Source organism: Arvicanthis niloticus, chromosome 16, assembly GCF_011762505.2.
Source record: "Arvicanthis niloticus isolate mArvNil1 chromosome 16, mArvNil1.pat.X, whole genome shotgun sequence".
Lineage (NCBI taxonomy): Eukaryota > Metazoa > Chordata > Mammalia > Rodentia > Muridae > Arvicanthis > Arvicanthis niloticus.
Genome location: NC_047673.1, coordinates 70,798,076 through 70,863,273, shown reverse-complemented (window position 1 = coordinate 70,863,273; position 65,198 = coordinate 70,798,076). Strand labels below are relative to the sequence as shown.

Sequence of the window (65,198 nt, the reverse complement as noted above, 5' to 3'; positions counted from 1 at the left end):
CTTCAAAGCTGCTGACTCTAGTTGGTCCAGCCTCTCAGACTGTTCCAATCAGGACTTGGTTTAAGCCCTGCACTTTTATAGTACACAGAGACTGGACAACAAAGGTTACAGCTAGCTTTCTTAAGATTGGCCAATATTCCATTTTTTCTTTGGGCCTCCAAAAGAAAATGACACCCCCAGACAGTAGGAAGCAATTTTAAGAAAATGATAACCCATTCCTGTTGGGCCTTGGACAAGGTAACTCCATTTAACCTGTTAATTTCAGTCACGTAGGACAGGTAGAGGGCGTGATTAACAAGTCTCTACCTCCAGAGATTTAAATATTAATGAATTATCAAAAGGCCAGGGGCGTAGCTAATTAAGTTATTCCCTCCCCTTTCTCCCTTCCCTATAAGACTGGTCTCCCCTGGCTTTTGGCGGGGGAAGCGCATATCAGTTGCACCCACTCACCATGCCATGAACAATAAAAGCTTTGGAAAACCGGACTCCACGTGTCCATGGTCTCTCCGCCTGATTCCCAGCTTTTGGAACCCTGGAACCTTGCCGATGCAGCCGCCGGCCCGCCCACCGACAGCTGCGTGAATGTGGGATCCTCCGCTGGCGGTGCGGGAAGCTCTGGTGCCGGACCACCCTGAGACTCTATCGCCAGACTCCCTCCCTTCCCCCCGCCCGCGAGATTTCTGCCCCACAGAGTGGGTGGCTTTTTCGTTCAGTGGGTGATGTGTGTTTGTTGACATTTCTGAGAAGTTGGTTGCAAGTTGCTAATGGTCTTGGTCAGGGAGGAAACAAAGTAAGAGAGGTTACATTTGGGGATTCTCTCTTTCACTTCTTTCTTCTTTCTCTCTCATCTAATGTTAAGGGGAAAGTGGGAGGAAGGGATGAAAGAACAAAGGATGGGGATACAGGGATGAGAAGGAAAAGAGTAGAGTATTGAATCTACTTTTACACTAAAAAGCATCAACAAGCCAAATATTTTACATTTGGTATGGACTTTGTATATTGACACAGATTCAAGTTTATAATGTGTTACAACATACATACATGTTTCAACTCTTATTTAAGGTATTGTACTTGTTGCAACTCATTCAAACATGCAGTGTACAGTTCTAGTCCTTTTGAAAGCTGCTATTACAAACTGTTTAGGATAAATAAGAAATGCAAATTAGTAGTCAATCAATCAAACATATTGCTCGCTAGACACTAGTTTAGTTCATTACAAAATAAGCTCCATTTAGCTTCTTCCATGGATGTTTTTAAAAGTTAAGCAAACAGTAGATAGCTAGAAAGAAGCACAGATATACTATAGATAGATTGTTCTTCCAAAACCTCAGAGATCTGCAAAATATGCCCTTATAGATGTTTTATTAATAAAAGGCAATTCGTGACATGTCTGCTCCTGGCAACAACTCGATTCTACTTGAAAGAGGATGGTGAGCATCAGAGCATCTCCATATGGAGTCTGCTTCAAACACGTGAGGCTAGCCACCAGGCAAAGCCCTGCCTTTACTGTAGACAGACAGCTGCCTATGCTGTGGATAAAGGGGAAGCAGGGCAGCGGACTGCCAAGCTTTGCCAAGACAAGATGAGCAGTCCTTCCTAACTCCTAGTCCACAAAAAGTCAGCCAGATATTCTGGTCCAGAGGCTAAAGATGGATGCTCTGTTGATGCAGAGAAAATTTGGGTGACTTTCTAGGCAACCTGCACCTCTGTTGTTTCTGTAGTTTTGAAAGCTGCTTGCTCTGAACTTCCTGCACACTCAGGTAATGTTTAATCCTTTTCAAATCTGTGGTGGGGTTGAGGACTAGATAGTTATACTCTCACATTTAAGCTTACATTATTTGAGATCTGAGAACAACCGAAGGTCTAAGAAGATATTCTTAGGTTTTTATATGTATGCAAGTTTTGACAGAAAATGATTTATGCACAAACTAACTCCCAAAGATAAGATAGATACTGGAGTACTTTTCACAAGGCTGCCAAATACAAAAGGACTAGACATTGTGAATGTAATTTTTACTTGGTAAGTTTTCATAATTGTTATTATTGTTATAGTTTATTGATACAGGAGAAGGAACCTATTATTGGACTAAAGGGAAAAATGTTGTGGGATGGTTTTGTACAATTCATATACTGTTTTTTATTCCCAGACATCTGGTTGTGGTCTGGATGATGGGATGATGGCATGGTCCAGCATCTCTGGTCACTATGTTATATAAAATTTATTTTCATCACCTCTGGTTGATAATTACATGAGCTGATCAGCCAATTAGCTGAACAGAAAAAAATAGGATGGGTCTTCTGATTCCAGTTAGGGAGGTCACAAAGAGATGAGGAGATGAGAACAGAGAAGGACCATGAGGAGAAGATGTGGAGAAACCATGTGTAAAGAACAGGAAGATTCACCATGAGATTGCCATGATGGAGCAGCTATGGGGATACACATGGGCAGACCAAACCAGGACAGGACCAGATGGTAAGCAAGGGGACATTTTTATGGACAGTAGCAGCCTAGTTGTTTTAGAATAGCTCAGAACCTGCCCAGGTTAGGCTTGCAGCTTGTTAATAAAAATACCAAGTCTTTGTATGTTTATTTGAGATATAGAATGGGCTAGAGGAGGTGTAGAAATGTCCTGCAGCTATTTGAGAGCCAAAGTGTTTGTGTGTATGTGTGTGTGCATGCGTACACACATACATTCATATGTAAGGAAAATCCTCCAAGAATTACATTTATATACATTTATTCCTGTTTTGTTTTTAAATTAAGTTTCCATTTTTATTCCTGTATGTATATGGGTGTTTTGCCTGCCTGTATGTCTGTGCACCACATGCATGCCCGGTACCCACAGAGGCCAGACAGGGCATTAGATCTGTGACTCTTGGAACTGGAGTCACAGATGACTGAATCACCATATGGATGTTGGGAATTTGAACCCATAGGAGAGCAGGCAGTCTTCTTAAGTACAGAATCATCTCTCCAGCTGTGGTATTTTACTTTTTAAAAGCTATTGCGCATAGAGTATGAGTCCTTTCTCAAGTCTGTTATTGGCACACAGGAAAGCGACTGGCTTTATCTGTTGCTTTTTCATCCTGTGTTTCTCTGAAAGTGTTTATCAAGTTAAGAGTGTTTTACTTTATTTTTTATTGTATAAAAGTTTTGCCTGCATGTATGTTTGTGTCCCACATGTGTGCTGGTTACCCTCAGAGGCCAGAAGAGGGTATCAGATCCCCAGGAACTAGAGTCACAGATGGTTGGGGTCTGCCATGTGGTGCTGAGGGAACCAGGTCCTCCTGGAAGATCAGCCAAGGCCTCCCTCAGGGTCTTTTAAGAATAAGATCATGTATTCTAGAAATAGGGTTAGTTTGGTTTTCTTTCAAATTTGTATCTCCTTTTAGAAATAAACTCTTGAGTGCTCACACATCAGCCACTGTAGATAGTTTTGTGCCCGCCACACCCTGTGTGAGCCTGTTCCCATGTATCCACACCAGGCCATCTCTCAGATCACTGCCTGTAGAACTGGGTCTTCAGTGCAGCCACAACAGAAGTTTCTGTGGGTACTGACTGAAGCCTTGTCACTTGCTGTCTGTGGGCCTGTGTGAGGTCCTCTGACAGCCACAAGGGGACAGCAAACACTCACCCTTCTGAATTCAGCAGTCTTATTTGGAGACACCAGGACCCCTTTCCTTCCCAGGCCTCGTCTTCTTTAGCCTTCAGATATTACTACAGGGAGAGACTGAGTCTCTGAGCCCCAGAACCTCAGAGCAGTAATGGCTGCTACCCAGGGCAGGAAAGTAGCCTTGGACTTTCCAGCTGATAGCTCCTTGAGGTCAGAAACTATTCTTACAATAGTCTGTCCTTGAACAAGTCCCTGGTGAGAAGGTCTCCAGATACCATCATTACTAAAGGACATCTGAGGCCCTGACAACACCCAAGAGAACCCTGATGAGAAGGTCCACAGAGACCATCATTACCCAGGGACACCTGAGGGCCTTGAACAGTAGAGGGGTGCAAGAGGGCCCTTATTCTGAGCCCATGTCAGGGAGGAGTGTAGCTGACACACACTCGTCTCCACAGCCAGCCTGATTTCCCTTATAAAATGGGAACCCCCCAGAATGCAGTACCAGGAAGGTACTGAGGCTCTGTTGCTATCTTGTAGTAGTCAGCTCTGAGAGTGAATCCAGGTGGGTTCCAGAGCCCCAGTGCAGCCCCACTTGGGGATTTCCAGCAGGGAGTATGGGGACCAGACAGGCACCTGCCATTGCTAACTGTAGCAGGTTCCCAGCCACTGTACACATATCTCTACATATGTTGTTCTGGGTTTTCATATCATGTTACCTGGAACTCTGGCTGCATCTGAGTGGAGGCTTGAGGTCACCAGAGTAAACAGAGATATAGAGTATAAATAAAGTTCCCACTGGGCCCAGCTGTAAGACCCCATATCTATGCCCTCCTAGAGATTCTCGCAGGCTCCTCAAGTGTCTGTTTTTTCTAAGGTGGGAGGGGCAGCACCATGGGGCTCCTGGAAGGATGTGAAGACAGAGTGGAGGTGGAGAGTGGGGGGCACAGGTTAGGGGTTGGAGGGCTCTCAGTCCTGAAACTGCCAACTGCAGAAGGTCAGGCAGCCCCTTGTGTTGTCCCTAGTTGGAGTGAGGCAGCCATATTTCGCTGACAGCATCCTCAGTGTTGCCCTTTGGGAATGCATAAGGCATAGGATTATGACAGGGAAGTCTTCTGGGTTACAGAAAGAGACTCTGGTGAGGTGGAACAGAGCCAAGCAAGGGGGGAATCATTCCTTCCACCTCAGCTGAGCACCATGGGACCAAACAGTTTGCAGACCACTCTGGGCTCATTTGGAGACATGGCTGGGCCTTTCTCACAGACAGTTGCCAGCCACGCAACCTCTGCTCCCAGTGCCCTGTGTGCCGTGAGTGGCTCAAGAGGTGCCTAGTGTAGCATGGCCTTGACTGCTGGTGGCACCTAACTGTCCCTCTGCCCTAGGCAGCAGGGCCAAGCTCAGAGGGCCCAGCAGGACTCTCCAAGACCTGCTTGGGATGGGGAGCACATGGCAACACACGTAGAATGGAAGGCCCATGTGGGTATTGAAGAAACACATGGCATTTGAACCACACACTCTCAGAAATAAATCCATTCATTATTAAAGCCAAGTAGCTTAACACAGCTATACAGTGGTGTGAAGCATATGGGGGTGGTAAGAGGTGACTTGGTGGGGTTTAAGTCTGGGTCCCCCAGTGTGGTCAGGGAACAAACTTATTCCTCACAAAGGGGTCATCTTCCATAAGTGTGACACAGGAGAAACCAGGGCTGCTCCTAAAGCCATGGTTGGTATCTAGTGTCATTACTGCAGTTCAGCCAGGGACACAAACTTGCGGATGTCCTGGGCTAGAAGCTTAGGCTCTTCAAAGGCAGCAAAGTGACCCCCACGTTCCATGTAGGAATAGGAGATGAGTTTGGGGTACTTGACCTTCACCCACTTTTCTGGGGCATGTAGTATCTCAGAAGGGAAGGCTGAATAGCCGGTGGGCACAAAGACCTTCATCCTGTGGAGAAGAGAGCTGAGGTGAGGGGTTGTGTTTCCTGTTTCCAGAGCAGACTCTCAAGGCCTGAGGAGGACTCAGCTGGGTCAGATGAAGCCATGATGTCAAGTGCTATCACTACTCTCCTGTTACAGTCTCTCCTGTTCATTCATTAGGGACCTACTCTGCAGGGAGCATCACCCAGGCAGGCCATGAGAAACCTCTAATGCCTCCCTTGCTGGGCTATCGCTTTGCTCTCAACTGAAGGTCTCTATATAGGTCTGTGAATCCCAACGTGCCTGACAGTAGGCCAGGACCTGAAGCAGTGGATACTCAGGTTGTCTGGAATCTTTCTCACCTTGCCATCAAGCCTTCTCTGAGTTAAAGGACAGATGGTAACTATCCTCCAGCCCCAGGGGTCCCCTCCCTGCTCAGCCAGGATTACCTCTCATGTCTATGAACCATGATTCCCTGGCCGAAGTTTTCCTTGTAAAAGCGTTGGGAGGAGACAATGGTTCCTGTCGTCCAGTAGATCATGATGTTAGTCAGCAGATCTTCCAGGGAGAACTTCCTGGGAAAGCACACGGGAAATCCAGGCTCAGTGAAAGCTCTGGCTGTCAAGAACAAAGGGCTGCCCACTTCAGGGTCAGCACATCAGAAGATGCCTAGCTCTCACCTGCTGGGAGCCCAGGGAAGGACTGAAGACTGATACCTGCCACTCAAGGGTGTGGCCTTCCACAGAGAACAGCTCCAGCACTTCCAGGTAGCTGTCCTTGCTGTAGAAGAGCCATTGTGCTGGGCTTTAGCCTGCCCACTGCACATGTTCTCATCCCTTCTGTGCCATTCGCTGAAATCAGTGTTTCAGGCCTATGGTCTTCTGAGTCGTAACTGTGACAAGTTATAGCCCCAAATATCCTCCTAACCCTGGTGGCCCATTCAGTCCCAGTACTGACTCCTCCAAAGGTCTCATCATTGCGTATGTTCTGATGGGCCATGAGTCGACCACAGCCCAACCTTTTCCCACCCTTTTTGAGAACATCTTAGTCCAGAAGACACAATGCCCACTGTGTTTGTGGCTAGAATTTCAAGGATTTTCTGCCCGTCAGGAATTGTGATCTGCCAGTGAATTACCCCGTCTGCCTCCTTGGCCATGTTAGCCCCTCTTCCCTGGGATGGCTGCACTCTCTGGTCTAATGTTACCCCTTTTCTGCCAGCTGCCCTCCCCACCCCACCTCTACTGCTATCCCTTCTCAGTCCTGCACCCTGAAACTGCTCATATTGCTTGCATCTGTAGGACTGAGGATCTTATTGGGCTCTGTCCTCTTTGTCTGTCCCTCTGTCCTTTTCTGTCCCTTCCCTGCAGACAACAAGACTTCCCAGCATTCTTAGATGCTGCTATTCACAATTTCTGTGGTATGTACCACGGATCAACCTGACCACAAGGAACTAACTCTTCCATACGCTATCTTCCCCAAGCTCTACCTGTGTGGATCCAGGCTCTGAATGCACCACTGACTCGGATGCCTTGCAGTCTCTGCCTCTCGGTGTGACAGTGCTCAAAAGGAGCTTGGCACCAGACTAAGCTCCTGTGATACAACACTGTGTCAGTGGGCAAAGCATTTCACCCTCACGCTCATGCCCCCTCAGAGCTCTGTCCCTTCCCATTGCTCGCCATAAAACTCACAGGCTGTATAGGTCCCAAGTGACAGGGCTCAGCTTTTCTGCTGTAAGGGTATCTGCTGCTGTGGGGACTTCCTGACACATGTGTTGTTTCTCATCAGCAAGTAGGGGACTGACCAAGTCACTGTCCCTTCTTGTGTCTACCTCCCCATTCCCTACAAGGCTATAGAGTAAGAGATGCACAAGCCAAGCACTGAAGAAGCTTGCTGGCTTCCCCCATCGGGTGCCTGGAGACAGGGATAGAATGTCAGGCGAGAGAGGCAGAGCCTGGGGATCAAGTCTGACAGAAAGGTGGTGGAGCCTCACCTCTCCAGGCCTCCATCCTCTAGTTCACGGTGTTCTGACTTGGTCCAGGTGGAGAACTTTTCTAAGATGTAGGCAGCCAGGCCCACGGGAGAGTCATTCAGAGCACAGCCTGGATGGGTAGGAACAAGGGAGAGATTCAAGCCTGGCCCCAGAAAGTATGTGACTCCAAGAGAGAGGTGTGTTGGGGGCCGACTTTTAGCAGAAAGCGGCTATCAGCTTTGCAGCCATCTTGAGCCATATACCCTGACGTGAGATTTGGATTACAATAGCCTACAACAGCTGAGAACACTCCGATAATCTTGGTTTAGATACCTTGAGATTAAAGGTGTGTGAGATTAAAGTGTGTGAGATTAAAGGTGTGTAATTTAAGAGTATAACTTAGAAGTATAGAGATCAGAGTTAGAGACAAGACCTAAGGGCATGATTAAAGGTGTGACCAAAAGGCGTGGCTTAGAAGTGAGACATATAAAAGGCAGAGGCAGACGGAGAGAATCAGACTGAGATCAGATTAATCAGACACATCAGACATTAGGTAGAGTCTGCCCTCACCCTCGCTCTTGCTGAACCCTGACCCTCGGAACGGAGCGACAGCTTGGGCCGGGATACAGTGGCCGCCCAAATGTGGGTTGGCCCGGGCCTCAACATTTTGCCTGGGCCACGACATATTTTGGCCGCCCCAATGTGGAGCTAGTGTGGACCCCAACAGAAGTGTGTGGGTGCCACAGAGGGGCAACAGGTACAGCTGTGTACCCTACATCTGGAGCCCTGGCCTGAGTATCGTCATCCAGCAAGTGGAGATCAAGATTCCCTATGATCTCATAGGATTCAGACCATATGGGCTCTATCTTGGTGTAAAATCGATAGTTAACTACAAATAAATATTAATAGACCCATGAGTTAAAATACAATTGCAGTCATTGGAAGAGCAGGGGCCAGGGGTAGTCACTGGATGCTTAGCATCAGTGAGGCTCCAGCTACCATGACCAGCATTAAAAATCATGGCTGGGATAACAGCACAGAAACCTCACAGGAGTCATGTGGAGCTAAAGGAGCAGGAACACAGAGTCCATGCTGTGTGGCTTCAGTCCTCGAAGGATGAGTACAGGCAACATGGCCCTAGGACCCCTAGTTAGGGGAGCAAGGGGGACTGACTATACAGCTCCTGAAAGAGGTCATCAACTGTGTCTGGGCACATGGGGACCTGTGTTTACAACATGTGTAAGGGACAATGCTGGCAAGCTCTTCTGGGGAGTGCAGCCGGAAGGCAGGAGAGCTGGAGACTGACCTCTGTGTTGTAGTTTGTATTTTTTACACTTCCAGTCATAGCACGGATATCTGCCTTGTAACTGGAAGGAAAGCCTGACTTTATAAAGTGCTATTATGATCAGTAGCTGTCCTTGCTGTGGGCCTAGAGCTACCATGGGAACTGTGGGAGACGCCACAGTGGGCAAAATGACTCCCAGGTGTCCTCTGAGTGGACCCAGGGGACAACCAGAGGACATCAGACAGTCCTTGGATCTTCTAGGGCAGGAATTGTCAAACTGTGGGTCGTGACCCCGTTAGGGTTAAGTGACCCTTTCACAGGGGTCACATATCAGATGTCCTGCACATCAGATATTTACATGACAATTCATAGCAGTAGCAAAATTGTAGTTATGAACTAACAAGAGAAATAATGTTATGGTCGGGAATCACAACATGAGGAACTGTTTCAAAGGATCTTAGTATTAGGAAGGTTGGGAACCACTGATCTAAGAGTGGTCCCAGCGGCTTCATTACAGCTCTGTGAACAATAGAAAACCAGGAAAGGACAAATGATTCTGGCCTATCAAGAAAGAACACATTTCTTTTTCAGTAGTTTTTTTTTTTTTTTTTCCTTCTCTACTGGGAGTGAGACTTAACGAGGTTTAAAGTAAGTGCTCTCCCATTGAGGTGCCTCCCCAACACATTTCTCTATTTCTGAAACAGGGTCTCAGCCTAAGGCACACAGGCAGGCCTTGATGTTCTGGATCCTCCAGAGCAGCTGGGTTACAGACCTTCCTGAGGCACTAGGCCTCTGTGTGTCACCAGGCCTGGTTACTCTGGGGGTTGAGTCTCATCTTCAATAGAGAACAAATTTGTATTCCCAAAACCTTTGAACAAACTATTGTTTGTTTTATCATCTATAATTTTCTTTATAAACGAAAATTTTTAGTTTCTTTTCTTTTTCTTCCCATGTCTCCCCACCCTCTGCCAACTCAAGAGTCTTGCTATGTAGACCAAGATATCTTGGGACTCACTGTGTAGACTAGGCTAGCCTAAAACTTGTGGGGTTCCCCAGCCTCTGTCTCTCATACATGGGATTGTAGCTGTGGTGAAGGACAGATCACTTGTCACTCAGTGTGATGTCCTGGGTTCAGTTCTCAGTACAGAAAACAAAGATTTCTGCTTCCTGGTCAGGGGTTTCTTGCTGTAAGCTGTGTTCTCAGGGGCAGTGAGATTCCCTCGGGGCCCGCTGCCCTGGTGTGCTTACCTACAGTGTCTGGCTTGGTGGCCTGGATGTGCATGTAGCCACTCTCCCTCATGATGCTGTAGAAAACCTTCTCCTTATAGGGGTACAAGAGCTCAATATCCTTCTCAGTGTAGCCAAGAAATCGCCCAAAACGTTGGCCCAGGAGAGGGGTCAGGGAGTAAAGACTTCTTGAAATGAGGGCCATGTTCAAGTGCAGGCCTTTCACGTGGCTGTGGGCAGAGGAATGGGCACAGGTCAGCTTGGCTGCTATGAAGCACAGGAGTAAGAGGAGATGAAAGAGGAAGGGAGAGGCCACAGACCTGAAGAATACAAGCCAGCCTCCTTCAGCCCCTGTCTCTCTGGAGCATCCACCGAGTTGGAGGTAAGTGGTTGGGGAAGAGTAAAGTGTTCTAGAGTGTTCTTGTCTTCAGGATGTTCTAGACCTTGTCCCACATAGACTACTATAGACACCTTCCTGTGCTTCAGACAGCTGCCACAGCTATCCCAAGGGTCAACATGCCTTCTCTCACCCAATGAGGGAAGATCTGTTTTCTCTGTCCCAGGACCACAAGAATATGGGATGGGGGACCTGTCTAAGGGAGCCCCAAGTCTCAGACACTGCTGAAGAGGGCCTAGGGTGAACAGTCCTGTGTCCTGTGTGGATTCCACCCACCCACAGAACCTGGCGAGGCTGCGCAGTGCCTGTCTGACTACCCCGACTCACTTGGGAACCATCTGGGCCATGTTGGTGCAGATGAGGGACCCCCAGTCCCCGCCTTGAATGTAGAATCTCTGGAAGCCCAGCCGTGACATCAGCTTGTAGAAGATCCTCGCAGTGGCCACTGAATTTAACCCTGAGTGTGAAGGGGACAGACAGGCTGTTCTGTACGGTTTGGAGAATGGCCTATGGTTGCTGTAGTTTGGGTTTTGAATGAGTTTCTTGAGTACAGCAGCAGCAGATAAAGTAGCGAAACCTCATCAAATCATATGTTTAGAACAGGTTGTAGAGGGGAGTGGATGCACCTCCCTGAGAAAGCAAGCAAGAAAGGGACCCTGCAAACATCCAGCAGAAGTCAACGGGGGAAGTCGAGGCAGTCGGCTAGAATTCCCAATGGAGAATTTTCTCCCCGTGGATGAGCCCCCACTGTGGGCATCTTTACGTCATGGGACAAACAATAGCAGCATCTGTTGGAAATAAGTTTGTCTGCCCAGCTGTCCTTGGGATGCAATGTTTTAATGTTCTGTGCTGCTCGCTGTTCTCCCACTCCGCAGTGCAGAGTCAGGGCCAGCCTGACCCAGGACTGTGTCCTGAAGAACACTTGGGGATAAGTGTGCTTGAGTCTCAAATAGGGGCTGCAGCGAGGGGTCAGCATCCTTGCTTCCAGAGCCCGCTTCACTGCGCTCCAACGGCATGTGACAACTTACCAATGCAATGAACACTGGTGCAACTGACAACTTACCAGTGCAATGAACACTGGTGCAACTGACAACTTACCAGTGCAATGAACACTGGTGCTAAGGAGCCTGGGAAATTCCCCAGACCTTTCTTTCCCCAGGCTAAGAAGAAAGTACCTCACAGGAGATCTGACAAAAGGAACAAAAAGAAAGACCAATGTGCCTGGCCATGTGTTCCTTAGGGCATTGCTGCCACCAATGGGTCTGTGAGTCACACAGCATAGGGCGCAGGGTGTTGCTGCCCCTAGCAGGCACTGTGATGACATAGCACAGTCTGGATGTGTTCCCCTTTCAGAACCCTGTACCTTTCTTGCTGGATGCCTCTGAGAAACCATAGCCAGGAATCGAGGGACAGATGACTTCAAACACATGCTCGTCACTCAGGCCATGGGTCTTGGGGTCGGTCAGCAATGGGATGATCTTGTAGAACTCATAGAACGAGCCGGGCCAGCCATGCACCATCAGCAAGGGCTTTGGGGTGCGGCCTGAGGGCAGCTGGGGAGGCTTCACGTGGAGGAAGTGGATGTCCAGCCCTGGGGGCAGAAACAGTCAGAATGAGGGACAGAGCATCCATGCTGAGGGAAGGAGGTCCTGCTGGAATAAATGCCAGTTCACTGAGAACACATCAGGGTGGGAGAGGCTCAGGCATCCAGCAAGAGTGGGCTGCATGTGACGCAGTGCTGACGTACAGTTCTGTGGTGAGCGATCATCCGTGTGCTCAGCTACATACGGAAGAGCTCATGGACTACAACTAAATGTCCCTGTCACGGCTGTGGTATAGCTCAGTCTTACAGACAGGTCTATGCACTGTACCTTCATTACATGGGGCTATTCTTGTAGAAAATGAAGTAATTTATGTATTCTTCAACTATTTCCTATATATATATGTGTGCATTCTATATAGTATATACAATACATATGTGTGTGTGTGTGTGTGTGTGTGTGTGTGTGTGTGTGTGTATCTTGATAGCATCTCGCTTCCCAGGACGCTCCTGTCTTGTTCTTATGCTCCATTTTTTTTCCCCATTACATCCAGGTACTGTTGTCTGAATGTGCATGGCAGTGGCAAACCTAGAATCAGCTTCTACCAAAAAGAAAAAATATTCCTCCCCCCATCCCCTTAGTAGCCACAAGTAGCCTGCAGCTTCTCACTGAGGGGAAGGCCATGCTGGAATTATTGGCTGGCTGGACCTTGTGCATGAATGCAACAGCCACATGTGGCTTATATTCTGATGAACCTGTCTGAAGGGAAAAGTTTAGAAGTTAAAAATGCATTAAATATCCACTTATTTAGTGATTCAGTAGATTGACAAATTACTTGCCTACTAGACCTGAGGTTCCATAGTCAGTGCTCAGATACACACACACACACACACACACACACACACACACACACACACAGAGCCCACTTAGTCTCCTTCTTGATGTTTCTCTCTTTCAGACACCTCACTTAGGTGGAACCATGAGCCTGCACTGTGTGAATGACACCTGCTACCCAGAACAATACAAAATCCTTAAGGTTTGTGCATGGTGTCACACTGAAGAATTTCTTTTTTTCTTTTTTGACACCTATCAGGTCCCAGGCTGACCCTCAGTTTTGATTCTCCTGCCTCTGCCTTCCAAGGGCTAGGATAACAGACCATCACACCGGCTTCACTGTCTCCTTCTTCAAAACTGTATGACCTTGATATACATGTCCAGTGCTGTGTGATTCAGGGTTCCAGGCTTTAATCTAACCTTGCTTTTCAGGATCCTACCAGGACCCTGCCTGACCTGTGTTCTTAGGTTTCTTTTAGTATAGTCCACATTTCCAAGAATCACTCCCAGAATATAACTCCCTTTTAACAAGGCTATGCTTGTTCCATTTTGGAACCTTTATTTTCCCACTTAATATCTCCCAGGTCCTCCTCTGTTGCTACCTTCAAGTTCATTTAAGTGGTTATTTTTTTAAAATGAAGTTATTTTAAAGTCAAAATTTATTCCCACATCATCTGATTTTAAAATTACAAACACGCATCCACACTTGCATGATCACAGGATCTCCCTGGAAGCTCACATAAGGACAGCAGATTTGTGTGTACGAGGGAGACACACTGACAGGACTGCCATTGTAATACTTAGAATATAGAAATTTAAGGTTACTGCTATTATTGTTAATTCTTATTAAGTTAGATACAGAGCCTCCCCAACAGTACTCATCTTAATTCCATGGAACATCAGACTTATTGCCACTGAGCCGCTGAACTGCTCACTTAGAGATCAGCAAGACATGATTACACCACATGTATTTCACCACAATAAAAGTAAGAGGATTAAAATATTAAAAGCATTGTCTGGTTTTTATTAAACATACTCTGCTGAGTCTGTGGGTTGTTCAAAATTTGGTTTCTACTAAGGAAAGTATTAATTCAGACAAAATGATCCTGGGGTCGTCCTTCATGGAATTAAAGAGTTAACTTCCTGTCTTCATGGCTAGTCTGAGTGACAGCAGGTGGGAAGACTGGGCTATGAAATCGAGGGCCATGGGTGGACAGGACAGTTTATCATAGGATTGACCACTGAGCACCCCATAGAACTGGCTAGCCTGAAACTGTATCAGGGCCTGAGCTGAGGCAGGCCATGTCCAGACCCCAGGCTTCCTGGATAGACACTGCTCAAGGATGTCTATACATTGCGGATTGGAGTTGGCAGGTCTCTGGTCACCCAACCACTGCTCTGTCCCTTTTGTCTAGTGCTATAGACTAACAGTTGTTGACTCAGTGTTATCTGCACATCTGGCAAGATGGTGAACACAGTAGGTCTCAGTGACCTACCACTTGATCTTGGGGTGCTACCGCACAGTTGACTTACACAGGAAGGCTGCTCCTGAGACTCACACCCATGCCTGTTCTCCCATCCTGGCTGCTGTTCTGGAACCTCACCTTCAATCTTGGTCTTGAAGTGAGGGTACTGGTTGAGGATGTCCACCTGCTTCCTCCAGTCAAACTCGTTCCTCCAGTAGGACACCACTTTCTTCAGGTAGTTGGAGTTGAAGCCATAGTGGAAGCGGCTGCCCTCCAAAGGTGGGGATGCCCGGAACCTATCCAGCCTCTGGTGTAAGTCCTGCAGTGAAGAAGCCAGGGTGGGGGCAGAGACAGGAGAGCACTTGTGTGCACAACTCAGAGTGAACACTGGAGCCATCGATGGTCACCATGGAGAAGCCACACAGGGCACCCGTGTGTGTCACTGGATCCGTCTGGGGCTAATGGGATCCCCCTTTCATCTATCTCTGTTGTGGTGGAAGGGGTTGGGGGCAATCGGGGAGAGAATGTAAGGATTTGCACATGCCACAATGATGCATTCTCCCTCTTAGCTGGATCCCAGTCATCTTCTCATTTCTTGGATGTGTGAACAACACTCATTTAATTCACCAAACCACCTATAGTCGTGGAAATGGCAAACTTTTTAAATAGCAAGATTGGATGGAAGAAGGAAGGGTTTCACTTTCTCCCTGAAACAAAGAAGCTGCCATAAACGACCCTTGCAGGAGCAGAGAGGCCATGGACACAGGTGACCCCTGCAGGAGCAGAGAGGTAGAGGACACAGGTGACCCCTGCAGGAGCAGAGAGGCCATGGACACAGGTGACCCCTGCAGGAGCAGAGAGGCCATGGACACAGGTGACCCCTACAGGAACAGTGATTATTGTAATTCTTCTGTTGATTTTTTTCCCCACCCTTTTACAGACACATAAGCTATTCACAGGCAGCTAGTGAGCAGGTGGCAGGCCACAGTTGCCCTTGAGCCATGGTGTGCCCATTCTTGCAGTACAGGATTGTATGATCCTAAGAAAGATGAAATGGGCTGCCCAGAAAACAGTCTCCAAGAGCACTGGATGCAGATAAAAGCTTAGTATTCCAGCCAAGGGACGTGCCTGCTGCCTCAAAGAGTGGCTCAGTGTCATTATTCACCGAGATTTTCATGGCCCTTTGGCTCCCCCAAACAGGTTTGTAAACCTTAGGCTCCATCCAGGACTGATCCTCAGAGCTCATGAACCTCAGCTGCTAGCCCTTGGCTTCAGTCCAGACTGTGGAGAGCTTTGGGGCTGCTTGGCAGGAATCTCACATTGGCCAAAGACAAGGAAACATTGGGCCATGACAAGGAAGTAAGTTCAGGCAGGAATCTAAGTTTAGGCTTAAACAGAGAAGTAATTTCAGTCATGAATCTAGTCTTAGGCTAGAACAAAGAAGTAGTGTCAGGAGCCATAATGGGACAAGCTAATAATGAGCAGATGATCATCCTGAAATGCTTGCCTCGGATTATTAATATAATCTGCCACGAGTGTGCCCCATTAGCAAGGCTGTGGTGGACATGATTTTAGGAAAGATTCCTGCTATTAATATGCTTTTCCCATTATTATTATTATTATTAGACATTTGCAACTATCACTAAGCAATAGCACACCCCTTTGTAGCAGATCTCTGCAGATCCACGAAGATGCACTGTCTTGTAGTGATACTATATAGGCAAATAGATATCTTCTTAAGTCTTAATGATGATCCTATAAGAATTCCTAAATTTATATCAGTGATTACTAAGCTTTTTTATATTGGGACTGCTATTAAGTCCCTCAGGCATAAGAAACTGCAAAGAGAATTCTGCCAGTCTCCCAGTGTTTTCAGTTAATTGCCCCTAGACCTTCTCCTGCTTAGAGCACATTCCAGGAGGTCATAAAATAATCAACCAAGGAAATTCACGATTTATTACAGGTACCAGGATAGAAGAGAAAATATTGCCTGGGTTTATCTATACAAAACTTCACTAATTTCTTAAGTTATAGTTTCAAACTTTCTGCAAACCTGTGGAGCTAGACAAGTGATGAATGTCCAGTTAGATAATTACTCCTAATGGGTATTCATGTAAACATTCTGTGTTGTAAACTTCTATTTCAATTTATGATTTGAATTTTGGTGTGAACTTTGTAACATGTGATCATGTACTCTGAATGGTGTATAAATACTGAAGATAAAGACAAAGAAGTTAGTTAGAATAATTAGAATAGCGAGTTAGTTAGTTAGAGTGAGTGAGTGTGTAAGTGAGTCAATTAGTTAGTTAGGAGCCCTTTGTCTTTTCCTTTTCTTTCCTCTTGCCTAGAATTTTTCTCCCTTAGAATTTTACTTTGTTAGAATCTCTTCTTCCCCACTCAGGACCTTTCCACGTTTCCCCTCAGATAGCTTTGTATAGGATACTTTTTACACTTAATAAACTCTATAGCAACTTTTCTAAGTGTCTTTTCTTCCTGTGACCCAGCCGCAAGTTAGAGCCCAGCAGTTCCTGCTGAGATAGAACAAAGGCCACTTTGCCTAATCCTCTGCTGTTAGGCTGCAAGTGTTAATCACCCTAGCCTGCAGTCTCTTACCCTCAGAAGAAGTTTTTAGGATAGTAGAAGACTATTTACTTAACTCCTTGCTGGTCTTAAGGCTGGAATGCAAGTGCCAGTTTCTGGCCACAGGATCACTGACTGCAGGTCAGCTACAGTAGCATAGGGGCTGCCTATGAGAAGAACCAGATGGATGGAGGAGGAGAAGAAAGAAGAAGCAGCTGAATCTTTCTCTCCCCCTCACCCCCAAGCTGGGGGTTGGCTCCCAGCAAAGTAGGCTTCAGGCAAGAATATGACTGTGGGCTCAGACAGGGAAGTAGGCTCAGATTTTTTGTCATCTCGATGAACCCTTAGAAACAGCAAGAGTGATCATGGGGGTGATCCTGGGACTAGGTATATTACTTTGTTTGATCCTTGACTGTTTGTATCTATTGTATTGTTGGTTCCTCAACCTAGAACTGACCTAAATACTTACATGTAATTAAAGGGGTTTAAAAGAAAAGTGGGAATAAAAAAACCTGTGTCAGCCTTCAGCCTCAGAACTGGCTGGGGTCATGCTATAATGTTGTCTAATTGTCTTTTTTTCTTTTTAATCCTCACTCCTGCGCTGGAGAACCTGTTGACTGACTAAGCTAGTTTGGTCACCAGACCCCTCTCAATCCTTCAACTTCTGTGATCTTTTGTTAGTGGCCAGTGACATTAATCTCCACTGATCTCTGTATCTCTTGATATCACTGGTCACTGTATCTCTTGATGCATTCATTACCTTATCGTATAGGGACACTACATTCTGAGTTGTGTGAGGGAAGGGACTCTGTGATCTCCCAGTACCCTGCAGAGCACCTGGACACAGTAGCTGCCCAAGGACCACAGGGTGGAGGAAAGGATGGGACATGTAAGTCTGATCCCTTGTGACCCCGACTGACTGACTGGCTCCATGAGGAGACTTTCTTCTCCCTTCCCCTACCCACCAGCCCCTCCTTTCTGACCTGGCTCTGTGTGGAAAGGCCAGGGCCCTGAGATTGTTATCCTCAGCCTGAGTTCTCCAGCACCTGGAACTCCTGCTGTACTATTCTTAGCCTCAGGGCCGACCTTTGAGAGATGGCACAACAGGTGACAATGGGCAGGATTGGTATAGGGACATGGTGGGCCCAGGTTGGTGGGCACACTGCAGGGGCTTTCCCAAGGATGACCCCATGATCTACACACTACTGCATGTCCTCAGCTCCTCTCCCCTGTGTAGCCATGACTTCCACATCAGCCCAGGGACATCTGCTCACTCTGTCCCTTAAACTGCACCAGCCTCAAGTGGGCAGACTAGGAGGTGGGGGAATGATGGGAGCTTTCTTCAGTCTATGGTGCACACATGGTTCTACAAGCAGCTCTTCTGGGCCTCGTGTGGGGGAGGAGAAGTAGCTAGAGAAATGGACTTAGTAAGGAGGACATTTGTTTTGGGAACAAAATGCACATGCCCTCAGGGAGAAGAGTGGCCAGGGAAAACCTCAGGATGGTCCATTTCCAGAGCCTCTGCCTCAAACATGTCCCAACTCTGGTCCCAGGGAAGCATAGCAGGACAGACGCTTTGGTTTCTGCCCTGTCTGGGAAAGGGTGTCTCACCTTGATCTCCTCATCTGATGTTTCTACCTTGAAGGGCCGGATGCTCTCATCTTCTTTGGCTGATGGCTTTGAACCTGTCCCCCACCACCCATCTTCAAGTGGTAATGTTTCTTCTTTGTCCCGGGAGACAAACCAGTAGATGACAAAGCCCAGCACTGAAGCCAGGACAAGTTCCAGCCACATGACTCCTGGAAGATGAGAGGACACATCAGCAAGAGGGACAGCATGGCCTGGTGCCTGGCTCTCCAGAAATGCCAGTCATCAAAAAGGCTTTTCCCCAGCTCATTCACAAATGTGAGGGTTAATCTCAGCTGTCAACCTGATGGGATTTAGAGCCCCTTAGGAGACAAGCCTGCAAGTATGACTGTGAAGGTGCTTCCTGAGGAGCTGACCTGAGGTGGGAAGACCCACCATGAATTTGGTTGGTGCCTTTCCATGTGGTAGAGCCCCAGGCTGAATAAGAAGAGAGAGACCTGAGCTCCAGCATTCATCTCTCTCTCTGACTGGATACAGTGTGACTAGTCACCTCCAGGTCCTCAGAAGCCAGACCTGCTCTGCCATGATTGACTCCCTCCTCAAGTACAGACCAAAACAATTCTCTAACCGTTAAGTATGTTCTTACAAGTATTTGTCACACCAACCAGTAAATAACTAATGTATGATGGACTCCTGGACTTATTCGTGTTTGCTTTGTGTGAAAAGTAAATGTGGGTGGCCAGAATTAAAATGGCGTTTCTTTTGTCAGACCCATAAGAAGCGCTTGTGAGCAATGGATTGTTCTTCATAACTGACAGCCACTGGGGAAAAGCCTCTGCCATGCTCTAAGTTTGCACAGTGGCTGCCGCAGCCCCACACAGAAGCACTTCTGCAAGGACAACCATTTGGCCAATGTCTCCTGCCTCATTCTGAATCCACTTTCCTCATTAATCACAGTGGTCAAAGTTACTGTTTCAAAGTAACCGATACACTGCATCTTTGTTTTAGAGTTATCTATTGTTAGTATTATTAATATTCTGGTCACTGGGAGGTAATCCATGGTCTCAAATATTATAGGAAAGGTCTATATCATAGCCAAGTTACACAGCCAATCCCAGACTCCTTATGTTTTCTTTAAACAACTCCCTTTCTTTCAATATTTTTTAATGTGGGCGTGATCTAATGATGTGTGTATTCTCTTGCATTTTTGGTTGTGAGCCTAATCTTTAGTGGCTGAGCCATCTCTCCAGCCCCATCAGTGTTTTCTGTTTGCCTTGCTCTGTTGTTCCTAAATTAATAGCAATACTCGGAGAAACACTGGCTCTGGTTTTGTTTGAATGATGTTTGAGGTGAAGGTTGGCAATGGAATCCAAGGCTGGCTGTGAACCCCAGCCATCCTCCTGCCTCAGGCTTCCTTGTACCCAGGAATATAGGTATGGCTCATCATGTCTGGCTGTACTGGCTGGTTTTGTGTGTCCACTTGACACAAGCTGGAGTTATCACAGAGGAAGGAGCCTCCCTTGAAGAAATGCCTCCATGAGATCCAGCTGTAAGGCATTTTCTCAATTAGTGATCAAGGGTGGGAGGGCCCATTGTGGGTGTTGTAATTCCTAGGCTCATAGTCCTGGGTTCTATAAGAAAGCAAGCTGAGCAAGCCAGGGGAAGCAAGTCAGTAAGTAATATCCCTCCATGGCTTCTGCATCAGCTCCTGCTTCCTGATCTGCTTGAGTTCCAGTCCTGACTTCCTTTGGTGATAAACAGCAATGTGGAAATGACAGATGAATAAATACTTTTCTTCCTAATTTGTTTCTTGATCATATTTGTGCAGGAATAAAAACAATGACTAAGATACTGGCCAATAATAATTTTCTTATTTAGCCCAACAATGCAAAAAAAAATATCTGCATAATGTTAGAGAGAAACTCCATCATAACTCTACTAGGTAGTGAGAATTGCCTACCCCCCCACCCCCCGGGAACTGTAGATGGTGACTTCAACAGTGCTGGGTTGGGGTATGGAGGCTACATTTGAAGGCTTGGGGCTTCTGAGGGACCTTCTTCTCCTGAGGCTATTCAGGAGTACCTCTCTATCCCCCGATGTGTGAAAAGAGGGGGTACATTCTATCTGTGGTCCTAGAAGGAGGGTTCTTCATGGGATAGAGGGAAAGAGAGGTCAGAGGTTCTGGGACCCTGAGTCCAGTTGAGACTGGGACAATATTCAGGAGCTCACCCTCAGCTATGCCTGTCATCTCTGGGTATTTTAAATAGTTTTATTGAAAGAGGATACATACACCCTGCCATGTACCCATTTGAAGTGTACAGTCGATTGTTTGGAGTGTGCGCATGGACACAGGCCACGCTTGCATAGCTGATGTTAGGATACTATCATCCCGACAAAGAGAAACCTTACACCCTGAACATGTTGCTCCTCTAGTCCCCAACCTATCCTGGGCCCTCTGTAACCACGTCTCCAGTTTCTATGGACATGCACTATTATGTTTCAGAAAATCCAAGCTGCACTTTAATACTTAGTCTAGTATCTTTAGCTAGTCTGATTCTTTTGTCTTTTCTTTCACAAGGAATAAAGAAAACCCAGGTCTCTGCAAACCAATACCAAAGAGATCGCAGCCCAGCATTGTGGCCAGGCTCCTCGGCTTCCATCTCCCTAGGACAGTCCCCAGCTTGGCAGGAACATGAACCTATTCTTGGAGCAAGGAAAGAGGAAGTTTTACTAGGGTCACAGAGCAGGGAGTGGAATCCCAAGGCAGAAAAAAGCCGGTTAGAAAAACACCTGTGTGCACTTCTCCTGCTAATATCAGATGGTCAGGGTTTATATGATTCCTGTGGAAAGCTGCTCATTTAAGCTAAGAACTGACCCACTACATGTCATTTTCCGAGATACCATGCCACACAGAAAGCCAGCTGTGGGGCTCCTAAAGAGACATGGCTGGTGGGGTGGGGGTGGGTACCTGCACCCTGATGTGTAAGGAATCTCAAGTGAAAACTGCTTCTGTCTGGCAGGGACCCTACTGATCTCTCCTGACCTACCAGTAGTCCCAGAGCCACCTCTGTGTCTTCATTCATACCCATCCATCACCAGGAACTGGTGCCACACACATATAACCTCCTCCATGGCCATCCCCTCTGTGAACAGAGACCTTACTGCCACAGATCTCGAGAGAGGCAACCTAGGCACGACCAGTCAAAGTCACTGGGACATTGAGATCCCAGTTCAGACCTCCATGAAAGCCAGGCCCTGTGAATATGGTCTTCAACTTCCTTCCCATCTCCCACTTTGGGCTGTAAAGGTCTGTGTGGCTCAGAGTCTCTGTGAGAATGTTTCCGAAGAGTTTGGGTGCCAGAGAGAAAGCTTTGCCATCCTAGAAACAGGATACTGGTGTGTGTATATTTGTGTGTGCATGTGTGTATGTATGTGTATATGCATGCGTCTGTCTGTCTGTCTGTGTATGAATACTGTACATTCCATCATTCTGTTCCTAGGCCCCCAGACCAAGGCTTTTGTCTCTCAACCTTAGGCACCCTAAGCCCTTGTCTTCAGGTCCCTCCCTGATCAGTCAGGTAGTAAGACCAGCTTGAGATGATGAGTCCTTCTGAAGGCAGATAGGGACATTGGTTTTTTTTTTCTTCTTCATTTCTAGAGACTCCCTGTCCCTATTATAAAGTCCTTGTCTTTGAGAAGATGGAATCCTGTCACCTGTTGTCCCAGGATCACTGAGAGAAGACCAATTCTGTATGATATCATCAGGAGAGCTAAAAGTAGAGTCAAGTAAGAAAGTTGGCTAAACTGCCCAGGGACAATCAGCCCCCTACCTGATTGTAGCAGGGAGGCCCAAGTGCCCGTTGTTTTCTCTGGGAACAGAAGTGCCTGCTGTTCCTTTTCTGGGCAGAATTATCCCAGCATGCTCTGCTCTTCACCAGGGCTAAGTGTAGGCTCCGTGATTCCTCCCTGGTCACAGCATGCTGGTGAGGGTGGCTGAGTGTGAGTCCCTACCAGCCCTGACTTTTTATAATTTCATAGCCCCAATGACTCAGCTGATCGGGTGTGTGCACAGGGCAGTTATCACTCTGGACTTCAGACAGCAAACTGAACCACAGTCACAGTGACAGTGACCCAGCAGCTCAGTGCTGGAGCTCCATGAAAAAAAAAAAAAAAAAAAAACCAGAATCCAGGCAAAAGGGCATTAGGATGACTCATGTCAGTCTTGCCCCAGTGTCCACCCCTTACGAGGTTTTGTTTACCCATGGTTGACTGTGGCATGAAAGTGTAAACAGACGTTTTAGAAGTAATTCTTAGTTTAAAACTGTGTGTTGGCTTGGCAAGAAGGCTCAGCGAGTAAAGGCATTTGCTGCTAGACCTGATGGGCTAGGTTTGATCTTGGGGATCCACATGGTGGATGGAAAGAACTGACTCTGGAAAGTTGTTGTTTTATCTCTTCATATTCTCTCCCTCCCCAAAAGACTCCAAGCAAACAACAAAACCCCAAAGCTACAATCATAAATGTTGACATCTCCCACTGCCCTACTCTATCCAGTCCAGGTTGTAAATTATTCTTTTGTTCAACGTATCCATGATGTATACACTATGTATCCATTAGTTACACAGGGGCATCCAGGTGATCACAATAGTGAGCTTGAATTCAAGTAATCCTATGTCATTTAGTAATGGCGAATATGTTGTGTCTTGGAAAGTATTGTTCTCCAGAAAGCTCAAGAACACAGTGGGAACACTAAGCAGCAGAGCTGAAGAGTAACTTAAAGGCTGTGTTTCTTACAATGATCCAGGTCAGAAGAATCTAAGTATTATCCACTATGTAAAATATTGTAGAACTTTGCTCAAGTCTAAGTCACTGGGCTTCAGACTACAAAGCAGGACTGGCTGCAATGTCTCAGTTCACTCCGCTGACCACCACTCATTCCTTAAATAGCAGGTAAGAAAGGTGCACAGAAATGTTATTTCTGATTAGCCTTGAGTAGCTGCTGGCATTGTCCTGATTGGGTTTGCTGCATTTTCCAGTACAGGACAGGCAAATCCACTATTCATCGACCTTTACAAACCAACCAACCCCAACACTTCCTTAAGGTAAGAGTCAGGAAAGGAAAATTCCTAGGTCCATGCTTGTGAGGATTATAATTGATGGCGAAAGAATATATCTCTGTTGCTATGCATGCTGCATGTCCCCTCTCTAGCTTGCTCCCTTAGTATGTGTTTACAGCCTGAAACTTTCATACGAGCCCTGGGACCTCAGAACACTGACAGGCACAAGCCCAGGTACTGTGGCCACAAGGAGTCTCCAAGACTGAGTCTTTCTCCCTCCTCCTGGAAGGCTAATAAGCAATACCTTTTCTTGGGATGTGAGTGGGTAGTGCTGCCTGGCATCTGACCAATCAGAGCTGGTGCCCACTGTCTCTGGGTATATCTTTGTACACACACCCCTCCCCCTAGACTGAGCATTGAGATGCCCACAGTCCAGAGCAGGACAGACTTGTGTCCGGCTTCATTCAGAGTCTACAGAAAAGGGGGTTCTTGCACCTTTTCTTATTCCACCGACATAGCTGTAAGTTCTACAGTGTTTCTTCCAAAGCATAACTATCAGGAAACTGGAGACCACTGAAGGTGTGTGCACGGTCTAGTACAGTAGGAAAGCTGATGCAGGTCACCTCAGTGAAGCTCTCAGGGAAATGCCATCTTGAGTTCAGGTGGCCATGACAAGTTCACCTGGACTCTGACTTTTTCATTGACGTTTTAGGAAAGGTCAGCCTCAGTGGCCCAGTTCCTGGAAGAACTGGTTCAAAGGGAAGACCCAACCATGAGTCCCCTGGAGGATGTGACATGCCAGTGCCATTAACAGCAGGTAGCATGCAGTGTCTGTGAGCTGGGTAGCGTGTTAGCACACTTGACGAGGCAGTGCAGATGCTGCGTGGCTGTCCTCCAGTGCATGTGTGCCATGGTGCCACAATTAGAAGCTCTAATGCATTTGGCTTTAGGGAGAGGAGACTCTTGGGGGCACAGTAGGGGGCTCTAGTATGCTTTCTTCCTTTGGTTCCAATTGCAATTCTATCACAGCAGCTGTGGAACTCTGGATAAGTTATGAAACCGCTTGAGCCTTTGTCATCTAGAGTGTGGGGATCACCAACGTATCAGGCTGCTGATGAAGAATGAGTGGCCCTGAGCAGGTGCGCCACTAATGTGGGTGTCTTGTCCTTTCCCCTGTCACTGTACGGGACTCTCATATCCAAGCCCTCTGCAGCAGCATATGTGCACAGAACCAGTCTGGAGGTGAGAGTGTGGAGACACCTATGTCCTGGGATGCCCACTGCCCATGTGCCCTCACTAAAGCTGTGATACAGAAGGATTAAGGCCAGCTCATACAGGCCTGTGACCCTCCATGTTCTGTAAACCATGTCCTAGGGGTGCATTCTGTACTATTAGCTCAGAGAAGTCTTGTTCACATTGTCAGGGGTCCCACTGCTGTCTGCTGCGGCTCTACCTTATAGCAAACAGCTGCAAGGAAGCCTTCTGTGTGGTCTATTTCTAACCCCTTCAAAACACCAAAGTTTAGGGGATATCAGGAAAGACTCTGGAAACAAAAAAGCAAGTCCCAAGTTCCTTTTCATAGTGCTAGCACCTGAAACTGGAGGTTAATTTATCTTGTACCAAAGGTTTTATTCTCCCAGTGATCTTTTTATCTGTTTTGTAACCAAATTTCCCAATGAGAAAAACACTGTGCCTGGAAGATTGGAGTTGGAGAAGAAGCCATTCCAATGGAGGGCAGGGCTGTGGGTGTGGCTCCTAGTGCATGTGAGGAGATGCATTTGATGCCCAGTGCTACAAAAGCAAAGGGAAAACATATTTTTCACCTTAGAGTTATTGTATTCTTCCCAGGAAAATGATTGGCTGCTTAATAAAGAAGATGCATTTTAAAAAACTAAAAGGGAAACAAACACCCAGCTACATATGTTTCAACATTGTAACCGCAGCTGGGTGGGTGACTCAGAAGAGCCTCAGCTAGTCTTCAGTGATGGAGATTCCATTCCCAGCCCTCGCATCTACCCACAGCTTCCCTCTCTGGGGACCCAACATCTGTGCAGGAATTTTACACATGAGGTACCTGCAGGTAAAAGACCCAGGTGTACAAAATTTAAAGAAACAAAACCAACACAAAGTCAATTCATAGTCACTGGAGGACATTGGTCATTTACTGGGAATCTGATGAGCAGTCAAGTGTCACAAGAAGAATCACAGTCACACGTGGCTTAATGTCAGCTGCTGCTATGGATCCCGCCTTGGTGGCAGAGTGTTGTCAAGCATCTTTGCTGCCTTCTACCATCAACTCAAATGTAAAATGTAACTTTCCATTTTTAAGCCATGAAAAGCTTTATCCATGAATCTATTTCAATGTGTCAGGTATCAGTTGCCTTCATAGCACCAGAGACTCACAGGACATGCTCAGGCAGGTGTGACATGTGTGACTGAGACTCTGCTGTGTGATTTCCTTTTGTTTGTGAAGTCCATGAGACAAAGATCAATCCAGAATCCTCAGGGTACCAATCTGACAGTGTCCCAGTGAAAATGTAAAGGCATGAAGACAAAGTTGACAAGGAGGGCTTAGGGTGAGAGTAGGGGGTAGGGAAGAGGCCATTGGAGAACTAGTGCCAAAGAGGAGGCATCATTTACATGCCTGTCACCCCCCTGCTGCCTCTGTAGGTGACAGAGACATGTGTCTATTCTAGACTTCCTGTGAGTCTGATCCTTTGTGCCTGCTACCAACTCCCAGTCACAGATAGATGTCTCCCAATCCCCAGCCCATGTGGCACTGAACTGTGACCCTGTCCCCCTAAGCTTTCTCATATTCTCGGGTTTCCATTCAAGTGCCATTACCTACTAGCCAATGTCAGGTTTCCAATAGAGATTCCCTGGTAACCATTCCTTAGTCCACTGACATATCTGCAAGTTCCACAGCTTTTCTTCCAAAGCACAACTATCAAGTCTATCTCTGCCATCACACCCAGCCCAGACACCTGCAGGCTTTCCTCATGACTGCTGCAAGGGCCCTGACTGACCTCTCCCTAACCCAGTCTCTGCTTATCATGAGTCTCTTATGAATATTTGACTCTCTCACCAACACACACAGAGACAGAGACAGAGAGAGAGAGAGAGAGAGAGAGAGAGAGAGAGAGAGGAAGAGAGAGAGAGAGAGAGAGAGAGAGAGAGAGAGAGAGAGAGAGATCCTCAAGGAACTTGCCATGGCTCAGAACAAAGCAAAACTAGTTAATGGGACCTCCAAGGTGGTCTGATGACCCATCTTCCTCTGTATGAACTTGAGCCACAAACCCTAACCATCTTTCTTTAGTTCTTGTGCCCAGCAACCTCTCCTGTCCCAGAGCTCTGAGGGTTCATTCCCACCCCCTTCATTTCTGTTTGTGCTTAGCTGTTACACCAGGCCTGTGCCCCCTCACTATAAGCAAACATCCTCGGTTCCCTTCTCTATTCCCAGACCCTGGAAATTCCTGAATGGTTATTCAATACTGACTGAGTGAGATGAAAAGTTCTCAGGATCATAATGTAGACATTAGAAGTTTTGATTGACAAAGATTTTAAATTCTCCTTAAGTAACAGCACACAACTTATTTCTCAGTCTAGTCTGTGGGACTAAAGGACTGAGGATTATTGTAAGTGTGGAGCAAGACTAGAGAGAAGTATGGGGTCAGAGGGCAATCAGTGCAAGCCTCAAGGTCTGGGCAGCCAACTGCCCTTGGAGAGAACCCTGTTCTCTTGCCCTGGGAATGCTCAGTTAGGCCTGTCCCCTGAGATTGCCCTCTAGTACCAGCTAATAGTGACTCAGCAGATGTAGTCTCTGTAAGGGGAATTGCAGGCCTGCAACTCAGGGGTGTTTCAGAACAAAGGCCAACCAAGTGCAGAGAGCCCTGCTGGGGTTGGCAGCTGGCCCTGGATCTGACTGGACATTAGAAACACTCCCTCAGAAAGGCTTTGTGAGATTGCCTGGTGGTGACCTGAGCTCCTGGTAGCTCCACAGGTGGATGGGGGGGTGTGGGGGGGCCAGGGGGCATCCACACTTTGGCTTGGGAATTGTGAGGGCTGAGGGAAAGTGAACCAATGAACTTGTTGCCCTCAGATGTCAGAGGAAGAGGGAGAGGTAGGAGTGGCCTCCACTTGACCCTGGATCTGACAGTTGCTGCAACTTCATCTCCTTTCCTAGGGACATGGGCAAACTCTAAGCAGGGAAAGGGAAAGGAAAAGGTTTGGTCTCTCTTTCATTCCAGTCAGCCTGCAACACAAGGAAGGAGTGCAAATATCTTTGCTGACAACCCCCAGGCCTTCTGATTGTGTTGCTTGCTCACCACTCCAGATTTCAGGCTGGTCAGTGATTGATAAGCAGAGACTTTCTCAGATCACACAGATGGCTAATAGATATCTCTGGCTGTGACCAAGAATGGATTATGGATTATACCACCCACCTCCAGCTGAAACAAGGAGGGGTCTTGTGTTGGGCTTTTCCCTTTAAATAGAGAGTTGTACATTAAAGCTTTGAGCCTTGATCAGAGAACTTTGTCTTGGCTTCATCTCTTCTCGCCCTCCAGCCCCTTTCATTCCCAGCCCCCCTTTCAGGTGAACCCAGTTGATTTGTGGCTGTAGGCTGTTACAGGTTGGTGCCTGAAATGATGGACCTGAAAATGGGGGGATCAGCTGAGGAACGCTGTCTTAGGTGGAGCTCCATGGAAAATGGAACAAGAAGGAGCGTATCCCGGTCACTTGGTAAGCAGTGAACACTATTGATGCTAGCTAGTTAAGGCTGTGTTTGCAGGAAGTGTGTCTGGGGGACCCGGTCTAGGTTGAATAGCTGTTGACCCTAGGCTGACCTCACCTAGGAGGTGACAGCAATTTGGGAACTGGAGAATTCCAAATAGGCATTGGCCCTGCAGCCTAAGAGCTGTCCCTGGCAAGGGGAGCAGGGTTAGAAGGAATTGGAAAACTAAGAAAGCAGGGCACTGAGGAGTAAATATCAACAGCCGCCACTACACCTCCTAAAGAAAGAGATGATAGATCTTGAATATCAGAGAGAGAAAGGGTTTTGAAAAGCAGTTGTTCTCTCTCTCTGGGTTGTATCAGCAAAAAAGAATGAAGAGGCTGTTTCAGAGCTCTCCTAGGAACAAGTAAACATTCAGGAGACATCCCAAGTTTCTCTCTGGCTTCCACAGGAGAAATCCTTAGTTCTGCTTTCTTTGTTTATTGTCTGTCCTTGGCGTGCCAATGTCCACATGTGTCAACTGTATGTTTTTTGTTTCATTAGCTGAATGATTGGTGTTCTATGTTTCATGTTCAAAAAAAAAAAAAAAAAAAAAATCGTTAAAACTGCTTGATCAAACCCTTGGTCTAGTTTAACTTGGTGTTAAAGGCAGTCTTAATATGCACAGCAGAGGCTGATAAGTTACCCTACACCTGTAGCTAAGAGTAGAGCTGAGCTAGAAAAGCCATTCCAGGAATTGATTGTCAGCATAAGCTGCTTTTAAAAGGCCCAGCAGCTTTTTGGCTTCTATGATAAGGAAGCTGAGAGTTGTTTGTCTCAGAAAAATCTCAGTGACAAGTTGCTTTTCTCCTGAAATTACAGCTAGAAAAAGCAAAAAATTTGTTTAGTCTAAATATATAAGATGTGTAGCCACTTCATTTTTGTTTCTGACTGGTTTTAAAAGTATAAATATGTTCTGCATGTCTTGGTTATAGATTATTGGCCTATAAGATTAGGTATGATTAAAAATTTGCAACATTGGTAACAGAAAGTTGGCTTAAAACTGGTAACTCAGGGTTGGAGTCATTCAGAAACCAGATGTATAAATGATTTAAAAACAATGTCTCACTCTTCTTCTTCTCTTCTTCCATCTTGTTTCCCCTACCTTTGCCCTATCTCCTGAATACTGCCCCCCCCCGAAAAAAACAATGTCTCTTTAGTGAGATATTAAAGGCTGCACTATCATGCATTCATATACAAGAACTGGTGGCCAAACTTTGTAACATAAAAGTAATCAGCTTGGTGTTGATTTTAGAGAAAACGGATTGTTTACATTGTTAAAAATTGGTTTTGTTTCCCAAAATTATGGCTATACTCTAATACTGCAGAAGAAACTTAAAAATATAGGTAAACTGCCACTACTCCATTGGCTGCAGTTGGCAGTCCAATCATGAGTTTGAAAATTTTTGACTCACCCATGTTTATGGTTGAGAAGAGGATAGAGCAGGTAGAGTTGAATAAAAGTGTTAGAAACAACTGCGACACACTATGGGCCTACTGCCCCCTTCACACAAGCTTTATTGGATACTGCGGTAGAAGCAAATTTAATGCCCCAAGATTTAAAAACTATATGTAAGGCTACTTTATCAGGAAGAGATTACTTGCTTTGGAGTTCAGAATTGAATGATACCAGTAAAAGAACCTCCATGATGAATGCTCAGGCAGGCAATGCAGATTAGGATCTTAACATACTTCTAGGAGAGGTCAATATGAAGGTAATGCTAATCAGATTGAACTACCTGTAGGAGTGTATGCACAGATTGCAATGGTTGCCTGCTATGCTTGGAATCAATTACCTACAAAAGGGAATCTTAGTGGGAATTTATCCAGTATTAAACAAGGCCCTGATGAATAGTTTCAGAAATTTGTGGACAGGCTGTTGAAAGCAGCTGGTAAAATTTTTAGAGATCCTCAAGCAGAAATTCCTTTTGTTACACAATTGGCTTATGAGAATGCTAATGTAGCTTGCTGCACAGCTATCAGGCCATACAAAGCAAAGACAGACTTACATGGGTACATTCATCTTTACACTGAAATTGGGCCCTCTTACCATCAGGGTCTGGCCATGGCTGCTGCCATACAAGGGACCACTGTACAAGCAATGCTTGCACAGAACTGTAAAGATAAAATGTGAAAATTTAGGTCATTTAAAAAATGAATGTCCCAAGAACAAAGGCACAAGCAAGCAATCAGGTCACATGACAGAAATTTGTCCTTGGTGCAGAAAAGATAATCTCTGGGCCAGGCCTCAGGAAATAGGCTGAGATTAAAAACATTTACATTGGAATTAAGTCAATACACAGTGGGTGTAGCAGAACCTTGTGTGACAGACATTCCTTTTGTCTTGGTCCTCCTGACCAGCCCCTTGAAGGGTGTTTTCTGGAATTTGTTTATTGCCTAGTTTGTTCCTTGGAGGGGTCAGCCTCAGGCCCAAAGACATTCACAACAGACAGCTTATGGGCCAGGTGTTATAGATAATGACTATGAGGGGAAAATAGTTTAAAAACTTTAAATTATTTTCAAAAGCTCTTAGGTGATATCAGTTGGTTTCATCCCTATTTAAAGCTTACTACAGGAGAATTGAAACCTCTATTTGATATTCTCAAAGGGAGTGCTGATCCTGCCTCCCCTAGATCTTTAAACCCAGAAGGATTGTTGGCCTTATGACAAGTAGAAAGAGCTATTGAGAAACAATTTGCTACTTACATAGATTATTCCTTGCCTCTTGTTGATTTTTAATACAACTTATGCACCTCACCTACAGGATTGTTGTGGCAAAAGGCTCTACTCATGTGGATACATTCAAAGATATTCTCTAAATGTAACATACTACCGTATTATGAGACAGTAGACTGATTTATTTTGGCAAAGAGCCAGATGTCATTATTCAGCCTTTTAATGCAGATCAGAATACTTGGTTAAAACAACATAGTACAGATTGGTTGCTTGTTCAAATACGATTTAATGGCATTATAGGCAACCATTATCCTCCAGATAGACTGATACAATTTTTAAATGTACATGAGATTATATTTCCTAAAATGACTTCTTTGCAGCCTCTACATGATGCTCTTTTAATTTTTACTGATGGGTCCTCTAAAGGACGAGCAGGGTATCTCATAAATAATCAACAGGTAGTCATAGAGACTCCTGAACTCTGCTCAGTTAGCAGAACTGACAGCAGTTCTGAATGTTTTTCAGTCTGTAAATAATGCTTTTAATCTTTTTACTGATAGGCTACTGTAGAGTGAAAAATTATAAAGGCCATTTTATGAAATATGTGTAGATTTCTCGCCTTAGAAAAACTTACTTTCTCGAGAGTACCTGAGCAGGAAAAATGCAGACATTCCTCAAGCCTCTCCCACCTATGGGTGGGAGAGACTCAAGGCAGGAAGACATTCCTGACTACAGATAAAGAGGCTACCATCTAGGTGGGGCTATAGCCCTATAGCCGGAAAAAGTAAAGATAGTAATCTGAAATGGCAGGATAGGGCACAATGGCATGGTAAAAACCACATTTTTGAGAAGAATGCAGGGCGATTTCCACATGACACTAATCATTTAGGGTGAGTACCTCTGAATTGTTCCACTGTTTTCATGTTTTGTATCCTTGACAACCCCTCACCCCGCTTCCCACTCCCCTGGTTTGTGGTTTTTCCCTTTAAAACCCTCCAAGGACTGGCTGAGGGAGTCGGACCTTGACTCCAGCGCGAGTACCTGGTCAGACCACTGGCTGCCAGCTCTTTCCCTAATAAACCTCTGCTGATTGCATCCAGGTATGATTTCTTGTGATCTTTGGGTGGCCGCAATGTCCTGAGGCTTGAGGAAGGGTCTCTGGAGTTTGGAGCTCTTCATTTGGGGGCTCGTCTGGGATGTGCGACCACTCTAATCCAAAAAACCACACTGGGAGGTGAAGGGACACCGAGGTTCTCTGTCTGGTTGTTGTGTGACCTTTTGTCTAAATTGTCTGTCTAAATCGTCTGATTTCCCATTTGCTGTTTTGTCTAGGTTTGTCTAAGTTGTTTGGCTTCTAAGTTGTTGGTGCCCGCCTGTCTGAATTATTTGGTTCCTGAAAAGTGCACTTTTGGTTTGGTTAGGCAGTTGTCTTCGCCTTGGTAGGAGGAAGGAGCGACCAGCAGATGTGCTAAGGAGGGTTGCCGCTGCCACAACCTGGCACTAGTACTCAACGTACTAGGTGAGGGGGCACCCCAGGGACACCTGGTTGGTGCCCATCTGGAGGCTGGGGAGGACACGTTGGTCCTTTTTTGAGGAAAGGGCACAAGAGACCTCCCGGCCGTCTGTCTTTCTGAACTGGTGTTGGCTTTCACATTTGAGACGGATTCTTGTTAGTCTTTGTGTGTGCTTCTTTTGTCTGTGTTTCATGTTATTTGTTGCAATGGGGCAGACTCAGTCTGTGGTAACTCCCTTAAGCCTAACATTAAATCATTGGGCAGAAGTGAAGGACAGAGCTCATGAGCTATCAGTTAACATCAAGAAGGGACCATGGCAGACTTTCTGTACCTCAAAATGGCCTACCTTCGATGTGGGATGGCCACCTGAGGGAACTTTTGATCTGTCTACTATCTTTACCGTTAAGGCTATTATTTTCCAGGAAGGACCAAGGTCGCATCCCGATCAACAGCCATACATCATAGTTTGGCAGGACCTGGTCAAAAACCCCCCTCTTTGGGTGAAACCATGGATAAAAGAGAAGCCAGGCTCCAGAGCCCTGGCTCTCAGTACAGGGCCCAAACCAAAACCAAAAACGGCCCTAGAAACCAAACCTTTGGCTCCGCCTAAGGTCTATCCCGAGATTAAGGAGCCACCTGAGTGGCCAAACCCGCTGCCACCCTCCTACCACTGACTACCTTCACCACAGGCTCCCCCGGTACTGGCTTCGAGCCCGGAACCTCAGGGAGCAGGAGAAGGAGGACCGGTGGCCAGCACTCGGAGTCGGAGAGGTCTAAACCCTGAAGTACCGGATTCCACTGTTTCTTTGCCTCTCCGAGCTATGGGCCCGGCCCCCACTGAGCCAAATACAGTGCAATTCCTACAATATTGGCCTTTTTCTTCCTCTGATCTATATAACTGGAAAATTAACCATCCTCCTTTTTCAGAAAACCCTGCATCCCTGACTGGGCTGGTGGAGTCAGTGATGTACTCACACCAGCCCACCTGGGATGATTGCCAGCAGCTCCTCCAAACCCTCTTCACGACAGAGGAGAGAGAGAGAATTTACCTAGAGGCCCGGAAAAATATTCGGAATGCCGCAGGTCAACTCTTGCAGACTCCAGCAGAGATTGATGAAGCCTTTCCCCTCAACCGACCCCAATGGGACCATAACTCGGCCGCAGGTAGGGAGCGACTGTCCATCTACCGCCGGGCTCTTGTGGCAGGCCTCCGGGGGGCATCGAGACGCCCCACCAATTTGGCCAAGGTAAGAGAGGTTATGCAGGGACCCACTGAATCCCCTTCAGTCTTCTTAGAGCGCCTCATGGAGGCATATCGTAGATACACTCCCTTTGACCCCGCCTCGGAGGGACAGAAGGCTTCCGTTATTATGTCCTTCATTGGACAATCTGCTCCAGATATTAGGAAGAAGTTACAACGCATTGAAGGATTACAGGATTATACAATTAGGGGCGTGATTAAAGAGGCAGAGAAAGTATACCACAAGAGGGAGACTGAAGAAGAAAAGGCAGAGAGAGAGAAGAAAGAAAGGAGTAAGGAAGAAGATGAAAGACAGAGAAGGCAGGAAAAGAATTTGACTAGGATTCTGGCCACAGTTGTAGATGAGGGCAGGCGCCAGGGAACTAGAGGAACTAGACAGGTAGGGAACCTGGGTGAATACTGGAGGCAGAAGCCAAGGAGACCCAGAAGAGCTAGCCACACCCTAGACAAAGACCAGTGTGCCTATTGCAAGGAAAAAGGTCATTGGGCCAGAGAGTGTCCTAAGAAGAAGGGACCCAAGGTTCTGGCCCTTGGTGAAAATGAAGATTAGGGGGGTCGAGGCTTGGCCCCCCTCCCCGAGCCTAGGGTAACCCTGAGAATGGAGGGGATCCCCCTGGATTTTCTTGTTGACACGGGAGCTGAGTATTCAGTGCCCAAGAAACCCCTGGGGAAGTTGAAAAATAAACAAACCATCGTCATTGGAGCAACTGGGCAAAACTCGTATCCCTGGACCACCTCGAGAACTGTGGACCTGGGAAGGGGACAGGTGTCTCACTCCTTACTGGTAATACCCAAATGCCCTACCCCATTGTTAGGCAGAGACCTTTTAACCAAGTTAAAGGCACAGATAAGTTTCACCTCCCAGGGCCCGGCTGTGCAATGGGACTCAACCACATCCCCAGTGTTAACCCTCTCTCCCTAAAAACAGAAGATGAATATAGACTATTTCAATCTGGTGACCAGAAGCACCCTTCATCAGAATTAGAGATGGGACCTTGGTCCCAGTTCACTGAAGCATGGGCAGAGACTGGGGGGATGGGTATGGCCAAGAATGTACCCCCGATAGTCATCGAGCTCAAGGCCGGAGCTACTCCCATCGGTGTTAAACACTATCCAATGAGCAAAGAAGCCAGGATGGGAATACGTCCCCATATTGAGAGACTACTACAACAAGGGATTCTAGTCCCCTGCAAGTCCCCATGGAATACACCCCTGTTGCCGGTAAAGAAACCAGGCACTGGTGACTACTGACCCATTCAGGATCTCCGAGAAGTTAACAAACGGGTACTAGATATTCACCCCACAGTGCTGAACCCCTATAACTTGCTCAGTTCTCTGCCCCCAGACAGGACTTGGTACTCAGTTTTAGACCTCAAAGATACGTTCTTCTCCCTGAGACTTCATCCCCAGAGTCAACCTATGTTCGCCTTCGAGTGGAGAGGCCCCGAGAATGGCAGAGCAGGACAATTGACCTGGACAAGGCTGCCCCAAGGATTCAAAAACTCTCCCACCCTGTGATGAAGCGCTCCACCGGGACCTAGCCCCTTTCAGGGCTAACTATCCTCAGGTGACTCTTTTAATTTACGTAGATGACCTTCTGATTGCCGCTGAGAATGCCGAGACTGTGAGAGAGGTACAGAACACCTCCTGACTGAGTTGGGTAAGTTGGGGTATCGTGCATCTATGAAAAAGGCCCAGCTGTGCAGGACCTAGGTGACCTACCTGGGCTACACCCTGAAAGATGGACAGCGCTGGCTGACTAAAGCCAGAAAGCAGACCGTTATGCAGATCCTGACCCCAATCACCCCTCGTCAAGTAAGAAAATTTCTTGGGACAGCTGGGTTCTGCAGACTGTGGATCACAGGTTTTGCCACCCTGGCAGCACCATTATACTCCTTGACTAAAGAACAAGGGGAGTTTGTCTGGACAGAGAAACATCAAAAAGCCTTTGATGCTTTGAAAAAGGCTCTGCTGGAAGCCCCAGCCTTGGCCTTACCAGACTTGACCAAGCCTTTTACCCTCTATATAGATGAGAGGAAGGGGGTCGCTAGGGGAGTCTTGACTCAGACTCTGGGACCATGGAAGTGCCCAGTGGCGTATCTCTCGAAGAAGCTAGACCCGGTAGCCAGTGGTTGGCCTGCCTGTCTAAGGGCCATAGCAGCTATGGCTCTACAAGTGAGAGATGCTGATAAACTAACCTTGGGCCAAAAACTGTCAATAGCGCCCCCCCCCCCCATGCTTTGGAGAGCATAGTCAGACAATCTCCCGATTGCTGGATGACAAATGCCAGAATGGCACATTACCAGAGTCTCCTCTTGACTGAGCGTATCACCTTCGCCCCACCGGCCATCCTAAACCCTGCCACCCTGCTACCCGAGGTTGACAGCGCTGTGATCCACCAGTGTGAAGAAATACTGGCTGAAGAAACATCCAGCAGACTGGACTTGACTGATAAGCCCTGGCCAGGGGTGAAGACCTGGTTCACTGATGGGAGCAGCTTCGTGGTTGAGGGTAAGCAAAAATCGGGGGCAGCAGTGGTAGATGGGAAAAAGACAGTGTGGGCCTCAGCTCTGCCAGAAGGAACCTCAGCACAGAAAGCAGAACTAGTGGCTCTAACACAAGCCCTAAAACTGGCAGAGGGACAACAACTAAACATCTATACTGACAGTAGATATGCGTTTGCTACTGCTCATGTACACGGTGCTATCTACCGACAGAGAGGGTTATTAACCTCAGCAGGTAAAGACATTAAGAATAAAGAAGAGATTTTTAAACCTTTTAGAGGCAATCCACCTTCCAAAAAAGGTGGCTATAATCCATTGTCCTGGCCATCAGAAAGGATCTGACTTTGTTGCTAAAGGAAATCAGATGGCTGACATTGAAGCAAAGAAGGCTGCTCAGGGACCCATGATTGTAGCCGTCAAACTCAGGCTCAAGGTCCCTGACCCTATTAAACTGCCATGGGCTAAGCCAGTGCCCCTATCAGAGGAAGAAAGCCTACATTATCTATCTGGGCTTCATCAGTGGACCCACCTGGGACCCAAAAAGATGATGGAGATAGTGGCCCAGTCTCGGTATAAGATTCCAAAGCTGAAGAAACTAGCTCAAAGGCTAGTACGAGAGTGTAAAGCATGCGCTTTCACAAACACCGGTCACCACCAAGAGGTAAAAGGAACCAGGCTGCGGGGAGACTGACCTGGTTCATATTGGGAGGTTGATTTCACTGAAGTAAGACCAGCCAGATATGGTAACAAATATCTCCTAGTGTTTATAGACACTTTCTCAGGATGGGTTGAGGCATTTTCCACCAAAAAGGAAACTGCTACTGTGGTGGCCAAGAAGATACTGGAAGAGATTCTACCCAGGTTTGGAGTACCGACGGTAATTGGGTCAGACAATGGGCCTGCCTTCATCGCCCAGGTAAGTCAGAGATTGGCCAGACAATTGGGGTTTGATTGGAAATTACATTGTTCTTACCGACCCCAGAGTTCAGGACAGGTAGAGAGGATGAATAGAACAATTAAGGAGGCCCTGACTAAATTGTCCATTGAGATCGGTGGAAGTGATTGGACAGCCTTGCTCCCTCTTGCCCTATTCCAGGTTCAAAATACGACTGGAGTCCTGGGACTTACTCCTTTTGAGATTCTTTATGGATCCCCACCTCCCATCTATGAGACCCTTGAGAGTGTAGCATGCTCTGATGATGGCTATATTCTTCCCCTGCCTGTTCTAGCCCAACTAAAGGCCTTTGAAACTGTGAAGAAGGAGATCTGGGGAGCTTTGAAGAACTCTTATGCTCCAAAAGAAGATCCAGTGCCGCACCAGTTTGAGGTTGGAGATGCCATACTGGTGAGGAGACATCGGACGGGCAACCTTGAGCCACGGTGGAAAGGCCCGTACCTGGTCCTGTTGACCACCCCTACAGCAGTGAAAGTGGATGGCATAGCCTCGTGGATCCACGCTTCCCATGTGAAAAGAGCACCTCCAAACTCTCAGCAAGATGAATGGGCCTTGGAGAAGACTGATAACCCTCTTAAGCTGCGCCTGTGTTTTAAACGCTGCTCTGAGTAAGAACCCCAATCCCCATACCCCTCAACAACTCATCTGGCAAATTGAGGACCCAATTACTGGCGCCGTTATAAACAGCACCCAACAGGTCGCCCCTCTGGGAACATGGTGGCCTGCCCTATACTTCTGTCTCCGTCAGATCAACCCTGCGACTAGGAGTTTCCCCCCAAACTTAGTGCGCAGCTATGGGTTTTACAGTTGTCCTGAATCTGATAAGGATACACATTATGGGGGACCCCAAGTCTTCTTCTGTGGGAAGTGGAGCTGCGTTACCTCAAATGATGGAGATTGGAAGTGGGCTACATCGTCCGCTGGGGATAGACTGACTTTTTCTTTTGCTAACTCAAGACCAGGCCCACATGCGATAATGGGACTGTATAAAGACAAGCCATGCTCCCCAACCGATTTAGACTACATAAAGATGCAATTCACTGAGAAGGGAAAAGCAACAGACTTTTCTAGATGGTACAATGGTGTGACCTGGGGCATAGTCTTTTATAAATCTGGAGGTGGGGTGGGATCTCACCTTCTTGTCCGTCTAAAAATAGAGAGCCCTCCAGCCCAATCTATAGGCCCCAATAGTGTGAACAATCTGAACAGAAACCACCTCCACCAGCTGCCCCAGTGGCACCTCCTAGGCCCACGGAAGGTAACATCCTCAGTTCCGTTCTCACACCAGCCACATCCATTCCAAGCACTGGACAGAGACTGTTAAATTTAATTCGAGGGGCCTTTACTGTATTAAATGGATCTCAACCTAACATGACTAAATCCTGTTGGCTCTGACTCTCCTCAGGACCCCCTTATTATGAAGGTATTACAATGACAGGGACTTTTAACAACACCACCAGCCACAGTGCTTGTATATGGAACAGTAAAAGTAGATTAACCCTTACTGAAGTTTCAGGACAAGGGGTCTGCATAGGAAACCCACCAGAAGCTTATAAACATCTATGCAACCAGACTCTTAGGAGCCCAAAGACCTCTGTTAACAGATTCTTAGTACCTGAAATTGATAAATGGTGGGCTTGCAGCTCTGGGCTAACACCATGTGTTTCCACTGCTATCTTTGATGAGAACAAAGATTATTGTGTACTTGATCAGTTAATCCCCCGGGTTTACTATCATCCTGCAGGTACTCTTGAATGTGAGTTTGAGAAACACCCTAGACGCTTCAGCAGTGAACCTGTTTCCTTGACTCTAGACGTTATATTGGGCCTGGGAGTGGCTACAGGTGTGGGGACAGGTGCTGCTACATTGATACAGACTCCTCATTATTTTCATCAGTTGAGAACTGCCATTGATGTAGATTTGAGAGCCCTGGAACAGTCAGTAACAAAGTTGGAAGAGTCATTGGCTTTCCTCTCAGAAGTTGTTCTACAAAATAGAAGAGGACTAGACTTGCTGTTTCTTAGGGAAGGGGGTTTGTGCGCTAGTCTAAGAGAAGAATGTTGCTTCTATATAGACCATTCAGGAGTGATAAAGGACTCTATGAGTAAACTCAGAGAAAGGTTAGACCAGAGACAAGAAGGTAGAGAGACGCAGCAAGGTTGGTTTGAAAGTTGGCTCAATAAGTCCCCTTGGTTGACAACCCTATTATCCTCCCTTGCTGGACCTCTTGTGATTTTACTCTTGCTTTTAACCATAGGCCCCTACATTTAAAATAGATTAGTAACTTTTGTTAGAGAAAGGATAAATGCTGTTCAGCTTTTTGTGTTGCGCCACCAATATAGGACTTTGGGTCAAGAAAATGATAATTATGATGACACTGGAGTTTAAACTTTTCTAAAGATCCTTATCGGAAAAAGTGGGGTGAGAATAGACTTATTAATAATTGAATTTTTATGATTAAAAACATAGCCAAATCAGAAGAAGTGGGGATGTAGAGTGAAAAATTATAAAGGCCATTTTATGAAATATGTGTAGATTTCTCGCCTTAGAAAAACTTACTTTCTCGAGAGTACCTGAGCAGGAAAAATGCAGACATTCCTCAAGCCTCTCCCACCTATGGGTGGGAGAGACTCAAGGCAGGAAGACATTCCTGACTACAGATAAAGAGGCTACCATCTAGGTGGGGCTATAGCCCTATAGCCGGAAAAAGTAAAGATAGTAATCTGAAATGGCAGGATAGGGCACAATGGCATGGTAAAAACCACATTTTTGAGAAGAATGCAGGGCGATTTCCACATGACACTAATCATTTAGGGTGAGTACCTCTGAATTGTTCCACTGTTTTCATGTTTTGTATCCTTGACAACCCCGCACCCCACTTCCCACTCCCCTGGTTTGTGGTTTTTCCCTTTAAAGCCCTCCAAGGACTGGCTGAGGGGGTCGGACCTTGACTCCAGTGCGAGTACCTGGTCAGACCGATGGCTGCCAGCTCTTTCCCTAATAAGCCTCTGCTGATTGCATCCAGGTATGGTTTCTTGTGATCTTTGGGTGGCTGCAATGTCCTGAGGCTTGAGGAAGGGTCTCCGGAGTTTGGAGCTCTTCACTATATGTGGCTCAGTCTGTCCCCTTGTTAGAAACTTGTGGTATATTTCAGTTCAATATACCAGCCAGATCTCTGTTTTCACAACTACAAAACCTCATTCTTACCAGAAAAAAAAAATCCCCTTTATATTGGCCATATAAGAGCTCACTCTGGTCTTCCTGGACCTTTAGCTGCAGGCAATGATTGTATTGACAGAGCATTAATAGGAGAAGCCTAATTTTGGATCCTGTTGCATTGGCTAGGCAAGATCATAATAAATTTCATCTCTCTAGTCACACCCTAAGGCTCTGACATAAGATCACTAAGGAGCAGGCTAGAATGATTGTAAAACAATGCCCTAACTGTCTTACTTTATCTCCAGTTACCCATTTAGACATTAATCCAAGAGGCCTTATGCCCAATCATATTTGGCAAATGGATGTAACTCATTATGCAGAATTTGGAAAATTGAAATATATACGTCTGTATTGACACTGGCTCAGGATTCCTTTTTGCTTCTCTAAACATGGGCGAAGCCTCTAGAAATGTAATTGATCATTGCTTACAAGCCTTTAATGCTATGGGATTACCTAAAGTCATCAAAACAGACAATGGGCCAGCCTATACTGGAAACAATTTTACATCATTTTGTAAAGATATTGAACATAAAACTGGAATTTCTTATAACCCAATGGGACAAGGAATTATTGAACGTGCACAATGCACTCTAAAAAACTGACTCATTAAAACTAAAGGGGGGGGGAATTATACCCTCCAAGGTCACCAAAAACACACCTTGCTTTTGTCTTATTTGTTTTAAATTTTCTGCAAACTGATGTTAAAAGTCAGTCTGCAGCAGATCGCCATTGGCATCTAGTCACTTCCAGCTCATTTGCCAGGGTCAAATGGAGAGACACCTAACTAATACTTGAAATGGTCCTGACCCTGTTTTAATTTGGGGTCATGGCTCGGTATGTATTTTATCAGAAAAAGAAAATGGGTCCCAATGGCTGCCTGAAAGATTGGTCCGTCAAGTGGACACAGATCTTGAGCCTAATAATTATGATTCTGATGATGAAGATGGCTTGAAATCCATATCGGCCAGCTGATTTAACCTGGCATGTACTCTCCATCAATACTTAAAGCCACCCACTATATACCAGGTGGCCAGACTTTGTGTCTGATCCCTGTCAACCAGCAGTTGAATTAGGTACTGGAACATTTCCACTATTTCCTACATTGCTTGAATAATCATGTTGCAGTTATCCTTTGAATCTTATATTTTAAACAGATAGAAGAAGAACTGCCCCTGGGCTTGCCTTGAGATATCTCCAGCCATGACCAAGAATGGATTATAGATTATACCACCCACCTCCGGCTGAAACAAGGAGGGGTTTTGGGTTAGGCCTTTACCTTTAAACAGAGAGATGAACATTAAAGCTTTGAGCCTTGATCAGAGAACTTTGTCTTGGCTTCATCTCTTCTCGCCCTCCACCCCCTTTCATTCCCAGCCCCCCTTTCAGGTCATCAGAGATGACATGTGGCCACAGGCGGCTACAGCTAATGGCTAGTCTCTCCTCCCTCAGTGCCATTGTCCCTGTGCTGTGGTGGCTCAGCTGTGGTGCACCCTCTATGCTGGGCCTAATGTCTCATTTCTCTCAGAGCACAGCCTTGGAGTTGAGCTAAGGAGTTGACCAGCAAGAGAAGGTTCGAGTGCATTTAAAGGCAACACAGAAGAGAGGAAGAGCAGGACAAGGTGAGGAGCTCAATCGGGAGCCATGGGGAGGTGGCATAGCCACAAGTCAGCAGAGACAGCCAGAAATTTATGATCTGGAGGGTATGCTCTGCTGAAGCACATCAGGGGCTAGGACCAGCACAGCTGGAGGCCAGGCCTTTAGTGCTGCCCCTGTACCCTCCTAAGGACAAGGACTGTGCTTCTCCAGGTCTCAGTCTGGTCACCACCACAGAGGAGTTAACTAGGGCAGTCCCTGGATGCCTTTAGAGATGGAATGGATGCGTCCACTGTGGCAAAGCCACTTAAAAGTATTGATGTAACCCTGCGTTTATAAGCTGTAAACCTAAGGAAGTTAGGAAAGCTAGCTCCTTAATCAGTTAGCAATGATGATTTTACTTAGTCTCAGGCAGATTCCATTGCAGATGTGCCTGAGATCTCATTAACAACGGCTTCTTGACTCAATTTATGGACTCTCAAACAAACATGCCCCATCAATTTTTGTTTTATGTGTCTGTGTGTGTGCGCAGGCTATGGATGGATTCCAGAGCCTCCCTCATGTGGGCACAACCTTTCCCACTAAGCTCTTGGCCAGCAAGATTTCACTACTTCACAATGCTGCCACACAGGTTTTTAGGTCCTATAAGGAGGAAAACACAGGAGGAACTGCACTGTCAGGTCCCTGTAGCCTCTCCCATCTTCAGCTCTGCCAATCCAAATAGGATCTGTCAAGTTTTCCACTGGCTTAAAATGTGTAGAATGGCATCTCACCTCCTTTAAGGAGAAAGGTTATGCCACCTTGCTGTTGATCTGGGTTGACAGATGCTCACACTGGGTAGCAGGAATAGACTGCCCAGCATGCATTATCTTTCTTCCCTCCACATGCCACTCTCTGTGTGTTGTCCACAGCACACCCAGCTGAGCCTCAGTGATTATAATCTTGTGGCCTGGAACCTCGTGGTCTGGAAGCTTCCTCACTAGCATGCAACAGGACTGCCTAGAGCCCGGGGCTTTTGAGTAGTCCAATCCACCTTCCTTGCCACGTGGGTACAGGGAGAATTTCCTGTGGAGCCCCCTGAGGCCTGGCTAGCCTTCCAACGTTGCTCTTTGGGGTTTTCACTGGAGGCAGGGGGAGTGCTGAATTTGCCTGTAGCAATACCTAGGTCACAAAAAGAGCATCTAGTCTTCAAATGCTATAACTAAGGAGTCCAAGAGTCTGTGGAGGGTTCTGGGTGTGGCTCAATAGTAGAGCACTTGCCTAGGATTTGTGAGGCCCTGGGTTCCATCCTCCATAGAAAGAAAAAGAGAATCTCTAGGTAGCCTCTGATGTCAAGATGCCCCACCCCAGCATCAGCTCTGATGGTAAGATGCCCCGCCCATCATTGTAGCACTACATTTCCTTTTCTACATTAAAATCGGTACTTTGTGAGGAGCTAATGTGGGAGGACTAAGGAGAGGAAGAGGAGAAGGAAGAGGAGGAGCTAGAACAGCAGAGGAGAGACAGGATGTAGAAGCCATGGACAGGTGCAGGACCGTTCTGCATAACAACTTATATCTAGGTTAGTTAATTGGGTAACACTTCTAATTGTGTGGGCGTCTTGTCAATTGATCACTACCAAACATATAAAGCCTTTGGAAAATCTTTAAGCATTTTAGTCTCATTTATACAGGGTACCGTGTCGATGCTGGGGATGGTTTGAGCTCAGCCAAACATTGTGGAGACAGCATGGGAGATGGGTACCATCTCATAGGTACCAGAGTCAGTGCTCCTGGCCTGCCTGAGTGGGCAGGCTGAGCCAAGCAGTGGCAAGAACACGCTGCCGCTCTTGGCCTCAGGCCTTGCCTAGTTGGGAAGATGGCGGCCCCGTAACAACAAGCAAGATTGGGCCATGATGATTTAAATAATACAGTAGCACATCTTCATCTTCTTGAACACAGGTTCACAGAAAACAGGATCTGAACAGCGGCTGGGAGGCCTCCCACAGCCGATTACACAGTGGGACGAGAACAGAGTCACCTTCTCCCACTTGGGAGAGGAGTTCCTTCCCATTTTCTGGGTGGTTCTCTTTTCTGAGGAACAAGTTGGTTGGGCAGTGGGTCGGCCTGAGGCAGGCATCCTGAGTAAGCAGGAGACCAGCTCACCTAAATTGCCAAGCACTTAAGTCCAGAAACCTGCAGTCTGACTACCTTATATTTTAAAAAAAGATTAAGGAACAAACTGTCCAAAAAAGGTGGCTTTGGTTACAATTTACACAAGGGAGGGTTTCTAAGTTTATCCAGACAGTGTCATCTTACAGTTTGTAGAAAGCCACTGAACAAAAGTAAAATATGGGTAAATTTACCTGTGAGTATCTGATGATGTGATTGTTCCCTGATGTGGTGAAAGGGAAGGTTTTTAGTATAGATATGAGGGAGAGAACAGAGAGGCCTCTGGAAGAGTCCAGAGCAGAGACAGAGAGCAGTAGATTGAACAAGGCCAGAAGACTGCACCTGGATGAGAGAAACAATAGAACAGCATGGGGGTGGGTGTGTGGAGCAAGAGATGGAGACCAAGAGAAGACCCAGAGTGTGAGTGTGCATGTCTGAAATAGCAGGGTCATAAAGAAATGAACAGGCGGGAGAAAACCCATGAGCTGGAGAAGTTTGGGGTCCAGTGGAAGTAAGAAGAGCTAGGTCCTTGTGATACTGAGGGGGTCTGGAGGTCAGTGTGGGTTTTGGCATGCTAGTAGGCCCCAGAGTTAGCCATTTGTCCTTTCTGCCAGTGCTAAGGAAATGGCTCCTTTAGTTGACAGGAGCCAGCTTCCCAAGTTCTTGAGCAATGCTGGCGTTTGTGTATCACCAGAATTTGGGAAAATGGCCTCATTTGTGACAGTGAGACAGGCTAATCTGCCTTTTCTGAGTGCCAAGGGAACCCAAGTGCCTCTGCTCTCTGTTCTAGAGATGTATGTTAAATCAAGCCTTCTCTCATGGCCTATGCAGTCTGCTAGCCATGTTCAATTTACTACTTTCTCTATGCCAAACCCTTCAAGCCGCCTCTGGCTGCTCTCTTTCTCATATCTACACTAACAACCTTCCTGTAACCATCCCTTGGAGTGGCCATGTCCTCAGTTTATACAAGCTGCACTGTGACTCTCTGATGCCACACAGAGGCTCTGGGACCTCCTACCCCTAGCCATGGCATCCACAGCCTTCCCAGGTCATAATGCAAACTGATTAAAGCCAGCCAGGTGTACCCATGGCAGGAATGCTCTTGTGGTCAGGCATCCACTGTCAACAGGAAGCTCAGAGAGGCCCAGGACTGTATGTAACATTGTGGCAGTACTCTATGATGATAGAAAGTCAGGGAAAATAAGGGAAGATGGAGGAGCTCCATCCCAGGATCTGGTTAAGTCTCTTCAGAGAACTTTCAAACTGCTGGCCAGAGATCATAATCCTTTGAAAAAGGCCCACAAATAGACTGAACCATGAGTAACAGTCAAAGCACATGTCTCTACTTCCTTGTGACATGTAGTAAGAATTCCTTTGACCTTTTTTGACCTGCTTTGAAAAAACGTAGTTCTGTCTTATTAGCAAACAAGTGTACAATGAACCTCATAAACCACTGTGTAATCCCAGTTGCTAAGAAAAAATGTAGATAAAAATGTTCATGCTAAAACATTTCCATCTTCCCAATCCTTTGACAAAGAGACTATAAGAGGTACCAAGGCACCTCAGCGGGACCCTCTCTTGCAATGGCACTCACACTGAGGTGGCACCACTGTTGTACTGTGGGCATCTTTCTCCATCATGTCTCCATCGAGGAGCAGAGATAACACAGTGACAAGAGAAAGCACAGTGGTAACTACACCTAGGGCAATGGAGATCTTAACACACCGTAGAAGGAGGGGAACAGGAGCTCACTAGTCCCTTACCCTTTCCCACTGCCTTAGTCAGGGTTTCTATTGCTGTGAAGAGATACCACAACTACAGCTACTCTTAGAAAGAAAGCATTGAATTGGGGCTGACTCATCATTTAGAGGTTTAGTCCATTATAATCACGGTGGGAAGCATGGTGACATGCAGGCAGACATAGTGTTAGAGAAGTAGCTGAGAGTCCTATGTCTGGATCTGCAGACAGCAGGAAGAAACAGAACCACTAGGCCCAGCTTGAGCATCTGAGACCCAAAGCTTGCCCCAGTGACACACTGTCTCCAACAAGTCCACACCCCTTAATAGGACCACTCCCTGTGAGCCTATGTTGGCCATTTCCTTTCAAACCTCCTCACTACCCACCACTCATCTCACTCTCACTATCAGTGGGTTTAGGCCGGGCTAGGGTGGGGCTAGTAGAACATACAGGAGGAAGGTTAACTGCAATTTTCCTAAAGGTAGGATGCAGCTCCTGAGTGGCTATCGTTCATGATAAGATGGGACTTCTCAGTGTTGAAACTGTCCCAAGTCACCCAGCATGCTGTAAAGAGTCCCTCACTCATGATCCTGTAAGCCCAATCAATCCATGGGTTCTTCAGGTAATTCTGTAGAATCCTTTGTCATTGCTGCCTATCTGAGATGAATAGATACCTGTTCATGTCACTCTTTCTAAGTCTATATTAAAATCTTTTCTTAATAAACTCCAATTCTGCTTCATACTGACTAACCCTGAAATTCCTTTCTGCACCCTATAGGTCAAGATTCTGGCTGCACCTGACTGCATGTTACAGGGAAACCCCTGGGCTGCACAGCCATAGTGCAGGGCTGTGTCCTTGCAGCTGAGGAAGCCCGACTCCTGCATTGTTACCTCCTGTAATACTACAGCCCTAAGAACTAAAGGGTGTTTCTCTCTGTTTAGAGAGCACTTAAAGCCCAGAGAGGATGATCAGTTAAGATAAGATAAGCAGGAAGTGCCAAAGAGACACCCATACTGCACCACTGCTCGCCAGCCTCTGGGATGCTAGAGGCAGCAAAGACTCCACCTTCTTAAGCACAAACAAGGCTTGTTGTTTGTCAGTTGGTCAAGTAGAGTTTTCTGTAAAGATGTTTTAATAACACAGCTGAAACAACACTTTTACCCCTAAAGTGAGCTCCTCAGCCTTGGAAGAGTGCACAGGTGTGGCTCTGCACAGTTTCTTGACTCCATAGAAATGGGCAGATGACCAACTGCCAGTAAAGGGGACATAGGAATTGGGCCAGGAGTCAGATATCACCCCAGGCCTGTGATGGTGGGAAGGAACGTGCTGGCCACTCAGAGAGGGAAAACAGCTGCTCTCTTGGGAGAAAGCATGAACTGTGATTTTCCCCAGTAAATCAATAAACCCTGGTTGCAAGGCACTTTGCTCTGTTGAACCAGTTTGTGAAATTGATTGTGTCTCTGAGGATGGAGACCCAGTCTCCCCCATTCATTGGGCACCACCATGCAGGAGAAGGTTCCTGGCAGAGGTTGGGCTCCCTCTTGGGCACCTTTTCCCAGTCTTATCAACAGAGCTCACTGGAGACTCCACCATGCCAGCAGCTTGGCCTGAAGACCACCTGCAGGTGACCCAAGAAGGCCAGTGGGACTGAGAAGTGGCCCTCCTGCCTCCAATCTTGTCCTTGACTCTGTTGCCCCCATCCCACCAGCCAGGCTGTGTTCCCATACTCTGAGGTTTTAAAACAAGATTCAGGAAGTGGAATTTGTTCCTGTGTCCTTCAAATACTTGAGTCAGGGCCAGAATCCTAGGGGGAACTAAAACTAAAAGGGCAGAGGCACCAGAGAAGTAGGGTCATGCCTGGGCAAGCCAGGCCACTGTGGACGGGAGGAAGGATGCTGCTCTTCCTCACAGGGCTTTCTGTGGGTACCACTTGTGCACTAGGTGGGCAGTGAGCAGAAACTGGACCCCAGGGTCAGGTGGAGGCTCTCATTTTTTCACTAAAAAGTCCCCCTCTGCTAACCATGCATTTCCCTCTCAGTATACCTGGGCAGCAGGTGTGTAGGTGCAGCCAAAGGCAGGTGCAGTCACACCAGATAACATGAGGTGTCGTTATGGTGCTGAAAGTCACACAGCTGATTCCAGGTGCATCAGAGGGTCTAGGGAAATCTTATTTTCTTAGAAGAAAGGGCAGCTGAAAGCTTCGGGCTGTCTCACTGTCATAGGTTGCTCTTCTCAGACGGCTACTGAGGACATAAAAGCCACACACACCAGGCATACCTCTGCCTGAGGACCTTTGCTTGTTCTCTCCTCAGCCCTGTGCAGCTGGACACTGAGTAGTGAACCCCACTTCTTACCCTTCGGAGTGTAAAAGTGTTGCCTCCGTGAGGCCCATCCACTCAACAGTCCTGGTCTCTTCTTCTGGCTTTCTCTCCTACAGCTCACACATATAATTTATATGTACAAATAGTCGTTTATTTTGTGATGCCGGGGATCTGACCCAGGGCCTTGAATTTTTTTTGTTGTCTGCACGACAAAGCTCCCAGCTACCATGAATACACATTCCCTGTCATCCCCAGGGTGGAGGGCAGGGTCTGAACAGTCAGTCTGGGTTCTTGAGCACAGCTGCACTGGCTGGACTTCTGCAGGGACTCAGGAAGCCATCACGTGGCCCTCCTCGTGTGAGTATCAGGGAATGGAAAGTGTTTGCAGTACAAATCCATGTTTTTGCTTCCCCACTCAAGTCTTGAGCCAGTGAAAAGCCTCCCCTTGAGGAAGGAAGCCACTATCACAGTAAAAAACAATGTGAGCCCCTAGGGCTCTGTAACTTTAAAAAAAGATCAGGATGAAATCAGAGGCAGAGAAGCAAATGTTGATCTCTAAAATCCTGCCAGCAGCTTAAATGCCAGCAAAGGCAGTCCTAGAGTTGACATGCAAGCATGCATATGCACCGGATCCCTCCACCTCCCTCCTGATCCCACCAGCCAGTTGCTAGAAAGGTTATCAGACTTCGGACCCCAGGAAGTTTAAAGGCATAGGGTGCAGACTGGAGAAGTTAAAATTAAGAGTCACTACCTGGATCGGCTCAGGTGCCTGGGCAAGTAGCAAGCCTGGAGCACAAGGGACAAACGTGCATCCGCGGGGAGGGAACCAGGGGGCCTCGGAACCAGCAGTGCTGTCAGGGTTAGCACCCACCCCTTGCTTCAGAGGCGCAACCAGACTGCCTCGGGAGGAGGATGGGGTGTCAGATGCAGGACTGGGAGGCAAGGCCTACTGCACGTTATGATCAGCCTTGGGATAGGGGGAAGCGCATTTAGCTGCGGGAGTTAAGCTCTGCCCTAGCAACTCTCAAGCTCACCTGGGGTGCCCCTGCTGTTCCCGAAGCTTACCGTCAGGGAGCTTACCGTCAGGGTCGCGCTTGCCTTCCAACTCCCGCGGAGGCTGGTGTCCACTTTCTCCACTCTCCAACTCCTCTTGAGCCTCTGTGCCTGCAGCTGAGCTATGGAGACACCAGCAGCCCGTTGCCCCGCCCCCTACTGGCCCCACCTCGGCCCCACCCCCGAGTTGCCCAGTTGGCTGAGCTTGCTGAGTACCTGGCCAAGGTTCCACCTATTCTGACAAAGCCTGCTGTTCTGAACAGGATACTGGCAGTTTAAACTCTGCAGTCCGTGGACTCTAAACACAACAGCCCGAGCTGGTGCTACAGCCTTCCTCTCACCTTCCTATCAGTTTGTTGTAATCATTTTATAAGCGAATCGGTCAGTGAGCAAACATCTGGGATAAAGCTTGAGGGTAGCCTGTCTGTCTTGCATGGGCAAGGCGCTGGAGTTCATTCCCAGAACCACAAATAAAATGAAGAATGAGATGTGGATAGGAACACACAAACCTTAAGTTTGTCTTTAAGCACACCCTGGGAGGCTTGCTGATCTGAAGCCCAGGAGGCTAGGCCACCAGGAGGCGTGGCCAGCAGAGGGAGGAGGGAGCCAATGCTGCCTAGCAAGCAAGCAGGAGTGGGCCAATCACAGTTCTGGCACCCTTGGGGCTAATCTGCTCTCCATCAGCCAGCCTGCCCAGTCTCCTGTCCTTACTCCCCTGCAGCTCTTCTAAGACTAGCCTATAGCCTTCACGTGCTTCAGCAGCTACACAGACAAGATGACCAGGCACACCACTGTGAGGGCCTAGCATGCCTGCTGTGGGATCCAGGTTTATCACCCTGCACACATTTGAAGGTAGGGATCTTAATTTTCCCCTCTCAGCCTTGGTCTCCAGCCTCCTTCGCTGGTCATCATGGCCCAAGCCTTCTCTGTTCCAACAGAGGGCCAGTGTCTCTCAGTGAATACATTCAACTCATTCCCACCTCCGTGGAACTCCTGGATAGTATTCCTGGATCCTGTCTCTGAACCTGGGCTTTCCTGGTACTGCGGCTCTTCCCTTCCTCCGAGTTCCCTCTGGCCCAGCTGCGGTCCTGCTCCACAGTGTGCAGTCCAGGCTTGTTCCATAGCTGCCTGCTAAATTGCTCCCACAGGACTGCTGCCTCCAGCCATTCGCCAAAGCAGGTAAACTATTGTTCTTAACAAAGTGAAGATGGGAACATTCTAACCTGCTGGGCGGTGGTGGCTACACTTTTATTCCCAGCACTCAGGAGGCAGAGGCAGGCAGATCTTTGAGTATGAGGCCAGCCTGGTCTACAGAGCAAGTTCCAGGACAGCCAGGGCCACCCAGAGAAACTCCCTTCTAAAAAGAAAGAGAGAGAGAGAGAGAGAGAGAGAGAGAGAGAGAGAGAGAGAGAGAGAGAGAGAGAACTCTAGTACTAGTTGCTAAATGGATGTGCCATCCTATGAATGTGCTAACCCCGATTGTCTTGGTCAGGGTTCCTACTGCTGAGAGAAAACATCCTTATCAAAAGCAGCTTGGGGAAGAAAGGACACATGTCAGATTTGACAAGCATGTGGGTGACAGTTTGGATAAAAATTACAGAACCATTCCTATCCCTAAAACAAAGCCAGGCTAGAGCGGTGCAGTGGTGCTGACCCAGATACCTTGGACTTTATGAAGGGAGGTCACAAGTTCAAGGTCAGCCTGAGTAAAAGGAAACTCCCTCTTAAGAAAGAAAGAAAGAAAGAAAGAAAGAAAGAAAGAAAGAAAGAAAGAAAGAAAGAAAGAAAGGGAAAAGAAATGTGTAAAATATAAATCTAATCAACAGAACAGGTTAAGACATTCTGGAGCTAGGTGTTGGGGTATGCCCTTTAATCCCAGCATGCAGGAGGCTCAGGTCTTAGAGGGTAATGATCTTGAGTCCAGTGTGAGCCAAACAGGGCTAGATCCTGTCTCAAAAAATCCAAAGCCACACAAAAAAGTTTAAAATTTTTATTTAAAAATGTATGTGCATAAGTGTTTTGCCTGCAGTGACCACAGAGGTCACAAGAGGGTGTCACATCCCCCTGGAACTGGAGTAACAGATGTTTGTGAGTCACCATGTGGATGCTGGGAATAGAACTCTGGTCCTCGGCAAGAGCAGCCAGTGAGTGCCCATCCATCTTTCCAAACACACACATTCTAAAAACCTTAAACCCCAGACATGTCAAGTCTTCTGTGCTATTTCCACAGTGCCTCTGATTTCTCCAGCTACTGATGGCAGGGCCTGTCACTCATAAAATTCAATGAAGTATAAAATGCAATTTATATGTGAAGCAGCCATGACAATACTTCATTTCCTTATGGCATGATGGACAGAACAAGGTTTTGTCCCACGTTCTGTCTGTGATGCTGTTTCCTGGCAGACTGAAGACCCTGAGAGGTACAGAGTACACCTTTCTCCCCTTAAGCCAGATATTAAAAGAGTGGCAAAAGTGTAAACTAATGCCACCTTCTCCCTATAAGTTACTATAGCAACATTTAGCATGCTGCCCATCAGGACAGTGCCTTAGCCAGGTATGTGCAATCCCTGAGGTGGAATCCCAGCCCTCAGGGGGCAGAGGCAGGTGGATTCTTGTGAGTTTAAGACCAGCCTTGTCTACACAGTAAGTTCCAGGACTACATAGAGAGATACTGTCTTAAAAATACAAAAATAAAAAGATAGCTCGGTGTTCTTAAGTAGTTTTAAGTATTTAACGGGACCCTGACTAGAACCACTCTGTGACACAGGGCATGCGGTCACTCACCGCAGAGCCCTATCAGAATATTAGGCAGATGGTGTACAATGTTGAAGCTTGGTCGGTTGCTATGCATTGTCATGCTAAGTGCAGGCCTGTCAGAGTCCAGCCTCGACACAGGATCGGAGTTCTCAACTGGAAGCAGGGATATCTGGAAGGCGCATAATAAATATACAGACTACTTTTTGGGTACAAGCTGACAGGCAATTTTTCAAGGCTTAAAGTTTCTCTCTCTTCGCTCTCACTCTCTGCTTTCTTTCTCGCTCATTCGCTCACAACTTGAGGCTGCACACACTCTGCATTCTCCTGCACACTCTCCTTTTCTCCTGTGAGCTTTTCTTTTCTTGGACTCCCACACTCCTACACACCTCTGTGCGTTCCCCTTTCACTTTCACACACACTCTTCATACACATCTCACATTCTCTCTTCACTCACTCTTCACATGCTATCTCGCCTTTTTCTTGCTCCAGTCTTTTACTGACACTCCAAAAGCAGGTAGAAAAAAAAAAAAAGACATTGTATAATCATTGCCATATCAAATTCAAAAGAATAACCATGCCCCACAATGAATTAAGAATTACAATTGTTCCCCAAAGTTTCAAGCTTCTCTATTCCCAGGCCTGTGGCCAAAATAATAATAATTGCAAACTTAGCATTATTTAAACTTTAACTTTTGACTTACTATTACTTCAGAGCTCAGAGCTCCAAGGTCAGCTACTAGCATTTCCTGTGAAGCTTTAATGATAAATGACATGGGCAAAGCTGCCAGGCAGTGGCCAGAAAGAGTCAAATTAACCCTTAACTCAGCAGTTCCACTAGCTGTCTACTTCTGTGCATTGCACACAGTGACTCTCCTAAGGGTCCCAGTGTTTTGACTTAGTTTTACTAGTATAAGATTTTATGTATTCTATACTTCCTTATCCAGAAACCACTCTTAAATGTTGTGCAAAACTTACTTCATAACTTCAATAGATTTTTTCCTTTCTTGAGGTCCCAGTGTTGGCTCTACTTCATTCTCTAATAATCTCTTCAAACTCTCTTTGCAAGTCAAGCATTAATCTGGAACTACCATTGTGCAGTTACTGTATTGTTTCCCAGATGAGAACACACAGCATGCACCTGGGCCATTAGGACTGCGCTGTGCTGTGCCCTGTGCCTCAATTTTTAATTGTTTAAGAATCATTACATCAAGGAACACCTAGTTTCACAGAATTCACCAGAGCAGGAGGAGAAGGAAGTAGAAAAGTCATACATAATAGAATAATTATGCACACCAAGGCCAACTGAAAAGCAGTCACACACAAATGAAATCTATACAGCTGTTGTCCAGGGCTAAGGTTGGGAGAAATAGAAACAACTGTTTTTTACAAAGAACTGCTGTGGGCTACTAAGATGTCTCCACCCTAGCCTACTGCAGGCAGTCCCTTATTTCAGATGGTGGGTCCTCTGAAGGGATGTGTCTCCTGCTTCTCATGGTCCCAGACATCATCCTCTTTACAAGGAGCTGCCACGGGCTTCTGAGATATCTCCATCCTGACCTACTGCAGGCAGTCCTTGTCATTGTATGCTGTCCCCAGCACTGGCCCCCAAGACTTGGTTTCCCCAGAGATGAAAGAGAGTCCATACATAGACCTAAGTGATGCTATGTAACCTTGCCCCCAAGTTATTTCTGATTGGTAAATAAAGATGCCTACAGCCTATAGCTGGGCAGAATTGAGATAGGAGGAGCTTGGTGCTTCCGGCTGGGAGGATAAAGGAGGAGAAGCCAGGATGGATCAGTGTGGCCAGGAAAAACAGCAAGTAATCAGGGGCCTTATAGCCAGGGAATAAGTTAGTTGTAGCCCTGGATCTGCTTAATCTAGGCATATGGTTTATAATTAAACTATCTGGATTATGTATATTTTATAAGGGCTTATTAGGATTGTAAAATCCAGCAATAGTATAGTAAAATCTCTCCTATCATGTTTCCTTCTGTCCATTCTCTCCTCTCCCTTTTAAAGAGAGACTCTTATGATCAAGTTGTCCTCCAGTTTGTAATTCTCCTGCTTCTGTCTCCTGAGTTCTGGGATTCCAGGCATGTGGCATTACGCATCACTATTTATATGCTTTTATTAGTTGTTGATTTTGCAGTACAATGAATTTCACTGTGACATTTACATTCATATGTACATGTATAATACTTTGATTTTATTGATCCCATTACCACCATTGTCTCCCCCTCTATTAGTCCACTTCCTGGTCCCTAACAGTAACAATAACCTGTGCAACCATAAATTTTTTTCAACCCACTTTTTTTTTTTTTTTTTTGGTTTTTCGAGACAGGGTTTCTCTGTGTAACCCTGGCTGTCCTGGAGCTCACTCTGTAGACCAGGCTGGCCTCGAACTCAGAAATCCGCCTGCCTCTGCCTCCCAAGTGCTGTCAACCCACTTTTAGTAAACATTCACCCTCTCCTCTTGCCCACCACCCACCAGAGGTAGTGGACGAGAAAAGTTACTAGGATATGTGTGGGAAGTGGACCTGTTAAGTGATAGTTCTTTGGGGGTGAGCTTGATCGTCTTTTCTTTATTGGATATTTTATTTATTTACATTTCAGATGTCATCCCCTTTCCCCATCTCCCCTTCCTAGAACCCCTATCCCATCCCCCTCCTCCTTTTTGCTTTTATACCATTTTAACTACATGTAAGTATTAAGGTCAGTTCTAGGTTGAGGAACTAGCAATACAATAGATGCAAATAGTCAAGGAACAAGCAAGACAATAAACACAAATAGTCAAAGAAAAAGAAAAGCAATAAACAAAATTCTGTGAACACTCCCATGATACACTCCCGTGATCACTGTTTCTAAGGACTTAACAGGATGACCAAAATATCTGAGCCTACTTCCCTGTCCTAGCCCAAAGTCATTTTCATGTCTGAAGCCTACTTCCTTGTTCTAGCTTAATATTTAGATTCTTGCCTGAAATTACTTATTTTTTTTTTTGTAGCCTAATGTCAGAATCTTGCCTGAAGCCCACTTCCTTGGCCAATGTCATATTCCTGCCAAGAAGCTCTAAAAGTTCTCTGCCTCTCCCCCTTTTTTATTTCATAAACAGTCTTGAGCCTGTCTTGCCTTCCTTATCTGTCATGGAATATGCATTATCAAAAGCAATGCACTTCTGTCTTAGGTTGGTAAGGCTCTGTGCAGAATCTTACCTGTCCTTGGCTTGCCAGACATTTAATCGAATAACTCTGTCAGGGGGTCCATTTTCAGGTTCAAGCCATGTACTTTGGCTGCCAACATGTTGATGTTGTTAAAGATAAGCTTTAACATGATGGACAGGAATAAAAGTATTCCCAGGAAAAAATGGGTTAGCCTAATCAAGCTATATACGCCATTCTTGAAGTTTGACCACAATAGAAATACTGACCTGAGCTCAATCTTCTTAAACACAAAATATGACTCAGCAGCTTCAGACCAGTTCTCTGGGCAGTCAGACGCTGGTCAGAAACCAGCAGCTGTGGTTCAATCCTGAAGAAACTGCAAGACTTGCCAACTGGCAGAGGCAGCAAGCAGGAACCCCATGAGTAGTTTCTTTTAATGGTGGTGGTGTTACCACAAGTTGAGCTCAACACTATGTAAGGTGAATCAATACATGCGTGTTATTAGTGAAGAATAACGGGGCAGAGCAAAGCAAACCAATGCTCAGTGCTGATCTTCCATTGTCTGTGGTGTCATAGTTATACTCCTTTATCACAGGTTCTTTCAAGTAGCTGCTATATCAAAACATCCTTTTGTTGTGGATAGCCCCAGCCTCCTGTTTTGATGGTAGTTTCACTCCTGGGAGGAGCTGCGGAGGAGGAGTGAATCTTGTGAACCTTCTGTCCAATTGAATTTGTAAAATAAAGGCTACAGCCAGTGATTGGGCAGTAGAAGGGGAGGTGGAGAAAAAGGCTTAGGGGAGGAGTCGGAAGAGGAGGAGTCAGAAGAGGAAGTTGCCGGGAGAGAGGCTACATAGGCGACGGAGCCGACGGAGAGCCGGAGGAGCCATTGGAGCCGTTGGTGGAAGGACAAGAAGGAGGAGAAGAATGTGGCTTAGGAAACCTCAGGTTTTAAGGGATCTCATAGCTGGGAAATAGAGTAGTGCAGTGGTAAATCTGCCCAATCTAGGCTTGCAGTTTATAATCATAAATATTGAGTTGTGTTTTTCTTGACCAGACTTGTTTGGGTTGGAGATTTACTACAACATCCTTTCACCTGTGTCTGCTTCAGGAAAACATTCTTTCCCATGTCTGCTCTAGAAAGACATCATTTGATATAACTAACTTTACAAAGAACTAGAAGTTTCTATTTCAATAAACCCTTCTTTCATCTCTCTCCCCATCTCTTCCATTCTGTCTCTCTCCTTCTCTCCCTCTCTTTCCCTTTCTCCCCTTCCCCCTCTCTATCTGTCCCTTTCTCTGCCTCTCTCCCCCTTTCTCCCTCTCTTCCCCTCTCTGCTTCTCTTTCTTTCTCTCTTCCTTTTTCTCTCCCCCTCTCTGCCTCTCTCTTCCCTTCTCTGTCTCTCTCTTCCTTTCTCTCTCTCCCTCTCCTCTGTCCCATTCTCTGGCTTTCTCTTCCCCCTCTCTCTCCCTCCCTCCTTCCCTTTTCCTCCCTCTGTCTCCCTCTCCCTCCTTCTCTGGTTCTCCCTATGAGAGAGCACATACCATATTAATTCATCTTAATTTTCTTAACATGATGATCTCCAATTTCTTTTTTTCTGCAAATGAGTTTTTGCATGAATGAAATCTACACTTTCATTCTTTATGGCTAAACAATTCCTCCCACATCAGCTAAAAGAGAGCTGCATTCAGCTAAGGGATCAGACTGTATTGGCTGAGAGAGAACCACCTTTAGCTAGGTCCTAGCTGCTAGGGGATCAAACCCCTGCATTTATTTTGGAGATAGATAAGCCTGCAATAGAAGTAGTCAAGAGAAACCCTATTTTACATATGGCAGCACATTGCCAACATGCTGGCATTTGCAAGATGCTCTGCCTACACAAGCCCAGAGAGTGGGACCTCCATCTGGGAAGCCAGACCTTTCATTCACTCTGAAGGTAGAATTACACACTGGCAGAAGAAACAGCCCAGCTAACCCCTATCCCAGTTGTGATGTCACAGTTTTCAGCCACCAGAGGGGTCTCTCTATCTCCCACAGTCACTATGGAGCTATCCTGTCTGTCTTAGTCAGGGTTCCTATTCCTGCACAAAACATCATGACCAAGAAGTTGGGGAGGACAGGGTTTATTCAGGGTTTATTTATGCTGTTCATCACCAAAGGAAGCCAGGACTGGAACTCACACAGGGCAGGAACTTGGAGGCAGGAGCTGATACAGAGACCATGGAGGGATGTTGCTTACTAGATTGCTTTCCCTGGCTTGCTCAGCTTGCTTTCCTATAGAACCCAGGATTACCAGCCCAGGGATGGCACCATCCACAATGAGTCCTCCCACCCTTGATCACTAATTGAGAAAATGCCTTACAGCTGGATCTCATGGAGGCATTTCCTCAAAGGAGGCTTCTTTCTCTGTGATAAGTCCAGCTTGTGTCAAGTTCACTATCTTACAACTCCTAGGTCTGGAGAGGATATTCCTATGCCACAAGTTCAGAGAGCTGCCAACTATAACCTCTGACCTTACAGCGAATGTGATGGTGGATGCACCTCTGCCTCTCACAGCTAAGTCCAAACATCTTCTGGGTTCTGTGACTCTCCAGGAGGCTTTCCACATGTACTGTGACACAGGCCACCTTCAACTATGGGTGCACTCTTTTACTTCACTGTGGAGTAGAGCTACCACCATCAGGGAGAGGCAGGCGAGCCAGACCCCACCTCCACCCTGCTCAGGCCATCCATCTGCAGTGGAGTCCTAGCCCCTGCCTCAGATCCAGCCTCATCTTGCCACAGAATCATATCCTCTGCGCTTTATCTGGTTTCACTTTCAGCATTTGGTATATCATTTTAAAGTTTCACATATGAACTGGTGTTAATAAAATGTCACCATTTACTAATTTTAAATTGCATAATCCAGGGTAAAAGGTCTACTGACCCTGGAACTCTATTGCAGACTGAAGCCCCAAGCAGAGCACATGGGTTGGTGGGGAGGACCTCACAGGCCTTCACAATGGAAGGGAAGGGAAGCCCTGTGTTGAATGTTTGGCCCGTAGCTGGTGGTAGTGTTCTAATGGTTGTGGAACCTTTGGGAAGTGGAGCTCAATTGAATATAGTAGGTCACTGGTGGGTCATAGCCTGGCCTTGACTCCTGGCCTCTCTACTTTTCTGATCCAATCATATCTGAGTAGAAAATCCCATTGTCTCAGGTCTGAGTCCCCTCCAACTGCCATGCCTGCCTTGTCTCAGGTCTGAGTCCCCCCAGCTGCCATGCCTGCCTTGTCTCAGGTCTGAGTCCCTCTAGCTGCCATGCCTGCCCTGTAGTTATGGACTGGATGCTCATTTTCTTTTCTTTTGTTCCTCTTATTGAAATAGGGTTTCTCTGTGTAGCCTTGGCTGTCCCAGAACTCACTCTGTGGACCAGGCTAGCCTCAAACTCAAGAGATATGCCCACCTCTTTCTCCCAAGTGCTGGGATAAATATGTGCACCACCACATCTGGCTTCCAACTGCACCCTCTTAAGCCACACCCCCAATTGCTTCAGACTCTCAATTATTCCCTTCTTCAGTGGTTCAGCCAGTTATTTAATTATAGCCTGGAGAGTAGCAGCTGGAAAGGAATTTGGTTTCAAGAAATGGGGCTGTTGTTTCTGGGAATGTATGGCTATTACCATGGCAACAGATGTGCAGATTCCTGTCGCCTATGGGACAGGATGTCACCGCCATTGCTGGTTTCAGAGGTGATCTGCAAAGTAGGTTCCGGATACCAACACAGGTGTGCCTGACTAAATATAAAAGGGGCTGCTTGCCCCCTCCTCTCTCCCTTGTGTTCTTGCTCTCCTGCCCTTGTTCCCTTACTCCCTTCCCCCATCTGGGAGAGCCCAGAGTGAACAGGACCCTGAGGAGAGTGGAAAGTGGAGAACAAGGAAACCAGGAGACCAGAGGCCAGGAGGATAAAATGTAAGAGGATCAGTGTAACCATCATGGCTGGATTATTCAGGGAAGAGTCACAGGGGAAAGGAAGTCCAGCCCTGGGCTGGAAGGAGAGAGAGAGAGAAAGAGAGAGAGAGAGAGAGAGAGAGAGAGAGAGAGAGAGAGAGAGAAGGGCAGGGGAGGGAGATAGAGAGAGAGTGTGTTAGTTTAGGTGTTTGTCAGCCATACCTTATCTGAGGGATGCAAGCAGAACCAGGTCAGCAAGCTGGTATACTAGCCAAGGCCAGCAAGAGAGAGGAAGGAGGGCAGCCTGATTTACTTGCTGTCCAAGCTCTGCAGGACCATCTGGGGCTGGGGAAGTGCAGACTCCATTAGAGAAGTTTGTGAGGCTGGACCACTGGGTCTGGCCACTCCGGAGCCACCTAGGATGCAGATTCTAAGGGAACACATAGCTGGTGAGTTGATGGAACAATCTGCTGAGATTTAAAATCTGCTGAGACAGATAGACCAGGGACAGAAGATAAAGTTAAAGAGTTTAGAGGAAATTTTTTATCTTGAATATGCACTTGAAACTTTCAGACCAATGGTCCTGGTAATTGGGAGAGAGAGAGAGAGAGAGAGAGAGAGAGAGAGAGAGAGAGAGAGAGAGAGAGAGACACACATTCAAGAATACAGAGAACAGGTACGTAGGGAAACAGGCCTTTGGTTGCTAGCATTAATTTGGAGTCCATTTGATCTCTGCAAGAGACAGATCCAAGTCAACACCCTGAAGCTTACATGAATTTTTAAAATTTAAAACAAGATGAAAGTTTTAGATATGTTAGCATTGCCACTTTTTATAGCCTGCACTAAAATCCACATTGTAGAAAGAGCAGTAGACTCATGCCTTTGAGTCACAGTAAAAGCTTAGGGACTCCATAATGATCCTGAGTTAAAGGCGTTAACTCTCTTTCCAGAGGGTGGATATGTAGATTGGAGAGAGATGGTTTTAGCATGATTAAGAAGCACTGGTCTTTTAGGGACTGGAAAGATGGCTCAGTGGTTAAGAGCACTAGAATGCTCTTCTAGAGGTCCTGAGTTCAAGTCCCAGCAACCATGGTGGCTCACAACCATCTGTAATGGGATCTGGTGCCTTCTTCTGATGCAACAGTGTACTCACATACATAAAATAAATAATTCGTTTTAAAAAAGAAGCACTTTTAACTTTATCCTTTGAAGGCAACCAAAGGAAATTTAAAATCTTGTGATTGTGACTAATATAACAGTATTCAGTGCTTTACCAGCTTATCAGAGCTTCATTGATAGACTTTGAAATTTTGAACTTTAGAAGTTTTAATGTAAGCCTGGCAAGATAGCACATGCTGGTAACCCATCACTCACAATCCGGAAACCAGTAGATCACAAATTCAAGGCCAGCCTGAGCTACATAGCAAGATCCTCACAAAAAGAAGAAGAAGAAGAAGAAGAAGAAGAAGAAGAAGAAGAAGAAGAAGAAGAAGAAGAAGAAGAAGAAGAAGGAGAGGGAGAGGGAGAGGGAGAGGGAGAGGGAGAGGGAGAGGGAGAGGGAGAGGGAGAGGGAGAGGGAGAGGGAGAGGGAGAGGGAGAGGGAGAGGGAGAGGGAGAGGGAGAGGGAGAGGGAGAGGGAGAGGGAGAGGGAGAGGGAGAGGGAGAGGGAGAGGGAGAGGGAGAGGGAGAGGGAGAGGGAGAGGGAGGGGGAGGGGGAGGGGGAGGGGGAGGAGAAGGAGAAGGAGAAGGAGAAGGAGAAGAAGAAGAAGAAGAAGAAGAAGAAGAAGAAGAAGAAGAAGAAGAAGAAGAAGAAGAAGAAGTTGTTGTTGTTTTAATGTAACAATAGCATAAAGGAGGAAAGAAATATTGTTGCCAGATATTTGATCATACTGTGAACTCTAAGATTGTCTTATGGTGTGGCTCACCCCTTAGCACACAGTTTTAATCCCTCTGACTAGAATACAGACAGGCCTTTAGAACACACATTTAATCCCAAACAATGAAGGTAAAGTTAATTTATAGAAGGAGGCACCCATGTTTGAATGATGTGATGTGAATTAGTGATGTCTAATTGAGTGGCAGACAAAGTGACAGATCAGAGAAAGACTTAATGGAATAGGATATACCCAGCTCTCACGAGAAGAGAGGCTACTTAAAATAGAGAAGCACAGAGGAAAAAGAGAGAAGGAGGCAGGTTTACTGGGACATTTGTACTGTACAGAGACATGTGGTGGATAGCCCTAGCCTCTTGTTGTCATGGTAATTCCACTCCTGGGAGGGGCTGCGAAGGAGGAGTGAATCTTGTAAACCTTCTGTCCAATCAAATTTGTTAAATAAAGGTTACAGCCAGTGATTGGGCAGTGGAAGAGGAGTGGGAGGAGCCAGAGGCAGGGAAAGAGGATAAGAGGAGGAGAGCCATTGGAGTTGGAGGAGCGGTGGTTGGTGGAAGGAGAGAGGATGAAGAAGACCTTGACCTAGGAAACTGCAAGTTGTTAAGAGCTCTCATAGCCGGGGAATAGTGTAGTTTAATGGTAAATCTACCCAATCTAGGCATGCAGCATTCATTTGATATTTATTGACTTGTGTCTTTTCTTCTATGGACTCCCTATGGGCAAGAGATTTACTGCAACAGAGACAGGTTGCAGAGAGAACAAGCTACATGTGACAAGAGAAGGAGCCAGGAGATTAGAACAGATTGCCAGAGTTAGTTTGAGACCAAGCAGGACATTTCTGGAGAAGCTGAGAAAAGCCAGATTGAATCAGTCAGCTTGGAGAGGAGTTTAAGCCAGAACAGCTGAGTTGAACCAGCCAGCCAGAGTTCAGAAAAAACTGGAAAGGATGAGCTAATTCAGCAGCAAGTCTCAGAGGCTGAAATATTCTAGGCCTATCTAGATTAGATTGTACAGAGGCTAGAAGCTTCCAGGATTCAGCCTAGGTTAGCAGATAGAGGCAGTAAGCCTCCAAGATGGCATATACATCAGGAAAATAAAAGGTTCTTTTACAAAATAAACATTTTTCATATACCTTAAATTATTTTCTTAGATCTTTTATAACTTGCATTTACACATCTTAAAACACCTTTTCAAACCTTACAATGTACCTACGCTCCCATGTCCTCACACCTTTATGACTTATATTTCTATACCTAAGAACACTTTCTTAGACCTTTAGAACTTACATAAACTTTAAGCTTTTTTTCTAGCAAATCATTTACCATAACACATAGGTGGATGATTACTGACAGCAGTCATTTTAAACCAAGTTCTTTTAAATAATGGAATGGCAAAAGTTATTTTTGCAAGTTATCTCTTCAGAGACTGGTAGCACAGTATACTGTTTGTCTTTCTCCAACGGAGACCTAAGCTCTAGGAAAGTGAGATGAGACTTTCTTTATATGAATAGAAGGCAGCTGGAGTCTTGAGGAAGCAGCTGGTGTGCTTGTTGTTGTAAGCTACAGTTAGTCAGTCCGTATCATCAGAAATCTGAGAAGGATAAATTAGAGTAGGAAGAATAATCCAAATGGCCCATGTATCAATTAAAATGACACAGGTGTACCTGTATCTAGATGGTTGCCATACACCCCTGAAGTCTCAATGGCTTCAGGGGCAGTGGTCATAGGTCTCTGGCTGTCATACAGTGCAACATTTAATCTTCAGCTGCCACACAGCAGCATTGGCCTTTGGCTTCCAGACCCAGGTCTGAGAGATTTCCTGTAGAGGAGGAACTTAGGAGACTGACCTTACTGTGATCAGGGAGATTAGGGCAATTTGCCCTATGGCTTGGGCAGAGCCATGATGACAGGCAAGGCACAGGGCATTTTTGCACACTGGTTATTTATACCACAATGCAGGTGGAGTAGTCAGGGCCCCATTGTTTTCTTTGGAGACCTTGGCCTTCACTCTAGGATCTGACTATTATGGGAAGCTTTTTCATTAAGCACTTTAAATGCCATAGTCAGCAGATTTCTGAAGATTTTGAGGACTATGTGTCCACATTTCAAGATGAGTCTGCATACTGACTTCAGATCTAGAAATCTCTGGGTCATATTCTTGAGATGCCACCGTAGGTTTTGGGTGATAAAGATATTGTTAAACATTTCCCTCAGAGGTTTGTTTACCAAGAGAACTCATGCCACTAATCCACTGTAGACAACAGTGTTTGTCCCATACTTCCAGAACAGACGTTTCTTGTTTAATCTTCTGACAGCATTCTTGAGGGATCAAGGGGGCATGAGACCAATTAGACCAGAGACATTCCCATTCCTCCTCTTTTTTGTCAAATGTGTAAGTTGTGCATCCATGTGACCCACGCAATCGTCTCGCCACGCGGACACACCAGGATCCTTCTGCAGCAAGCTTTATTGCGATAGAGAGAGAAAGACCCCGAGCCCTGAAAAGGCGCTGCCTATATACACCCTAGAGCAGCGTGTTCACTTCTAATTGGCTGCTTGCTCATTACCTCATATTACACCCCAGGTTGGGCAGTGACTTGGCGCGCTTTCACCACTTGCACATGCGCAGTCCACTTATTACTTGCGGGAGCACCGGATGCCAGTGCCATCTTGTAATGGCGAATGTTGTCACCGCTCACTGTGGCTCTCTACATCTCCCCCTTTTTGTTTTATAAAGATGGAACTGCCTTTGGCCTATCTAGCGCAGCACCAATCAAGATTCGAATTCAAGCCCAATCAAACAAACTCCATCTTGGGGGAATAAGCAATCAAGAGCTTAAAGCCCGAAGATTCTCCCTTACCCTACCAGGTGCAATGGAAACAAGTACTCTGGGTGCAAGGGCTAAGGGGATGTAAAGAGGAATTGACACCCATCCCTGTGCAATGGAATATAGTTCCCAGGAGTGCAAGGGCTGTCAACCTACTATTCAGGTACCACAGATATTCAGGCAAGGGCTAGCTAGACTTAGACCTCTCATTGACCCAGTGCAATGGGCTGAACCCTTGGGGTGCATCGACTGAGGGTCGCAGTCATCAGTTACTTTCTTAGCATAGATAGCCAAATTTCAGGGGATGATCCTTGTTCCAAGGCTGCGAGTGCTTGGGTAATAACGACCTTGTCACGTTTTTGTTGGGCTCTGAGTTTGCAGACCAACCATAGCATAAGCACTAATGCACAACATAGGGCTGCACCAAACAGACCTACCCTCACCCACTCTTTAAAGAAAGAAAAGGCTGAAGAAATCCAGGAGGAGAGTCCTTCAGTCAATGACAGGTCCACTCGTGTTGAGTTGATGGCTATCACTGCCATTCTTAACTTGTCAAGGGTCTCATCGAAGCCTTCAGACCAGTTACCTGCAAGATACAAAGCTAATTGTCTGGACAAATTAGCTGCTCGGGTATAATTTTCATATTGTACACTGGTAATGCAAAGTGCTCCTAATTTCCTTTCACATCCTAATTGGGCCAGCTGGAAAAGGATATCCAACCTTTCCTCCACCAAGTCCAGGTGTTGATTGACAATCATCAGCCCACCCTTCAATTGGGCACTAGCTGTAGTTTGAAGATTGATGGCCTCTGCCACAGTGGCAGATAACTGGTTAAGGGCCGTGTCAGTTTGGACTGTGGTATACATGGAAATTCCAGCAGCAGTCTCAGCAATAGCACTGACAGAAATGGCTGTTATGATAGCTGCAGTTATTCCAAAGTCCCTTTTTTGTCTAAATAAGGACAGGGTAGATGGAGTCTCTATGGGGACAGGAATCCATTGTGGTACTCTAGCTACCAATGCACAGAAAAACCGTTTTGAATCCCAGCATTGTGACATCCAACAAGTTTCATTAGTACAATTTTGAAAAGATCCATTAGTCAAAATAAACATAAAGGGAGGATAAACACAGACCGGGCAAATAATCGGTCTGGTTAACTATGGTTTTATTGAGCCCAACAACTCTCGTTGTGGAATTTACAACTTCATAATAACTTAGAGAGGTGTTCTCCTTTTGTGTAAAATTAGATATCAAAGTAAACTGTGACTTCCCGGCAGAACCACCTTGGAGAAAACTCAGGGGGTTAAGATCAGTGCAACTACCATTAATCCCACAAAGTAGCCATTTATCAAAGGGATTCATCCTTAGGCTTTGTAAAAAGGGTCCCTGTTTCATGATATGCTCCTCCCTTG

General features: G+C 46.4%; 1 protein-coding gene and 1 long non-coding RNA gene across 3 annotated transcripts; one reads left to right on the top strand and one right to left on the bottom strand.

Moving 5' to 3' along the window:
• Positions 1-5,129: 5,129 nt before the first annotated feature.
• On the bottom strand, positions 5,130-49,404 carry LOC117722048 (epoxide hydrolase 1). Of its 2 annotated transcripts, none has more exons than XM_034520988.2 (9): positions 49,253-49,404; positions 18,439-18,626; positions 14,386-14,566; positions 11,770-11,997; positions 10,734-10,863; positions 10,031-10,239; positions 7,519-7,627; positions 5,978-6,103; positions 5,130-5,556 (listed from the first exon to the last, which is right to left on the bottom strand). In XM_034520988.2, the coding sequence occupies exons 2-9, from the start codon at positions 18,619-18,621 to the stop codon at positions 5,355-5,357; spliced, it is 1,368 nt and encodes a 455-aa protein (XP_034376879.1). In that variant the 5' UTR covers positions 18,622-18,626; positions 49,253-49,404; the 3' UTR covers positions 5,130-5,354. The 2 variants fall into 2 exon arrangements, with proteins under 2 accessions (XP_034376879.1, XP_076770733.1); XM_076914618.1 differs by lacking the exon at positions 49,253-49,404 and adding an exon at positions 22,245-22,436.
• A 478-nt stretch (positions 49,405-49,882) lies between these two features.
• Positions 49,883-56,142, top strand: LOC143434753 (uncharacterized). Its single transcript, XR_013104512.1, has 3 exons — positions 49,883-50,077; positions 50,164-50,404; positions 54,987-56,142. It is a non-coding gene; the product is annotated as an uncharacterized LOC143434753 (long non-coding RNA).
• The last annotated feature ends 9,056 nt before the right edge of the window (positions 56,143-65,198 follow it).

Bases quoted from the DNA above. Each gene is read 5' to 3' on its own strand.
- LOC117722048 (XM_034520988.2), bottom strand. From the start codon at position 18,621: ATGTGGCTGGAACTTGTCCTGGCTTCAGTGCTGGGCTTTGTCATCTAC. The intron at 7,628-10,030 runs GTAAGCACACCA...CTACCCATCCAG, and splicing joins CACCAAGCCAGACACTGTAG to GCTGTGCTCTGAATGACTCT. The intron at 5,557-5,977 runs GTAATCCTGGCT...TCTTCTCCACAG, and splicing joins ATGGTTCATAGACATGAGAG to GATGAAGGTCTTTGTGCCCA.